Source organism: Uloborus diversus, unplaced genomic scaffold (assembly GCF_026930045.1).
Source record: "Uloborus diversus isolate 005 unplaced genomic scaffold, Udiv.v.3.1 scaffold_571, whole genome shotgun sequence".
Taxonomy (NCBI): Eukaryota; Metazoa; Arthropoda; class Arachnida; order Araneae; family Uloboridae; genus Uloborus; species Uloborus diversus.
Window position 1 is genome coordinate 57,610 of NW_026558760.1, and position 65,177 is coordinate 122,786.

The following is a 65,177-nucleotide window of genomic DNA, read 5'->3' on the forward strand; positions in this document are numbered from 1 at the left end:
CCATAATTTGAGTGGAGTGAATTTCTTTTTGAGAGGGGGGCAACCCCTCATATAAGTAACTGCAATAGAGAATAGGCATCGGCTATCTGGATATGAAAAAAATCAAGCCTTTATTCCAGTACTAGTGGTACCAGCACGGCTTTGCCTGTAATAGAAAATTAAAAGGTCTTTTGGTCCGCCTGTATATTTACAAATAATGTATGGTGAATTTTATCGCCAATTGGCTTATGCCCATGTTATGGTTCCACGTTATGGTAATCTCGTCCATCTTATGATAATTTTGTTCCTAAAATCGGAATAGAAAAAGAACCACATCGAATTTTCGAAAAATCGCTTTGAGGTGCACACCCCCATGATACAAACTAACTTTGCCAAATTTCATGAAAATCGGCCGAACAGTCTAAGTGCTATGCGCGTCACAGAGATTCAGACATCCAGACATCCTACAGACATTCAGACATCCTCCAGACAGAGAGACTTTCAGCTTTATTATTAGTAAAGATTATGTGAAAAAGGGCTTAAAATTTTAATAGAAAATTAATAAAATCGAATTTTTGAAAAATCGCTTCCAGGTGCACACCCCCATGCTTCAAACTAATAGTGTGTCAAATTTCATGAACATCTGCTGAACGGTCTAGGCGCTATGCGCGTCACAGAGATCCAAACATTCATACAGAGAGACTTTCAGGTTTGTTATTTAAAAAGGAAGGAAAAGGAGAAAGATAAAGAAGTAAAGAAAACAAAGATAAAGAAAGATAATTTTCAGAACAAATTCTTTCCCATTTTATTAAATTTCTGTGAAAAATGGGCTTAAAATTGGTATAGAAAAAGAACAAAATCGAATTTTCGAAAAATCGCTTCAAGGTGCACACCACTATGCAACAAACTAACTGTGTGCCAAATTTCATGAAAATCGGCCGAACGGTCTAGGCGCTATGCGCGTCACAAAAATCCAGACATCCTCCGGACAGAGAGAATTTCAGCTTCATTATTATTAAAGATTGTGTGAAAAAGGGCTTAAAATTTTAATAAAAAATTAATAAAATGGAATTTTCGAAAAATCGATTCGAGGTGCACACCCTTATGCTTCAAACTAATTGTGTGTCAAATTTCATGAAAATCGGCTGAACGGTCTAGGCGCTATTCGCGTCACAGAGATCCAAACATCCATACAGAGAGACTTTCAGGTTTGTTATTTAAAAAGAAAAGAAAAGGAGAAAGATAAAGAAGTAAAGAAAAGAAAGATAATTTTCAGAACAAATTCTTTCCCATTTTATTAAATTTCTGTGAAAAATGGGCTTAAAATTGGAATTGAAAAAGAATAAAATCGAATTTTAGAAAAATCGCTTCGAGGTGCACACCACTATGCAACAAACTAACTTTGTGCCAAATTTCATGAAAATCTGCCGAACGGTCTAGGCGCTATGCGCGTCACAGAGATCCAGACATCCTCCGGACAGAGAGAATTTCAGCTTTATTATTAGTAAAGATTATGTGAAAAAGGGCTTAAAATTTTAATAGAAAATTCATAAAATCGAATTTTTGAAAAATCGCTTCGAGGTGCTCACCCCCATGCTACAAACTAACTTTGTGCCAAATTTCATGAAAATCGGCCGAACGGTCTAGGCGCTATGCGCGTCACAGAGATCCAGACATCCTCCCGTCAGAGACTTTCAGCTTTATTATTAGTAAAGATAAAGATAAGGAAGACCAAAAGCCGTATTGTGTACAAAATGGGGGGGGGGGGGGGGGTAGTGTGGGTCATGTCGCAAACTGCGTCACTTCAAAGGGGGTGTTTTTAAATGTTATTGATTTTTTAAGGTCTTAAATCGGTAAGGGGGGCAGCCCCCAACCCCCAATGTCCCCCCGTAACACATTAGGAGCTACTTCATATTCATTGAGGGGGGAGAAGAGAAAGGAACCCCTTAAAGAATCCAAACGCAATCTGTAGTTTTAACAGTGTAGATATTTTTCAATCTGATTAGATTTAGTATAAATTTTAATCTGACGAAATTTAATCTGATTACTTTAGTTGACTAAATCAATCTGATTAAATTAGTTTGACTAAATTCAATCTGATTAATTTAATCTGAACTAAATTAGGTTTTTAGTCAACTAACGAGTTAGTTTAAACTAACGTTAATCTTCGTCTGCAATTGAATTAAATTTTTAAAATATTAGTCTGAACTAAATGGGAGTCAGATTACTTTAGTCGATAGAGGATTTAGTTGATTAATGCCCAACACTGCTCTGAGTTCACCACAAATGTCCTAAATTTCAAAAGGCTTCAGTTCAACCTAAAAATTTTAATACTTTAAATTTCTAAACTTTTTGAAAGAATCTTCCTACACCCTTCCCCCTTAAGATACCCCAAAACAAAGCTCATAAAATTTCAGAAATGGAAATATTTCGGGCTAGGGTGCGGAATCCCCCCCCCCTCTCTCATCGTGTTTACTAAACGAAGTATAAGCTTTTGTTTAACATTTATTTTTCTATTAGAAGATTTCAGCTCCCCTCCACACATCGCCAAAGACAACCCAAAGTTTAAAGACTTCAATTTCGAAAATGACCCCTGAATTCCCTAACTCTTAACTCACTCAAAAAAATAGCATTTCAATACTTCAGCACGGAGAAGGTTTCGGGCGAGAGAGCCCCTCAAACTCCTTCCCCTAAGTTCACTAAATTTGACTTAAATTTGCAGTTTTCCAATTTCATCATCGAAGATATAAGAATTTAAATTCTAAAACTTATTGCGAGAAAACCTTCGAATTCCCTCTTCTTAAGTCTTCCAAAGATTACCTAAAGCTGAGTTCTGAATACTTCAGCTTTGAATATTTTTTGGGGAAGGGGAACCCCGAACCCCAAGACGGTCTAAAGTTGCACTTTTATGACTCCAGTTTCGGAATTTCGCCTTAAGAGGGGCGCCCTTCCTTCCTCTTGATATTGCCAAAGACAGCCTAAAACTGTCGAAAACACTTTTCGGGAGAAGGTCCCAAATGCCCTTTCATTTAAGTATAGCCTCAAATAGTTTTTAATACATCAGCTACAAAATATTTTCATGTTAGAACACCAAAACCATCTCTCATAAATTCACCAAAGATTGCCTAAATTAACTGGAACCCTTGAGTAGCCCCCCCCCCCCCTTTTAAATTGTCCAAGATATAAAAGTTTTAAGACCTCTATTTTTCTCCTTTCCTTTTCCTCTCCTCCCCCCCCTCCCCACAATATTTCTATTCTAGCGAGTGTTAGATCCAATGAAATTGGAATTTGTGATTCACGATAAGTAGTTTTTTTTTTTTTTTAAATTAATTTTTAAGAGCCATTATTTTGAAGTTCAGACAAGGTGTGGCAGTGACCATTTTTGATTTTTCTATATGTCAAAGTAGGTCATGAGAAGTGAACATTCTGAAATTTTTAGCCTTCCAAAAAATTTTTTCTGCTGGTTAAAAATTTCCAAAGTTCGAGGTTTTGCAGCGCTCTTTTAGAAAAGTTCTGTACGTCGCATTTCAGTGCGCTATAGCTCTTTACAGAAACACCACCCCACGGTTATATTTATTGATTGTACTGTATGTAGTGATGATGACTTCATAGTTATTTTGGTTGGGGGTTGTTGCTTTCTTCAGATAAGGGGTCGCAAAGTATGGATTTTATCCGTTTTCGAGTAAATTTAACCTGCGTTATTTCCCCCCAAAAGCCATCCCCCGAAAAAAATTTAACATAGACTGAAAGTTTATACTATGAAGAGAGTAAATAGCACAAAATTTGTTTCAGGTTTAATTTTTTTAGGAGAAAAATGCCCTGATATTTTTCAAATTTTCAGAAATTGTGCTTTTTTGATCGCATTTAACTCAAAACAGCATCACTAGGGAAAAAAAAACGTTTTATATATTATGGTACCTGGCTATGTGTAAAACATCATGAAAAAGAAAACAGCATGGGATCTCTTCTTGTTTTCTAGAAAAATTTTTTGTAGCTCATTTTATGCGTTCTCTCGTGCGTAAAACGTGGGTCTAGTATGCAGATTAGATCTGCTAAAACTTAAAGTATGTAATAGGAATGTATATATGTGTGAATAGAGAAAGAGAAAAAGACTAGCAATACTTTATTTTTCTGACTTTTACAAATTGATGGTATTTTAATTGCAGGTAAATCAGAAAACGATAAATCGATATCATATGTGTATATATATATATAATATTGATTTATCGTATCAATCCCAAAATAATTCTTTTTTATTTAAGTCCATAGCAGTGGAAGAAATTTCATGAATAATATCTGCCTCACTTTCCTCTAAATGTCTATTTTCTATGTCATCTTCAAATACCTGTTCAGAGTTCTGTTTCTTGTGGTCTTGGTCAGGCATCTACCAGTCAACAAGGAGAAAACAAAGAAGAAAACATTTTGTCAATCTCATGTGACGGGTGGGCTCTCCCAACTCGTAAAAGTACACGATTTTCAATGAAACAAAGAGAGTTTCTTTAAGAAAAGTTCCTTTATGGAGAGAAAACCGGGAGAAATCAGACGCCCGACCAAGTAGAACATGCAATGAGAACAGAGATGATTGAAGACATAAAAATATTCTAACCGAACAATATCTGACAAAAAGTCAAATTCAAGATGCTTTTAGCCAATATACAAAGCAAAAAAAAAAAAAACAAATAATACTGATTTATCAAGAACCGACAGCCTTTTAGAGGTATTTGAAGATAACGTGAAAAATAGACATTTAGAGGAAAGTGAAATAGAAATTGTTCATGAAATTTCTTCAATTGCAATGGACATAAATAAGAAAGAATTATTTTGGGATTGATACGATAAAACGATAAATAAAAAAAAAAAAAAAAATACACACACACACACATATGATATCGATTTATCGTTTTCTGATTTACCTGCAATTAAAACACCATCAATTTGTAAAAATCAGAAAAATAAAGTAGTGCTAGTTTTTTTTTCTCTTTCTTTTATACATACACTTAGTCACAAAAGTAAGTATGCAGAGTGTATGTGATGATGTCCTATGAAAAAAAACATACCTACAATATTAGAGTTTTCAAATTAACGATTTATTTCGATTACAGCAAAATCGAGCTTAATTACAAAATGAAAAATATTTTAAAAATACAAATATTTAATTAACAAGAAAAGCTTAACTTAAAATAAGATGAAATTTACATCATAAAAGTAAGTATGCAAACAAAAACAAAGAAATTAATATTGCAAATTTTATAATTTTTCAAAAATAATTAGTAATTTGTTGGATAGCCTGTGGCTTTAATAACAGCTCGCAATCTGGATGGCACTGATTTTACTAAATTTTGAGTGACAGAAGATGGTACTTTCTGCCCCTCCTCCAAAGGGGTTTTTTTTAGATCATTCTTAGTTTTGATCTCTTGCTTTCTAATTTGGCGATCGAGATAATCCCACAAGTGTTCAATGGGATCAAGATCAAGTGACTGCGGTATGTATTTTAGCTGTTTTCGCACGTTATATAGCAGCCATTCCCGAACAACCCGAGCAGTATGTTTGGGATCATTATCTTGTTGGAAAGTGAAAGATCCATCGAGTCCCAATTTAGAAGCACTTTGGCTTAGATTATTCTTTAAAATATTCAAATAGCTATATTGATTCATTATTCCCTCGATTATAACTAAATTTCTTATTCCAGTTGCTACCATGCAACCCCAAACCATAATCGAACTACCAACGTGTTTCATAGTTCCTCGCATGTTCTTTGATTCTAGAGCTGCCTTGCTTTCCTCCAAACTTTTTGGTATCCATCTGACTCGTGGATGTTAAATTTATTTTCATCCAAAAAAAATCACGAAATTCCCAAAATTTCTGTCCTGTTTTCCATTTTCTTTCGCAAAATCTATTCTCTTTTTGCGATTCACTTTGCTAACAAATGGTTTTCTTCGCATATTTCGACCATGGTATCCTGCCTTCCATAACACACGGCGAATTGTTTCAGGATTGCATCACTTCACAAAATTGTTTTTCACATCAGTTGTCAATTTTGGTGCGCTAATCTTGGAATTTTTTTCACATTTCCAACAATAATTCGCATTTCTCGATCCGTGAAAATAAGCGGTCGTCCTGTTCTTGGCTTGTTTAGAGTATTTCCCTCAGCCTGGAACTTTTCAATGATTTTTTGCACTGTTGCAGGATTTTTGCCTATGATTATAGCGATTTGTCTTTGGGACTTGCTTTCCCTTATAGAGCTTTATTATTGCATCCTTTAGATCTCTTGATAACATTTTTCCACGAGGAGGCATTGGTGAATTGTTAATTTAAGCTCAAACTTACAAACTTTTTAGCAGAACTTCTAAACTTATCACTGAAATACGAACAATCACTCGAGAAGTTTCATTCAGCCTATTTAAAAGTCAAAAACTCAGAGTGCATACATACTTTTGTGATTTTAATTCCTATTGGTAGTTAATAAAATTATTCTTAAAAGTTTTTTAAAATATAATGATTTGGTTTATTTTTCATTACTTTATGACTTGAATCAGAAGCGATGAACAACACTCTCCAAAATAATATTTTTCTTATATTTATTAGAGAACTGGAGCTTTTTCACTTAAGCTATGAGTTGCATACTTACTTTTGTGAGCAAGTGTATATTAAACATTCTTACTACATCCTTCTTTAAGTTTTAGCAGATCTAATCTGCATACTGGACACACGTTTTATGCACAAGAAAACGCATAAAACGAGCTACAAAAATTTTTTCTAGAAAATAAGAAGAGATCCCATGCATTTTTGTTTTCCATGATGATTTACAAAATATCAGTGCATTTTTCTCCTAAAAAAGAATTAAACCTCAAACAAATTTTGTGCTATTTACTCTCATAATAGTATAAACTTTCAGTATATGTCACATTTTGTTCGGGGGGTGGTGGCTTTTTGGACCCCCTCACTCCCTCCGAAACACAGCACGAACAGTAAGTACTATGATTGTACGCTTTTCGTGTCGCAACTAATTAAGAGAAAGCTGAATTTTGGCAGGATGTTAGTACGTAATGTATTCTTTAAAAAAGTACAAAGCCCCGATCCCTACTCCTCTTGCTTTCCTCCCCAACCCCTCCGAAACATTGCAAGAGCAATACTATGATTATACGCTTTTCGTGTCCCATTTCAAGATGTTGGTATACTAATTATACACTAAAAAAAACAAGAAGTCCCTACCCCTATTGCTTTCCCCCCTCGCCCCGTCTGAAACATTGCAATAGCAGTATTATGATTATACGCTTGCGGCTCGAAAACTTATGATGATACCAGAGTATTCCTTTTTTTATTTCATTTCTTACAATATTATAAACCAGTGGTGCCCAACCTACGTCCCACGGGTCACATCCGGCCCATGAAACTGATCAATCCCAAACACAGAAGCAATTTGTCGCAATGTAGCATATTGAACACATGTTCAGAAAATTGCAATGGTGAAATACTTTTTAAAACTTTCAAGCACAATCCTATGATTTTTGAGAGAATTCAAGCACTAAGAAACTGTTTCAAGAGCGTACGAACCCCGAATATTACTGAGAACCAGAGATATTTTTTAAAATGAGCATTGACTTGCGATTTACAAATATTAAATTTACCAGAATTTTTCTTTGCTCAAAAAGTTTGGGGGTGCGACCGCTTCCTTTGCCTCTATCTAATGTTAAATTTCACTGGTCTGGATTTATCTGAATGTATATGCTTCTTAATTTAACAATAACTATTTCCACTCTCTTGGTAATCGTCAAATTGAGGTTTATGATTGAGGTCTAAATCATTGGTTTGTCAAACGGAAAACTTGCATGTTATAAGGTACATAATTTGTTCATTAGACCGACCCCCCTCCCCAAACCAACATATAAGCTTTGTTGCAGAAAAGAAAGAAACTGATGTCGATATACTTGTTTTATTTTCACAAAATACTTGTGAATTTAATACAATCGCAAAGCTGTTCCCATTGTACTTTTTACATGTAAAGATCTTATATTTTTGCCAATTCTTCTTGAGCAGGGACACGAGAAAATTGATTGCAAGATTTAGATTCTGAGCCAGTTCATCTTGAGTCATAGTGACATGCCCAACTGCAACTGCTAAACAGAGAACCTAAAAACAAATTGCGCATAAATAGGGATAATGTAAGTATTATTAGAAATTACATTGGCTGACCTAATTTGAAAGAAACAGTTACTTTATAACTTAAACCAGGCATCTCAATACACTGATGCAATCAGCTCAAAAGCATTCATATGTATAACTATCATGCTAATTCAATTTTGTGGCCTATGTGTGATTATCATTTTTTAGTAAAAAAATGAATTCGTGCAAAGGCCAATTGTAATATCCCTCCTGGAATAATCAACATTACAACTGTGCTAATATTGAGAATAGAGGAGGAAAATCATTTAAGTCAGAACTTTCAGTAGTGTAGATTGACTGAACAGTAAACCCTTAAGTAGTAGAATAGAACTCAAATTATCCAAATCAAATGGGAATCGACCCTATTCGGAAAATTTTGATTCTTTTTAAAAATATAAACAAATGTTGCACAATACTGTAAATGAAAGTGGAAAGACGAGCTTGGGTCGACGTAATATAACATTTCAAATTGCAGCAGGTGTAATAGTATATTTTGCTAACTTTGCGAGCAATTCGGATAATTGGAGTTCTACTTTACTTCAAATATTTTAAATAGATATTTTAGTAAGTATAATGAACAAAATGCTCTCAGAGAAGAATTTTCTGTCACATGATTAATCAGATAATACATGCAGTTTTTTAACACATCACAGAGCATTCTGAGTAAAGGAGTGTCTTCTAAAATCTTCAAAGATTCACACGTTTCTCATTCCAAAATAGAATTCAAAATAAAGCACCTCGTTTTTCCACTAACAGGGCCTTTTTTTAAAAAAAAAAAAGCATACAATTTTTATAAGCATACCAAGACAAAATTTAAAGCTATATAAGCTCGTCGCTTAACAAGTCCAAAATAATATTAATTACTTTTTAGATCTGAGTTTTCAAACATTATAATAATTGTTGCAAGAATAACAAGTAATAGTGAAAGAACAGAAGTAATGTAGTTATTCTTATATAACTAATTGACATATTTATGCAAAACAGATGAAACCATTTGACATTCATTCATAGGGAGCTTTTCTCTAATCAAGATCATAGGTTTTAATGAATGAATTCAGCATTTTAACAATAAAAAAATTAAGATATTTGCTTAAGTACACAAGTTATTTCAAATGATTTAATTATGTAACGAAAAAAAATCTGAGAAAAATAAAGAAAAAAAAAAGCAATTAGACAATTTCATAATATATAAAAGAATACAACTTGGTTATAAAATTAAAGAATCACTTAAGTCTGAAGAAAACCTTTATAATCTGCGGTGACAACAAATAGTATAACGGCAAAAAACAAAGTTTTTTTATTGAAAGTTCAATTTTAGCAATTAAAATTAAAAACGGAAAGAAGTAATAACTTTTAAGATTTTACAGTATTAATTCAAAAACCAAAGATTTCTTCTTGAAATCGTGATTACAGTACGCTAATTACTTTGAGACAATGGAATAAAGGCACAGAAGCTAAGGCATTAATGAAGGCTTCGTCTTTGCCTTTATGGTTGTTTATTTTACGTAGCAGGCATTGAAAGCGTTAAAGGAAATTTCAAGCTAGGTAAAATAATCAAACTAACAGACACAGAAGCAATCTTCGGAAGTTCATCCTATGGTAAATAAGTAAGATTCAATACATTGACGTTGAGGGAAAAAAATGCACAAATATGCGGCAGTGTATAATTGCACTTCATTAATTTTACTTTTTTTTTTTAACAAATAATTGGCGGAAAATGCGTAGGGAATTAGGATACTTAATTCTGTAAAGCAAAAAAAAAATTTTTTTCTTCATAAAATCAATTTCCTCTGATTTTTTGTTATTTTTTCAAAATTCCCTGATATTTCCCTGATCTGTCGCCACCCTGTTTTATATTGCGATGTACAGTTGAAAGTGAGTAGCATACTACTATGACATTAGAATGTTTTGTGTAATTATATTTACTGCTTTCAAAATATTAATTTGCGTACCTCGAAATAGGGAGAACAACTTGCAGGGTTGCCAACCTTGGAGAAACAATTTGAGGAGCATCTGTGGTGATTGAGGAGCATTTTGAAGTAATAAAACAGCTTTAAACATAATGCAATGAGTATAGGGGAGGGTGGCCTAAAGTGGGTAGGCCCTTTGTATGCCCCCCCCCCCCACGATGTATAAGCGACGACATATACGTTCGTTGTGTTCACATGAACACCCACAAGTTTTTTTTTATCAGTCCCAGCAAACTAGCAGTGAAGCCGCATGGCGCGACCAGGCTTAAAATAAAAAAATATGACCAGCTAATTTTTTTTTAATTGTAAATAATATCACGTTATTCTGACACCATCCACTTACAAACTGTGATTGTGTGCTGACTTAAGATTTTCTAATTCAATAGGATTAGTATGACTTTAATGAGTATAACTTACGCTTGCCCGGGAAATGCGGAACAAAATAATTTTTTTGCGGAGCAGTTGGCAACCCTAAACTTGTAGCCCAAAAAAATTATATTACAGAAATCTGTTTTTATGCATTCAAGATTTAGTTTTTTTAAATAATTAAATACTCCTTCAAAGTTTAGTTGTTCATGTTCAAAATTGTTGCCAATGTGTGATTTTCAATCCCTATTAAAAGGAATGAATTCGTGCAAAGGCCTGTGTTAATGTCCCTCCTGGAATAAGCAACATCAAAATTTTAATAATGCTGAGAATAAAGGAGGATATCTAGGACATAAATTTATTACTTGAAAAACTCAAACTAACTTTAAAAAATGAAACTTCAGAACTTTCATAGTAAACAGACCTAGTTTTTAAATTTATAGATTTAAGACAAGCAAAACCAAACTATGAATATCTTTCTTTGACGCATCTTTTTGCCAACCATGGTTAACATAGCATACGTCAGAGAGCATGTAATGATCCGTACGCCACAGTTAACACCCCTAAATGGAAATCGAAATAAAGCACATTAAAGTACTCTTAAGTTTCTGAAGAAACTACTAATTATTAAAAAGTAGAATACTAGAAGAAGAAAAAAAGAGAGCAGAGGAGTTTACAAAAATTTTGACACAGGGGTAGAAGTGACCGACTTGTCACATGTAGGACATTTTCCACAAAAAATATAGGACAAATATAGGAACATTATATGAATAATTTTGCTATGAAAAAAGAAGGAAATACATATCATATATTATTCAGTCTCATATCATTTCATTCTTATCAATGATTTTGTTTAAAAAACCTCAAACAAAATACCTTACATCTATAATGACTTTCCTGTAGTTGAAAGAATAATTATTGAAAAAAGTGTACTTTATAGACTAAATAACTGAACAAAATTTGAACAAAGCTGATTTTTATTTTCCTTCCTCACTATGACCCAAGTTCAAATTCCACTATTATTTGATTTTATATCTAAACTGAACCTTTTACCACTTCTATTAAGGGGGTCCGGGACACAAAAATCCTCAAATTTTGCAATTTTTTTTATAATTTGAAAAATTGCTCCGGTTTTTTTTCTGCTTAAGAGGACGTTTGAATCTTGTTTCTACCTTAAATAGAACGAAAGTTAGTTATTTTTGTTGCATGCATCTATTGAACGTGTACATAACTTTAAACGCGTTTTTCTCCATGATGCAATTTTCCCCGATTTCTTGCATTCAAACTCTTATCTTTTTTAAGCAATTTACTTTAATTTCTATTCGGCGAATTTGAAAAAAACGTTTACTGCAAAAATTATGATTTTTTTAAAAAAAGTATCTTCGAATTTTTCTTCAAATATTTTTTATTTTTTATTGAATCAATATTTTTAAAATCGCCGAATAAAAATTAAAGCTTAGATATTTGTGCATACTTTTTTGAAAAAAAATTGAAAATTGACCAACAATATTTTGAGTTATAACAATTTAAAGCAACCCCATTTTTTTGAAAAAAAAAAAAACTAATTAAATTTAAATAAAAAATTTTTTTTTTTCATATTTATGTTATGATATTGCTTATTAAATAAATGATGAATCAGTTCAAAACTCTAAAGTACATAATAAGAAAAATTTCAAAATGTGTCCCAGACCCCCTTAAGGGGCCGCTGGAGAGAGCCTCGGAAGTTTCGAAGTCAATGTTAAGTCTACGGGGAAGTTTCCTCTTGATTGCCAATTCGCATTTCAATATTTTGAGATAATTTTTTCTGCATAACATTCTTCACAGCAGTACAAATAACGCGTCCTTTTTTAATTTTTCATTTTCTGTTAAAATTTAATATTAAATGGCTGTTAAATTTATGAGTTGACAAAAGAAGAGGTGCTTTCTGTTTAAACGCTTCACAAATGCTCAAGATCTAACATTTGCTCAAATTGAAAAACTACGCGTTATTCTTGAAAGTTTGGGCTTTTCAGGGATATCTTTCTTTTAATCATACTCAAATTAGGATAAGAGTAATTGGGAGGAGAAAACTGGAAAATTTTGAAAAATTGACGAATTTCCGTGTTAACCACGCCTCTTGCCGGTGACAATAGAGAAAGAGGGGACAGCTTCTTTATCCCCTGTTGGGGTGGGGCAAGGAGATAGTCTTCAGGGTAATAAAAGACATGTGTTTAGGGGGAGGGGATGATAGCAATTAAGGGTTGAATGAGCTACAATAATCTAATACTGTACGGAGCTGTAGATTGCGTAGAATGTAAGAATAAAGAAAATGTAAAAATGTATTATTCATGCGTGTGTTACTTTAAAATAATACATGTGTATGTAGTTTTTATACGTTTTTTCAATTTCAAAAAAATCTTCTAACTTTCTCAAAATGTCTTTTAGCAAAAAAAATCTTGCATTTAAATGCTTTTTCCCATCGTTCAAAAATGGTTGAAAACAGTAAAGACTAACTCATTGTAAAACTAAAGTTTCTTTTTCTTTCAAATCGTAATTTCTCTCTCTCTCTAGCGGCAATGAAAGTTTCCTTTCCTAACTCAACGAGCCGATTCTAGAAGTCTCCTGTCTTATATCAAAGCAAAGGGTCTTCCTAAAATCCCCGGGGTGACCGCAGGCGTACTAAATAGTAAACAAGTCAAAGCAACAAGGGGAAACCTCAACCCCTGAAGGTTGTCCATTATTGGGATGGCAGCTAATAAATAACATGTGAGGGGGGTCCTAGATGCAGTGTCAATTCCTTTTCTGATTGGATGCTCGCCTGCCAATCATGTGAGCTTAGCACATGCCTTCTCGCCGTGTCGAAAAAGGATCTGAAGTGAAGCGGTGGGCAAATTTCAAATTAGACCTCTCTCCAGCGGCCCCTTAAGAACAATCAGAGCTTGAGGATTATCCTCCTGACGTTTTCCAGAGTTTTCTTTACGCTTGAATGTTTTAGCATGCTGCCTCAAATGGTTGCAAAATGACAAACAGTTGCAAAATGGCACATGCACCACAAGTTGTACAATTAATGTCCTCCTGGTTCAATCACTCCACACGAAATTGTGTTAAACAATGCGATTTCGCCATTATAATTCCACTTAATACAACAAACTACGTTTTAACGTCATAAGGAACTAACATTCGAGGATCCCAAAATTTTACAAAAAGAAAAGATTGCAAAAAGAATTAGAAAATTCCAATTAGAAAAATGCACTGAACACAAAAATATACCAACGATTTGATTTGATTTATGGTAACACACATTGGGGTATATAGCTATTCTCAGCGGATAAGATTTTACCTCTAATAATCCACAACCTTTTTCCATATTTTATTTTAAGGTTCTACGTTACACAGGAATAAAAGAACACTGATGGCTACAGACGGGAATCGAACCTGCTCCTCTCTGCTTACAAAGCAAGTTAACGAAACCACAAGACCACCAAGGCCCCTATACCAACAAAAACCCCCCATGATGGAAAACAAAACAAACGGCTGTTGCCCCCCAAAAGAAAAATTCTAAAACCAACTTCAGTCTTAGTTCTTGAAACTCCACCAACTATAGAGTGATGTCACATTGCTATAGCCAATGAGAGAAGATGCCTGTTGCAGGATTTAGTCAGTTGCGTTTAATTTGAAATTCGTTCGGGCACGTACTTTCGGCGAAAAATCCAATGTCAGAAAGTTTATTTACTATTCTTTTTAAAAGATTTATAGGGTAAAAAAAATAGGACATTTTTGAAAAATATAGGACAGTTTTGATGCTTTTTTTGAAAATACAGGAAATATAGGATATATAGGACTACTTCGACCCCTGTTGACAGGAAAACAACTGTGCACAACTGCAAATTTTTACTGTGAGTATTTGTGCAATTGCTTGAGAAAACAAAAAGCAACTTTAGTTTTTGCAAAAGGAAAGGAAACAGAAAAATGAAAGCAGGGAGAGCTTCTTGAAAGTAGTCTAATACTGATTTTGAAAAGAAAAAAAATCAATTAAAATTATTCAAAGTAACCTTAGTAATTCAGTGAAGTGTTAATATTCAAAAAGAAATAAACAATGGGATTTGAAATAATAGAGAAAGAGATGCTTAAAAAAAAAAGATTTTAAGGACTTGCTGAAAAAATCTAAAATTAAGTACCTTGTCTAAATAATAAAGAATTTTTGTTAAATTTAGGACTTGAAAGGACTTTCAATTAAGGATGTTAAACTAACAGGGGTCTGTCCAGGATTTTTCACAGGGTCCGTTTTTTGTGAAAAATCAAATAATTTTGTGAAAAATGAATTAATTTTGTGAAAAATCAAAAAATTTCGCAAATTTTTTTTTTTTTTTTTTTTTTTTGTTAAAACGAAATTTTAGAATTTAGAGATGGCACAAACTGCATCAATTAAACTTAAAGTTGAGTGTTTTCTTCTTATATGAAGAGAAAATCATTCCGGATTTTTTTTTCTTCTGATATTTGGTGTGGGGCGGGGGGGCATCGCTTTTTCAATTATCAATATTTATCTACCATTCTGCATTATGTTAAATTATACTAGATATATTTCTGTACAGTATTTAAAATAATTGTAACAAAAATATAAATAAATAAAACAAAATTCAGAATAGGGTTCAGCATTCAACTTTTTGACCCAAGATACTCTTAAAAAGCACGAAATTTCGTTTCTAACTTATAAATTCCGTGATTTTAACAAAAATAAAAAGATATTTCAATTGTTAACCTCTTAAAGCGTAATAATCAAAAATTCGAAAAATCGGATTCCCATAGCGGATGCAAAGAGATCGCAATTCTTAAAGTGAACGGACCTTTCATCCGTTCATCAAAAGTATAAAAACGGCTTGTAAAAGAAATATTTTTGATAAAATTATTTTAAAATTGCATTTTAGAGTCCTATGATAACATATCATTAATATCTGTGAACACAGTTGACCCCCCCCCCAAAAAAATAATAATAAAATAAACCATCTATTCAGCATTTTAATTTTTGACTTATAACAGAAAATGGAATTTTGCTTTAAAAACTTGAAATGAGAGTTCTAACAGAAATAAAAAGACTTTTCATTTATTTGAATCCTAATAAAGCGAAGTTAGCTTGAAAAAAGAACAAAATATGATTCTCATATCGGATGTTAAAAAATTGCATTTTTCAAAATGTAGACATCTAAAGAAAAAAAACGGTAATTAAAAGAGTTTACTTAAAGTTAATCATCCTTGTTAGCATCGAAAAATCAAAACCCATATAATTTTCTCCCAAAATAACAATTAAACATAGCACCACTGTAAAAACTCAAATATTGACAAGCCGACAAAATGATGAGAATATTTTCTAATCTCATTATAAAGGTTCAACACCAGACGCTAAGTGGCTTACCAATGCCTTTTCAGAAAAGTTTACAACAACACCACTGCTAATTAGCTGTGATAAAACAAACAACCATTATATTTATTTGGCAGTAGCAATTATCTCTTGCAGGAACATCAGAGCATGGCAAGAGTGCCGATTTTTTTTTTCTTCAAAATTAGCCGATTTTGTATAAGCTGATCCCCCTAATTTGACTTAAAAAAAGGTTTCAAAAATTATCGGTTTATACACAGAAATATGCGGTTTATACACAGAAATATGAGTTATTTTGCTTTCAGATTGGCTCTTTCAATAAACAATTTGTGACAGATCGGATCTTGTTTATCAGAATTTTGTGAAGGGTCCGTTTTGTTTGATCGCGATTTTGTGAAAGGTCCGTTTTGTTTGATCGGATTTTTGTGAAGGGTCCGTTAACGGACCCAAATATCCTCTGGCCAGACCCCTGACTAATGCAGTTAAATATTTCCTTTTTTACAAACAGTGCAGGGCCAAGTCACATCTGTTTGAATTGACTGTCAGACAGCTGATTATTTTATTTCGCTAGCAGCAGGCCTTGATGTACAAGTTTAGTAAGCTATAGCTTAGGGCACCCACTTTGTTAGAGACCCCGGAAATTATTATGATTTGTTCCAAAAAAAAAAAGCAAAGTATTTGAAAATATAAATTTTATTTTCTAGTGCTTGAAGACCTTGAAAAGTGTGGCTACAAACCACAAATGGAGAAAAAATGCCAATATATGTCAAATTCACCTCCTTGCTATATCCTGCACCAGAAATGTAAAAACCTTGGTTCTCACGTTTCTGAAACATATTACAAATGTTTGTGACTCACATGTTTCATATCTTGCTATTTACTGGTTTTATCTTACTTCTGCATATTGTTAATATGTTATCACTGGGGGGGGGGGGGAAACCTACCTCAATTCCTTTTTATTTTCTGCCTCACTGAAGAAAAGTTGTTACGAAAAATCTAGTTTCTTTTTTCTTTCAAAGTTAGAACATGACTAAAAATGTACAATCAAATACTAAAATATCAGAGACTGGAAAGTTAATGAAGTGCATCAATTAATTTTCATTGTTCTAGAATTCTTGAAAATAATTTGTTGCATTTGTTGGTGGGTTGGAGGGGTATTTAAAATCTAATTGTAACAAAAACCAATGTGAGCAAGTAACAATGCATTTTCTTTTACTGTGAATAGAGACGTACCGAGTAGCACTGTGGCCGAGTAGCCGAGTACTCGGCCTTTCACTACTCAGCCGAGTTCCAAGTACCAATTATGCTTTAAGAAGAACCACTGACACACATGTGATGAATTTTGAACTTATTGAAATAGTAGTATAAACCTCCTTGTCCATATAATAGTTTTTAAAACTAAATTCCCGCTGAAATTTAATTACGCATTATATATATACAATTTTGTTTGTGTCAAAAATTTTACAAAAAATAATTTTTTAAATTAAAAATAAATAAATAAAAGGTATGATTAATCAAGTTGGAATTAAAACAAATTACAGTAAAATCCCTCTAATGCGGACACTAACAGGACAAATTTTTTTCCTGCAATATAGAGGTGTCCGCAGGACAGGGATTTAATAATGTTATTTGCATTGGAACTGGGGAATTAAAAATTGTCCGCATAAGAGGGGTGTCCGTTAGGAAGGGTTTCACTGTATACCAATCAATTATAGTTCTAATCTGCCAAACATAAATAATTTTTAAAAGCAGATAAAACAAATGTGCAGGAACACTCCAGACGCGTGTTTCTGCCCCCCCCCCCACCCGTTACAAGGAACGTCTTTTTCAGTGCATAACATGTGAGCTAAAGAATGTAAAGACATTCAACAAAAAAATAGGACTTTTGTCGGATGCCTTTAAATCTACGAGCCCCCATTTTGTGCATTGAAAAAGGAATTCTTTGTAATGCCAAAACACGTGTCTGCAGAGTTCCTGCACTGTACTTTTAAGGTTGTTTTATTTTTTAAGCAAAGGTATTTTTACATTTTTTATAACTAATTTTTGTTTGTAGCAAAAATCCATTTTTAATATAAAAATTCCATATTTTCTATACTTTCATTTCTTGCGTAATTTTTAATAAATAAGTTATATTAACTTTGGGGACATTAAAATAAAGAGTTATTCCATTGAAGCATTACAAACTTCATTATTCTCAAAATTTAAATTTGACTTATAAATTTTAATTGTAAATGATTGCAGAATATAATGCTTGCTCTTTTTTTATAAATTTTAGTATCTGTCTTGGACAATATTCAATTTTTTGCAACTACTCGGTATTGGCCGAGTATCTGATCAGAATTTGGCCGAGTACCGAGTACTCGGCAAATTGGCCGAGTACCGAGTAGTTACCGAGTACTCGGTACATCTCTAACTGTGAATTATCATAATTTGCGAAAATTATCTTTCCAACTACATCTTATCAGGCTTCAAAACGCAGAATTTTATATCTATTTTTCAAAATGTCCTCCGGGTGAGAAGCTTCGGGACCCTCTACAACTGGGGATATTCTATGCTTCACGCTAAGAGAATCCTCCCTCTCTTGATACCATTCCCCCTAAGGTCAATCTAAAAAGGACATCAGGGAAAACAAAACACGATAAAAAAGCAAAAGTATTGCTGTATGAACCAAAGGAAAGAGACACAGTAAAGGAGAAAAAAAATGCCTCTTACACCACCGGGAGAATTGTTTAAACTACAAAGGGGCCCCATACCTGAAATAGCTTAGGTCCCCGTTAAATCCGGCTCCGACTAGTAGTCACTTCTTCTGCGTGTTATAACGTCATTGCAAAGAAACTAGAAGGTTAACTGGCATTCTGTGTCGCTAAGAAGAACGCACTCTCCTAACCTTACACGTGCTACATTTTTATCACATTCCATATTAAGTAGCAAGAGATATTTGCCTTACAGGGAATTTTTTTGTATCACTTTAAAAATAAGGAGAAATCTGATAAAATATGGTATGACTACATGTTCTGCCAGAACCGTAGAAGGTCCTTCTCATACACACAAGATTTTAGTACACCCAATGAAAGATTATTCACACAGAACATCAAATATGATTAAATTGATAATAATGTTAAGTGCAAAACTGTCTATGATTGGAACCATAGCTCAATGAGCAACTTTTTATTGGATAGCTTGAACTATTTCACAAAAACTAAAAATTTCAAAGATGGACTCATTATTTTGAAAATAAAAAAATAGCAAACCGACAGACAGTTTGAGCTTAATCTGTGAGACAGACAAGATTAGGTTTTAAAAATGTTACGTAAAAATTAAAACATAATATTAATGATTACATAAGTTGGCAGGAGGATTATTGTAAAAGCAAAAGAGTAGGTATGCCAGCGATTTACATACCTTCTTCATTTGAAATTTAATGGTAGCTTTCACTTCATCTATCTTTGCCATCATAGATTCATTGTGAGTCAGCAGAGAAGGAAACTTTCCAGCCTTGTTTAAACCGGGACCCAGCAATCTTGGAATTTGTTTAATAAGAGACTCAGATGCAAGGAAGGCATCATATTTCTTTGCTGGGAAAAAAAAAAACATACACATTAATTTTCAGTATTTCTAGGTCATCCAAGAATAACATGTACTAATATTGAATCACTTAATAGTGATATTTCCCACATCTTAATCATAAGGTAGCTATTGCTTAAACAGTCTCTTGAAAATTTGAGTCTCATAAGTGCAAGGGTTTGCTTAGACATTCTTATTTCATATTTTAGAGTATTTTTTAATAATTAAAAATAATTTGTATTAAAATCTGAAAAGAAATACTTTTCTTTTATTGCAATTTAACTACGTAGAGTATTTAAAAGGTATTGAAAGGCGGGGTGTTAAGAATCAGGCTAGAAAAATCTTAAAAATTTTACATGCCTTACCGGGCATGTTTGTCTAAAGAAGACATGACTTAATAAAGGTTTTATAGTCCCAGTTCCTTTTACAGGGGTCTGTCCAGGATTTTTCACAGGGTCCGTTTTTTGTGAAAAAATCAAATAATTTTGCAAAAAAAAACAATTTTTTTTTTTTTGTAAAAACGTAAGTTTAGACTTTTGAGATGGTGGGAACAGAATCAGACACTTAAAGTTGAGTGTTTTCTCTCTTTTCTGTTAAGAATATCATTCTTGAGTGTTTTTCTAGTATTTGGGGAGAGGGGGGGGAGGCATCGCTCCCTGGAAGATGGGCACCCCTCAAGTATCAATATTTATCTACCATTCTACATCATGTTTAATTATACTAAAAATGTTATTTGTATAGTATTTAAAATAACTAAGAAAAAAATTCAGGCAGGGGTCCAGAATTTAACGTTTTAACCCAAGACACTGTTTAAGAGCAGAGTTTCGTTCAAACCTTATAAACTCTTACAGAAATAAAAAAAAATTTTTTTGTTTTGTTTACCTCTTAACTAAGCGTACTAAACATCGAAAATTCGAAAAATCAGATTTCCACAGCGGATGCAGAGATTGCAATCCTTAAAGTGAAGGCATTAAAAGTATAAAAACGGCTTGTAAAATTTTTTTTTGATAACATTTTTGAATTGCATTTTAGAGTCCTATGATAAACATATCATTAATATCTGGATACAGTTGAAGGAAAAATAAGTAAATTAATAAAATAAACCATTGATTCAGCATTTTAATTATTGACTCATAAAAGAAAATGGAATTCCACTTTAAAAACTTGAAATAAAAATTTGTTACAAAAATAGATTTTTCATTTATTTGCATCCTAATAAAGCGAAGTTACTGGCTTGAAAAAAAGAACAAAATATGATTCTCATATCGGACGTAAAAAGATTGCGTTTTTCAAAATGCAGGCATCTATAGAAAAAAAAAAAAGGTAAATAAAAGTTTATTTAAAGTTAATTTTCCTTTTTAGCATTGAAAAACCAAACCCATATAACTTTCTTCCAAAATAACAGTTTAACATTGCACCACCAGACACTAAGTGGGGATAAACAGTTAAACATCGCACCATCAGACACAAAGTGGTGATAAGTTTGAATTTTGTAACCCTATCTGAAGCGATCACCCCCCCCCACCCCTACTATCTCAGTTTTAAGTTCCTTTCACTGTACATTATTGAAGATTAAATCATGAGTGGGGAGAAAAGTGCTTATTACGCCTATTCAGAGAATATTGAAGCTTTTTCAAAGTTTACAACAACATCGCTGCATAAAACAAACAAGCAAAATTATAAACTAAATTGACTTTCAGCTGTTAATTTCTTTCAAAGAAACCAACAATAGGCATTATATTTATGGGCCTTAATGATTATTTATGGCTTGCAGAAGCATCACAAGAGTGCCGTTTTTTTTTTTCTTTTGAAAAATTAGCCGATTTTGTACAAGTTGATTTCTCTAATTTAACTTTAAAAAAGATTCCAAACATTATCGTTTTTATACAGGAAATATGCTGTATTATTTTAATTTGAGATTTGCTCTTTCAATAAACAATTTGTGAAAGATCCGTTTTTGCTTATCAGAATTTTGTGAAGGGTCCGTTTTGGTTGATCGATTTTTGTGAAGGGTCAGTTAACGGACCTAAATTTGCTCTGGCCAGACCCGTTTTATTATATATTAATAAAAAACATAATTTGTCGCATAGCATAATTGAACAGCTTTATATTTGAATTAAGACACATATTTCAATAATGTATTGCAATGCAAGTAATGTCGCATTCATGCCGTATGAGAATTTTTACATACTCCAGACAAGTTGGGCAGTACAATTTGTGAGCCCTGGATAAAAACACCCCTAAGAGGCCAGAAACATTTACAGCAGGGTTTCCGCTATGGTCGCATTTCTCGCAAAATGTGAAACTACTATTCAAATTGCGAAAGCTTTTACAAATCATATCTAACATGCATAAACTGTTATTAAGTTGAACAATATTTCGTCTTAATGGGCATTTTATCCCCCCAATAAATACATTATTGGGGGTTTTCAGAAAAAAAGTTTGCTCCCTCAATATCAAGAACAATTCTGCATTTTTCATTTCAAATTTTTAAAAGATATCACATAATGTGCATTTATTTCTTCAAAGATGTCAAGCCAGAATTTTAGCATTCTGCCAAAGACTTTTCCCCCAATTTTAGTTTTTTTGCTAAAGAATTTTTAAACTTGGCTTAAACGCTGATTTACAGACATCAATGTATTACAAGCTTTCGAAGCAATATCTTACGAAAGACAAATTTTTCGTGAAGACAAATGCCAAAATCTTTGCATGAGTTTCTGAAAATTAGCCCTGCAAATTCACTCCAAAAGTAACACTAATTCCTTCAAAATCACCACCAAGTGCCAATGTTAGAGGAAATGTTTTGAATTATTGTAGCCCATACATTGGTCTAATTCATACTTTTTTCATTAAAAGAAAAAGCAAAACCATAACATGCTTTAAAGCACTCCTGATACATAAAACCAACAAAAGCAACAGATTGTCTTAAGTCAACTTAACAAGCGCATAAATTTTTTTTATATCTGACACCAGTGACGTATGGAGCTGTATGACAACATTATTTCAGAAAGAAATATCTGAATTTATAATATTGTTCATTTTCTTATAGCACTAAATTTGAACCCTACATGTACATAAGGATACATTAGGAGGGAATATGTGCAAAATTCATTACTATTCCGAATACAATATAACTTCAGATAGTATGATATAAGAGTTCGAGGACAAGTTGTATAAAACCTTACCCTGAATAGTTCACATTACCGAAGTACATATATCTACAAAATAGTCACCTTTAACGACTATGCACTTATGCCAACGTTCGTATGGCTTTTACATACTTGCCAACTTTTGAAAATTGGCATCAGTAAAACTTTTCCGTGAACAACATACCTCCTCGAAACAATAATGAAGCAATTTTAATCTGTGTTAAATACATAAGTTTTACCTTTGTATGATAGTGGAAATGTCCAACACTATTATGCATCATATTTTTATTCAAGAATTTTTGTTAAAATATTTTCCCTAGCATGAATTTTATTATGATAAAAAAATAAAAAAAAATTCATGCAAAGAGTTAAGTGATAAAAAATACAATACCAAAAAAGTTTCATTGTCCAACTAAACACATGTTAAATAAGTGGTAATAAATGGATAACTAGAATAGCTTTTTGTAATACTTACCACCAAAAATTTTTATTTTGATGTCAAATGATTCTTTTTTCGATTGACATACTTTTCATTTATGTACAGTGCACTTTCTGCAGAATGCAAAAACCTTTTAAACATGTTTTTCTTCTAGATTGTTTTTAAACATTCTCTTTCAATTTTATATATTTTTTAGTTACTTTTATGATTATTTTAGTTACTCATTTATTTTTTGTGAAGTTCTTTGAAAGTAAGAGTTATTAAAAGACACCAATTATGCATGGGGAAAACAGGGATTTAATTGTTTACAAGCTGTACAACGACATTACAAACCACAAGGCAAGACGATTATAAGTAGTTTCATTCAACTTCAACTTATATACACAATAAACAAATAGTGATATGTTCCAAAATTGCTCATAAAAACTTAATAAACTGAAAATGAGGAAACATAAATAAATTAATAAATAGCAAAACATTCATTCGTCAGAACAGGAGACTGCTGAAGATGTAAGTGAAGCTGATGTAGCTTTTTTAGCTTTCTTTAACATTTCTTCACTAAACTTCTGCTCGAAACAAGGTTTTACATTTTTTGTTTTTAAAATTAATAAACTTTCCAATGTCTGGTTAGACATGAGAGATCGGCATTCAGTTCGATTTTTTCGGACTAAGCTGAAGATTCTTTCACACTCAGCATTTGAATGGGGAATGAGCAAGATGTTAAGCATTATTTTGGATATCTTAGCAAATTTCATATGACCATCAGCACCTCTGATTTTACTCACTTCAGCCCACTGTGCATCAATTCGATCATGAGTTTCAGTAATGAATGAGGTATCTTCAAGCTGAAGCTGAGAGAATTCAATTTCCAACTCATCTATCTTTTTGTCTTGACATTCATTGCTATCAACTTTTAAAAAACATGGAAACAAATCTATAAAATATTTAATAGAATTAAAACTTGCATTTTCAATATTTTTCAAGTTTGCAACTTCAGCATTCTCAAGAACCTTGCTTTTAATCGGAAATTTCTTCACTATATAATCACAGGCTGTCACTAGGTACTTAACAGCGGCAGCATAAAATAAGTTTTGCTCTTCCTGTGATAGCTTTGAAACAATATTTGATGTTGCAGTACCAATCACCAAATTCTCCTTATCTTTATGACAGGATGGATTGTGAAAATTTACGTCAGTCAAACACTTTCCTTTAATTCCTGATGGTCTTAGAAATTTTGAGAGAAGCTCTTTTAGAAGATCCAGCAAAAGCCCTCTAAGTCGATGTATTTGTGGCGAAGATGATTGTAAAAGAACATTGGTTTTTTCAAATATGGGTATGATGCTTAAAAGGAACAAACAATATGCCTTGTTTAAATCTGATGATAAAAACAAGAAAATTTTTTCTTCTCTTGTCAAAACTGTATTTAATCCCGTCTTCTTTTTCTTTTTTGGCTTCATCTCTGAAGATTCATTTTTTCTTTTGATAGATTTCTTTTTGTGTTCCTTATTTTTCAAAGAATCATTCAGTTTCTTCTTACTTACTCTTTCCTCTTCCTTTAAAACTTTTTTTCCATGCTCTTTTTTTTCAGGCTCCATTTTTTTTTCAGCAAGTTTGGGTATTTTGTAAAAAGACATGGATGAGGACAAACTGCAAGATTTTGAATTTACTACCTCTTTAAAAAAAACTTGTCAGTGGCTCCCATTGGTTCACAACACGGGTCAAACTTCGCCCAAGAGAAAGCCACCGTTTACATACATGCTTAAGTATTTTCTGAGCATCCTTATTATAAAGTTCTTGAAACTGCTGAAGTCCTTCTTTGCGGTTAGCACTTCTCTTCATGTAATAGTAAATGTCAATAAGAACTTCATCAACATTTACTGGCGAAGATTCTGCACCTTTCTCTGAAGCCAGATTTATTAAATGGCAGCAACATCTAGCAGAAATGATATTTTCATTCTTTTTTTTTAAAAAAGAAATGACACCAAGCTTCTCCCCTTGCATGACATTGGCATTATCTGCGCCGAATGAAACGCAATGTTCAAGAGGAATTTCAAACTTTTGAAATTCTGCTATAATCAGGGAACTGATATTTTCTCCAGTTGAATGTCCTACTAAATTTGGCAATGACAACAATGTGTTTTCAATCTGCCCCAAAGTGGAATTAAAAAAAGTCACTACAATAGGATATAGTTTGAAGTCTGATTCATGACTCCCGTCACAAGCGGCAGAAAAGGGTTCTTTCTTTAGAATTTCCACGATTTCGGAACTTCTGTCACGTGCCATTTCTTGCACAATCGCAGTTGTTTTGGTTTTTGCACAGCCATAGCGTTTCGCAATTTCACATTTAGGAAACATTTGCCGAAAAAGAGGACCAGCATGACTCGCTGCATTTAATGGAACATTATGCTCGACCAAAAACGATGTAAATAAAAGCTCCGCACGCGTAACTTCTGGTAGTAGATCACTCGAATTTTTCAGGAATGAAGTTAGTTTGGGCATGTTTTCCGAGCACTTAACATTTTCTTTGTGCTTTGGACCATTAACATGTCGAAATACATCATTTCTTCCTCCATGTGCAATGTTGAAATCACTTCTGCATACATCGCAAAAGGCAAATTTTTCACCTTTATTCGATTTTTTAATCGACAGAAATTCTTTACTATACTCTCCCTTAAAACTCTGATGGTAACTTTTACCCGATTTAGCACTCATGTTCTTGATAGTAACAAATTATGTAGAATTTTCCATATATTAATAAAAGATCAAAAATAACAAACAACACACAACGAACCAACACGCGGTCGGAAAGTCAGAAGTAGAAGTTTTTTTTTTTTCCCAATGGGAGAAAACATTTCTTGTCTTGCCTGTATAGGGAACCGGCTGTACGGTCTGCAATTCAAACCAATCACAAGCTGCTGCCAGCCGTTAGCCGCGCCTATTCCGTGACGTCGGGATGCAGCGCATGACACACACGATGCAGATCGTCGCCGTTGGAGATAAGCGATAGAATTCCCTTCCCCCCTTCTTTGATTGCGCATTTAAGATTAGATTTCCGTAAAAACATCATATCAATCCGTAATCAGTAAAATTCTGAGAATATCCGTAATTGGCAAGTATGCTTTTAGGACTCCTGGAACACATTTGTCACAAAATTCTGTAAGGCCTCTTGCGCTGCTGCTTCAACTTCATCGTGGGGAAGAAGTCGACTTTCATGTTGAGGATGCACTGTTTGATTGGTCAATACTCTGATATGACAAACAAATAACGTAACGTTTCGTTGGACTTAGTTCCGTGTGACTTTTACCTGTTCTCAGCAAAAAAACATTTGCATGGGCGCCCCTTTCTTTCGTCAGGAGAAGATAAAACTGCATCACAGAAGGTAGCGAAAGAGTGGCTTCCAGAAGTGTTTCTAAAAGTTATATGAATGCCAGCAGAGATACATAGTCCCTCAAGGTGACCTTTTGAAGGTGGATGTGCTTCGGTAATGTGAACTATTCTGGGTAAGTTTTGATAGTACAGCTTGTCCCTCGAACTTTTGGATCGTACTACAAACAATCTGTACAGGATGTAGTTATGCAAAACAGTCCAAAAAAAAGAAAGAAAAACAACGAGACTGTTCAGTAACCAATTGATTTGTTTTCTTTTTTAATTGAACATATAACTAAGATTTAAGTAATATTGTAATAATGCATGGATTTAGGTACACTAAAGAGTTAAATTAAACAAAAAAGATAACAGATAAATTACAATATTAAATCATAACAGGAATATTTTTATACTTATTTAAAGTTTATGAACAGAAAAGTTTGTATTTTTCATAAAAGCTGTAACAGTGACACAAATTTTATGGAAAAAAGAAATAGCCATGAAAAGAGCGAGGTTCTTAAAACGCAACCAAAATAAACAAACTCAATATTTACACCAAGTTAATCACTGAACACATATACTACTTGATCTGATGTTTGCACACGCAATATTGAACAATTTGATTGTTCAATCTTTATTGAAGCACTAGAAACAAGTTCAAATTAAATTTTTCAATTTAACAATAATTTTCTGAAATTTAAAAAAAAAATGCATAATAGAAAATCTTTGAAACTTTTCTACAACATATTAAAAATATGATGAAAACAAAAATAACTTATTCATTGATTTTACTAAATACATAAAAATAGTTACAACAGAAAAAAAAAATCGATCGCTATTAATGATGCAAAAAAGATGGCTCATTACAAAATATAGGTGAAGCAAGTATAAGAAATATGCAAAATGAACCCTTTAACACTTGTATTAAGAACAAACAGAGCTTGAGAAGGATCCTCTTGACGTTTTTCAGAGTTCTTTATGTTTGAATGTTTTAGCATGCTGCCTCAATTGCGAAAATCCACAATTGCTTATGGGCACTGAACAGTTGCAAAAATGGCAAAAAGCGGTAAAATCATCTTTTCCTTTACCATGCACCAAAATTTGTAGAATTAATGTCCTCCTGGTTCAACAACAACAAAAAACGAGAATACAGAAAATATAGGACAATTTTGATGCTTTTCTTGAAAATATAGCAAATGTAGGATTATGTAAAATACCCGGGTATTTATTTTTAGGGGTAAATACCCAGGGTATATCAGGGGTGATTGTCAGTTCATGAAAAAATACCTGAAAGTTTTAAAGCGAGACCGGGGGGGGGGGGGGGGAATCTTTGACCCTTATTAAGTGCACCTTTGCCATAGTATTAAATAGTTCTGAGTCAAAATATTGTGTGTACATGTGATTAAATTTTTAATGGGTTACAAAGTTACTTTTGAGCTGGCATTATACAAATTATCTTGACATTTATTTGTCCATCTTAAGGGATAGGTGTCCATCTTAAGGCTCTTGCAGGTATATTTGATGAGTATTATATAATTAAAAAAAAATTGCGGAGGTAGGGAGATAAAAGCATAACAAAAAGAAAAATAATAATAATTCCGGTATTTTCGGACATAAGAATACCGGAAATACGTCCGAAAATACCGGAAATTCGGTAAATACCGGAACACAATCACCCCTGGTATATACCTGGGTAAATTCCCAAAATGGGTATATACCCGGGTATTTATTTCAAAAATTTATATTCAACTAAAATACTTTTCAGTATGTATTCCCAGGGATCTGGCCAGAGGATATTTGGGTCCGTTAACGGACCCTTCACAAAAATCCGATCAACCAAAACGGACCTTTCACAAAATCCCGACCAAACAAAACGGACCTTTCACAAAATCCGGATCAAACAAAACGGACCCTTCACAAAATTCTGATAAACAAGATCGGATCTGTCACAAATTGTTTATTGAAAGAGCAAATCTGAAAGCAAAATAACGCATATTTCTGTGTATAAACTGATAATTTTTGGAACCTTTTTTTAAGTCAAATTAGAGGGATCAGCTTATACAAAATCGGCTAATTTTGAAAAAAAAAAAAAAAAAAAATCGGCACTCTTGCGATTCTCCTGCAAGCGATAAATAATTGCTACTGCCAAATAAATATCATGGTTGTTTTGTAGTAAGTTACAGGCCCTAAAGCTCCGGATGGAATAATTGAGCTGGCGGATGGAATAACTGAGCTGGCGGTGTAGTTTATAATAGTTGTTTGTTTTATCACAGCTAATTAGCAGCGGTGTTGTAAACTTTTCTGAAAAGGCATTGGTAAGCATTTTTCTCCGCTCATGATTTAACAAACAATAATAATATGTATCTGCGAAATGAACTTAGAACTGCAAAGGGATAGTAAGGGTGAGGAAAAAATATGATCGCTTCAGATAGGGTTACCAACTTCAAAATTATCACCACTTCGCTTTTGGCGTTGAACCTTTATAATGACTTGATTAGAAAATATTCTCATCATTTTGCCAGCTTGTCAATAGTTGCGTTTTTACGGTGCGGTGCGATGTTTAATTGTTATTTTGGGAGAAAATTATATGGGTTTTGATTTTTCGATGCTAACAAGGATGATTAACTTTAAATAAACTCTTTTAATTACCGTTTTTTTTTCTTTAGATGTCTACATTTTGAAATATGCAATCTTTTAACATCCGATATGAGAATCATATTTTGTTCTTTTTTCAAGCTAACTTCGCTTTATTAGGAGTCAAATAAATGAAAAGTCTCTTTATTTCTGTTAGAACTCCCATTTCAAGTTTTTAAAGCAAAATTCCATTTTCTGTTATGAGTAAAAAATGAAAATGCTGAGATGGTTTGTTTTATTTTATTTTTTGGGTCAACTGTGTCCACAGATATTAATGAAATGGTTATCATAGGACTCTAAAATGCAATTTTAAAATAATTTTATCAAAAATATTTCTTTTACAAGCCGTTTTTATACTTTTGATGCCTTCACTTTGAGAATTGCGATCTCTTTGCATCCGATATGGGATTCCGATTTTTCGAATTTTTGATGATTATTCCGCTTTTTTAAGAGGTAAACAATTGAAATATCTTTTTATTTTTGTTAAAATCAGGGAATTTATAAGTTTTAAACGAAATTCTGTGCTTTTTAACAGTGTCTTGGGTCAAAAAGTTGAATGCAGAACCCTATTCTGTATTTTATTTCATTTATTTATATTTTTGTTACAATTATTTTAAATACTATACAGAAATATATCTAGTATAATTTAACATAATGTAGAATGTTAGATAAATATTGATACTTGAAAGAGCGATGCCCCCCCCCCCCGCCAAATGTCAGAAAAAAAATCCAGTATGATTTTCTCGACATAGAAGAGGAAAACACTCAACTTTAAGTTTAATTGATGCAGTTTTGTGCCATCTCTAAGTTCTAAAATTTCGTTTTAACAAAAAAAAAATTTTTTATTTATTTATTTATTTATTTATTTTTTGCGAAATTTTTTTGATTTTTTCACAAAACTAATTCATTTTTCACAAAATTATTTGATTTTTCACAAAAAACGGACCCTGTGAAAAATCCTGGACAGACCCCTGATTCCACTTTGTATAACCCTTTAAGCCCCAGATTGCACGAACGTGCGGGTCGAACATCATTCAAATTTTAGCTTCCTAGATTATTATATGGGCAATTCCATGGTAAAGTCAACCAGATGATCAAATTTTGAAAGTTAAAATATGTAAACAAATGAGGTGTCATTTTAAAGATAAAGAGTTGCATATTTTGAAATGCCTGTCTAAAATTTGATCACTTCCGTTATAAATAACTTAAAGCAGGTTAAACCAAGGTCAACATCTTGAGTATTTTCAAACCATATTTGGAGACTCTCGAAGAAATTCTGTTTTTTCCAAAGAATACATGCTATTATGAATTGAGATGAATAACCATTTAAAGATACAGAGTGTTGCTGGTGATGTTGCAAAAATGCGTGAAAATATAATTCATTTTGATTTGTAAAAGAATTTCTCTTGGGGTACATTAAGTGTTTTACGTCCGACACCAAAATGGGCAGTTAATTATGCTGAGTCAATAATTTTAAAGCTATATACATGTATTTTTGGGTACAAAGTAAGAATTTCAATCTCTTTGATGTAACCTATTTTCATTTTGTAACAAGTGAATATTTTTTACTAAAATCTAGGTGTCGGACGAAAATTTTTTTTTACGTCCGACACTGTTACATTCCTTTAAATAACATATGTTTTCAAGTGCGTTTCTCCTTTTTTTGCCTTTAATTTCAAAGTTAAAGTAAAACATGCATAAAAAACAAGTTAGTGAATTTATTGCATATACATTTAGGGTTGATAGGGGTAAGTAGGACCCCTTTTGAGAAAAGGCGTGTTGAATGAATGTAATACAGTTGATTAAGATCAATTTTGGCAAATTTGCCAAAACTATAAGGGTAAAAAGAAATTAGAAACACTAAATGACTGCGTCTATGTAAAGTTGGCTAAGGAAGAACGATTATCAACATTCAAACCCATATAAATCTTGATGGTTTTCTTTCATGTAAGTTTCAAATAACTAATCACCAGCTTTTGTAGCTGAACTATCAATTCCTACTAAGTCATCATAGTTGTCTTGTATTTCAATAATACAAATATTTCATCAAAACTGCTTTTGATTTTCAAATCCTCTCTGTTAGGGGGGGGACTACTTACCCCATAATGTGGGGACGTCTTATAGCAAAATTTTACGGGGTAAGTGGGGCTCCTACTCTTAAACAGTTTTTAATAATATTTTACTCAAAAATTCTGACTGCAGTATGCACTTTAAGTTAAACTGTACATGAATGTTTAATGATCATAAAAAAATAAATGCTAACCGGGAAACACTTCTTTGAAAAATGCTGCTTAAACTCTCCAAAAAATATTAGTCAAAAAAAAAAAAATCTGAACAAGTTCTCTGACCTAGAAAAAAATTCCACTTAACCCAAATATATGCAAAAATAATCACTAAAAACCATATGAATATTTCAGTTTTTGGGGGGTGACCCACTTACCCCAATGTCCCACTTCCCACAATCAACCCTACTTTTGAATTTATTTGGTAAATTTTGTTTCAGTATATGTAACCTATAATTTACATATTTATAACTGTAATCATTGTTATGTATTTACATTTAAGAGCAATAGTTAACATCCAATATGATCAATTTACATCCAACCGAAAATTTACGTCCGACACAAAGCAAAAAATATTTAAAATAATTTTATTCCTTATAACATTTGAAAACAGTAATATATGCTTCAATCATAAATGAACTTTAGAATTATGCTTTTTTTAAAAGTAAAATGTAAGCCAATTCACAGACTTTTTATTTTTAAGTGAACCATCAATTTTACTATTTGTGTGTTTACGTCCGACACCAACTCTTTAAATTTTTTTAATTTATACTTTAGGGATCTATTTTGAAAAACTAACATGATTTTTTATTCAGTGGGGTGTAGTAAGTATCTTGTAAATAAATTTGATCATTTTGGAACAGTTTATATTTGATAAATGGAATTAAAACTGAGAAATTTTTCTTCATTTTTCACATCCAACACCATGGAATTGCCCATATGTAACAAACGCCGGAATCCGACGATCGTGCTGGTTAGCATAATCCATTTTCTCGACAGATGACGGCACTAGTATCTTTCCAGGCTTTATGAGACAAGAAAACCTTTGCTTGCATGTGCTCTCAAGAAAATATTTCAGGTCTTAAAAGGGATAACCAACCATATACAAAACAATAAATTTTTGCTCAAAAATTGTATTTTGATCACATATTTAAAGAATTATTGTGTGAAACAACTTCGCAATCTAATATGATATTCACATTAAATGTGTTGGATATGCCCATTCAATGTTGATAGCCAAATTTCAGATATAAAAAGCCATTCTATAAAAAGTAAAGCTTAACTAGTTACAAAAAAAAGCAAACACCAATTTTTTAAGGTCCTAGTCTTTTATAACCAAGTAATATGTCCTTGCATGACATCAAAATGTAACGAAATGTCAATAAAAATAGCTTGAATAAATTTTCATCATGAAGTACCGGGGAGCAAATGCAAAACAATATTTTGAATTTTTTTTTTGCTGATTAATGTGAAAACTGTTTCTATATTTGTCACGTTATCACTTAAACAGTAATAAAATAACATCATAGTCTTAATAACATCTCAGTTTATTCTTCCAAACATCCCTCACGCTTCTTTTTTTTCATTTTGGATATGACTAACCTAGATTGTGATTTTGAAATCCTGAAGTTCATCATTGAATTGCTTATACTTCTCCAATTATGACATTGAAAAGAAAGATTCTTCGGTTCACGATATGTTTCTTTTACAATTTCACCAAGTCTTTCAATAAAAAATATTATGAAATGTGTAATACATATGCATGCATCAGTTTTACCAATTATTTCATATTAAGATTTTTTTTTTTAATTTCCCATTCACTTTTTGCATTTTTTTTGTAAAATACCCAGATTTTGGGTATTTACCCAGGCCTTGGGTAAATATTCAGGTAAATACCCAAAAAATATTTACCTACCCGCTGGGTATTTACCCGATCCACATCACTACGTAGGATATATAGGACTACTTCGACCCCTGAACACTAGTCGGTGCTTCATTACGGATCCGATGGTCGGGTATGCCAACACCTGCCAATAAAAAACATCAAATCTGCAAATTGTGCTTTTTTGACTTTTTTTCTTACTTCAGTGTATATAGTTGTATTCCAAGTTTTTCTGACAGCAAAGAAATGAAGGGGCTATGATAGTATTTTTTTTCTTGGGTGGGGACCCCCCTGGTATTTTATACAATGGAAATAATCAGAAGTTAACTAACCAGAAACAGAAATTAAGGGATTGCTGCACTACCACCAGCAATTAGCCTCAGCCTAATTTCCATTTGCAAACAAAAAATGGACACAAGGCTGAAATGCTACAACAATGTCGCACTCGTAAAATGTTTATTAATCAGTTCACCATTTTATTTTAATTTTTTATCTTATTTTTCACCTTAATGAAGGAGTCATTTACATTGCATTATTTTTGTAGAGGTATTAATGGGGGCAAAAATTGACCTGTATTGAACCTTGAAATCCCCAACTACAAAGATTAATGAGGAAACATTACTTGCTTGGTGGGCCATAGGTTGTTCATCCCTGGGCAAGATTCCCCAAAACGGAATACTTTACGATGTTCAGCAACATAAAGCATTTGACCAAAATTGTTCAGCAAGTACTTCAAGCATTGTAAGCGAAAAAACTTGACATTTTCTACAAATTGGGTGCCAAAAATCAAAATCGTTTCATGTAGTTTTTTTTTAAACTGGACTGTTGCTATTTATATGGAAATGAGATATTCCAGGAAACACCAGATTTCAACTAAATGACTAATTATAGAGCACTAATTTTGGAAAATTATCATGAAAACTATAAAATCAAAAAACACATCAACAAGGTGTCAAACCTAAACCGATTGACCCCAAAGCAGAATACTGCTAAATTTGCGACGTACGTCGCAGAACAGGTGCCTGAGCTGCAGAACAATTCTGTTCAAGTGTGAGAAGAAAACTGACAAATTTTCTGCAGAAATGCTGCAAATTTCAGTGAAATTTCTGCAGAAAATCTGCAGAAACTGCGGTGCAGAAACAGCGGTGCCGAAAATCTGCAAAAACTGCAATGGCGAAAATCTGCAGAAACTACGGCACAGCAAATCTGTAGAAACAGCAGATTGTCTACAAATATCTTCCAACTCAAGATAGACTTTTGCAGAAATTATGCAGATTTCTTATAAAACTAGAAGAAAATCTAAAATTCTCGCAAATTACGATAATTTGGCGGAAAGCTTGCCATGTTGAATTCAATAAGTACTTTGTAGGACTTTCGCAATCGATCTTCATCCACTGCAATTTCCTCCACGTACGTATGTTTTGGAAACATGCCAACATTGAACACGTCAATCGCCGGAAATTGCTTGTTTTGTTTGAGATTTCAATCCCTTTGCATCCAGAAAATATTTCAATTATTTAGAAAGTTTTGAAGTGTTTTATTATATGCAACCCAAACTCGACTCATTTTATTTATTATTTCAGTAATTTCTTTATTTAGTAACATTATTTTAACGCAGTGGTTGCGGCACCGACCGTCGGAGCTGGATTCGGCATCCGACCTAGAAACTTGCGCATGCGCAAATCTGACACTTTCAACGGATTGACACGCCTCCTTCGCTTCGCGTGGCGGTTCCAGCTAGCGACGTCAGTAGTAGTTCCAACTCCAACTACTTCCGACCATGTGCGTGCGTGCTCTTGGTTCGTGTAAAAATGGCTAGCATCATGGAACGCGGTGTGAGTTTCAAAGCGTACATTCGAAAACTGTTTAAAAGAGTTCAAAATGAATAGCTCTACGGATTTCCTCCCTAGAACTTCACACTCGGGGGCATGAGTCAGAGTTCGGAAAAGAATTCCTGCCGTATTATACGACCGGCGGTGACACACATCGGTTAGTCGCCGTAAATCTACCTTAATTCTTATTAAATTATCGCTAAATATAGTATTTCACTGGAAATTCATATTAAGTCTCATATTATACATCCGACCTCCATAGAATTTCATAAGGTCTATTTGAATCATGTCCGACCCAAAGCAGCGGCACTCGAGGGCATGGGTCGGAGATGGTCGATGTATCGCATCGAATAATTGAATTTTGATTAAAGCATAATTACAGATCGTGCATGCCGTTTTAATATCTATATTAATTCCAGAACTATCATTTCGCCCGGCATATATATCTTAATTTGCGTAGTCGGCCATATATATTACTCGTCCGACCGCTTAGAATGTCATTGGGAAAGAATCATAATTTGTGTGGTCGGCCATACATATTTCGTCCGACCGCTCAGCATGGTCATTGGGAAAGTATCTTAATTTGTGTGGTCGGCCATACATAATTCGTCCGACCGCATAGAATATCATTGGTCGGCTGTTGAAATTAGATCCCGCCCATCGTAACGCCCCCCCTTGGTCGGGTTCATAAAACAATCCCGACCCCAAGGCAGTAATTTCTACTCTGCGCATGCGCAGAAGGAGGTCGGTACTTCATTGCATTTCCGGCGGTTGGTGCCGCAACCACTGCCTTATTTTAATTGTTCCTTCATGCCACGTAAAATTAACCAAAAAAAAAAAATGTGGTTTACTACCTAAGTTTGGATTTTTATAAAATTTTGTATCTTTGCTCTTTCTGTGCATTTTAGAAAGCATATTAACTATTTTCGGAGAATCTCAATCGAGTCAGGTTTGACACCTTTTTAAAGTATATATATATTTTTTTTGATTTTATAGTTTTGATGATCAACTAATTTTCCAAATTCAGTCCTTTTTAGTTATTCATTTGGTTGAAAGCTGTGATGTTTCCGGAAATATCCTATTTCCACAGAAATAAATAGCAACAGTCCAGTTAAAAAAAAAAAGAAAAAACTCCCACGTGAAACTATTTTGATTTTTGACACCCAATTTGTGGGAAATGTCATGTTTTTTCGCGTACAATTCTTGAAGTACTGGCAGAACAATTTTGGTCAAATGATTTTACGTTGCAGAACATCGTAAAGTATTCTGCTTTGGGGCTGATTGAGATTCTCCAAAAAATTTAAATGCTTTCTAAAATGTATAAAAAGAGCAAAGATACAAAATTTTATAAAAATCCGAAACTAGGTGTCAAACTACATTTTTTTACTTTACATGGCATGAATTAGCGATAAAATAATATTACTAAATAAATAAATTGTTGAAATAAATAAAATGACTCGAGTTTGGGTTACATATAACAAAACACAAAAGATGCACAATTCACAGTGATGAACGTGTTTCAGTGTTGGCATGTTTCCAAAACATATTGCAGTGGATAAAGATCGATTGGGAAAGTCTACAAAAGACTTACCAAATTCAACACTGCGAGCTTTTTGCTAAATCATCATAAATTTCGAGAATTTTAGATTTTTCTAATTTTTAAAAATTCTGCAGAATTTCTATCTTGAGTTGGAAGATATTTGTAGAAAATCTGCAGTTTTTACAGATTTTCTACACTGTAGTACCTGCAGATTTTCAGCATTGCGGTTCCTGCAGAAAATTGGTCAGTTTTCCTCACATTTGAACAGAATTGTTCTGCGGCTCAGGCATCTGTTCTGCGACTAACGTCGCAAATTTAGTAGTATTCTGCTAATTTACTTGGAATGAAGAAAAACATTAATACAATGTTTAATACATCAACTAACTCGAAACATTAAATTACATCAACATGTGTAACAACATTATGTCAGAATAACAAATTCTGAATGCATAATATTGTTTAAGTTTTTCTAACACTAAATTTGGACCCTAAATGCACATGAAAATACATTAGGAGGGAATAAGTGCCTTGCATGTTAGTTTTAATAGTGTAACTCATATTCCATTTCACATAACTTATTACTCAAAACATTGATCATGTTCAAAAACTGCTCCTTGGGAGATTTCACTAATTACGTAAGGAAGTTTTTGGAAAATTCCCCCCCCCCCAATCTTATTAAAGATTACCTTTTGTTTTTCAAAATAATAAAGTTATGAATCTTACATCACTGAAATTGTTATTAAAACTCATTATCATTAAGTTCAATCCTTTAGTGCAAAGAAATGTTTACTAAAAGTTTGGCTCCAGACTGGATGCTCTTCTGACTTATTTTTGTATATGATGAGATATTAATAAAAAAGAAACATTCCATGCATTGTGCGATCCTTTTATCATATTTCACACTATTCGTTTTTTGTAAAACAAATTTTAAAATAGCTCATCTGAATACTTTTTTTTTCCTAACATTGCAGAAATGAAATGACAACCTGCTTGATCACGCGATTTCATATGCAAAATATCTACTTAGAAATTATTATGTAAGAATGGGTTCGAACCCAGCTTCCAAAGTGAGGGTATGTAGAAATTTTTCAAACCCCCTCATCCCTGGGACCCTTACGTAATTAAAGAATGTCGCCTTTTAAACTTATTCAAGTACTAATAGATGCAAATCTTAAAGAATAATTTTGCTGCATACAATACATTTGTGATAGAAATGAAAAATGTAAGATGCAACAGATATTAAGAAAATTAATCCTTAAACTTCTATTACATCTATTACTATAGCACTCAAAAAAAGGAACCTGCATACAAATGTTTATAAGCAGGAGGGTTCTCAGTGCAACTCAAAAGAAACAAAACTCACCTAATTTTTTAACCAACTTCTTATTTTTGTTCAATTTCTTTAGTGCTTCAGCATCCATACATGCTACATCATTGGCTTTAGCTTCATCACAGTGCTGTTGATCTCCCAATACACAAACAGTAAATTTTGGTCTTGGTATATTCTTCAATCTAAAGTACAAATGCTCTTTAGTACAAAGAACAAGACTGCACAAATCAAAAGATTACACAGCACTCAATGGTTTATAAATTAAAGCGTTCTCAGATCTCAGTTCAAATGCCTCACAAAAATCAGCAAACAGCTGACATCACAGAACAATTTATTTCAATATTAATTTTTTAGTTTCTTTCCTACAGTTCGATATTAAACTTTCAAATCATTTTCTCCCAATTACTTTGATTAAACATTATAAACAAAATATTTGTATTTGAAAATGGAGAATTTCAATTCGTCTTAGAAACACATGCAAGTTACTCAGATAAAAAAAAAAAAAAAAAAAACCGTAGCATTTGTTTAAAACAGTACTTATACTTACCCCACAACACTAAGGAAGTTCTAAGATAACGGTAACAAGAGTTGAACTCTTGAGACCTCCCCAATTATTTTAAGACCCTGGGTAAAGGTCCGCTAAACAAGTTAGCTTCCTGAATAAAAGAGTCATGTAGAATAAAATTTAGTGCTTAAAAGTGATTTTTTTTTTCGTACGTGGCACAAAGACCGTAAATAATTGAAAATCATCTGATGGACAAATATTTTAACATTGCTTAAAATGCTTATTCTACGTAAGACATTCTACATGACTTTAAAATTCAGGTGTAAAAAAGATCTTCATACTTCACTGTTCCGGAGAAACGTTTGTCTTTCTGGGGATCGTAATTCTTGAGAGCGATTTGCAATTCAACAGTTTCCAAGAAATTTCTTTTCTTCTTTTGGGAGTTTTCGAGAAGTGTGTTAACACACTCGTAGAGTGTATCTCTGCTAACCTTCGAGCTGTGAAAGTAATGGAACTATAAGATAAAACTCGAGCAAAAAATAAAACTGATGAAATACAACACAAAAGCATAACTGAATTTAATAATTCTGTTTGAAATAGGACTATTTTTTAAAATATTAAAGAAGATTAATTAAGATTACCTCATTTCCCTAGGCCTACGAAATCACCAGCGTGCTACTCGACTTTAGCTCTTTTGCTTGCAGAATATTATTTTCGTGATTGTTGCAACATCACAGTCACAGCCACAGTGACAGATTTCTGGATACAGTTAAATCTAGGTTGCGTTTGGCGGACTCAACCAGTACACCGGTGACTAACCAGGTTATTAACCGCAGCTGTCTATGACCTACCGGTCGACAACAATGAAAGCTGTTGATTGGCTGATTGAAACACATGATATTTTTGAAGAATAATAAGTATTATTTCACTTCGTATTACTCATCTGACGTCATCTGTCAACTAACCGGTAGCGACCGGTAGAGGTCGTCGAACACAAACTTAGAATCCCTATCTGAAAAACGTAGAGGAACTCTGGTTCAACTACGCTCGTAGTTCTGTAAATATTCTGCAAAGAACGGGAAAAGCACAGTCATAGCAACACGAGTAATATACCCCGTTTACACTGGCCGAGATATACTAGTTTATTTTTAAACGGTGTTAAAGTTAAACCGCGAGCCGAAACGGGCGTTTACACTAGCGTTAGTTTAAACACGTTTAACCGTAACTTTTTGTTTGTTTACATTCTGTCATTCTGCTGTAGCGTCGTTACTTTTTTATTTTCATGCTCGCTTACACTGTTTTTGTTATTAAAGAAAATAATATTCAAGACTGAATTATATTTTCTAAGCACATTGCGAAATGTATTTAGCGACGACGTTTGTACAATTCTTATTTATTTTTAAGCAATTTATGTTCGAAGTATTGATTTTGTGCACGAAAAAAAAACCCCCCGTCAAAATCAAAGCTTTGAACTTGAAATCAGATTAATAGAGTGTTTTGAAACTTCATTGTTGGGAAATAAATGAATTCCTTTACATTTTCCTTCATGTTTACGTTTCATAGATGAGAAGAAAGTAGATTTTGTACATCAATAACAATTCAAAGGTGAAACGCACTGTCTAGTTTTGACACAAGTAAAATTTTTCGGTTGATAAATATCTCAAGATGTTTAGGCCAGAATAAAAGTGTTCTTAGTTACCTGGAAAAATTTAGGAATTTAATTACAAACGAGCCAAGATTAACTTTTTAATTTTTTTTTAAATCTTGAAAGTAAAGCTAATATTTTGATCAGTCACTCTCATGAATACATAAAAATAATAATAAAAATGTTTGCTTTTTCTTTTTTTCCGAATGGAGAATATGTATTTATGAATTAGTACTTTTTCAGTTCTAGAGATCATACACTAATCTTTTTAATTTATCTACAGTGCATTGGTCTACATTTTGCACAGCTGAGTGCATTTGACATGTATCCAACTAAGGTGAACATATCGGTAGTCGCCACTGCTTCAATAGTGCCCACTTCAACATTTATATTTGAAAAAAATAGGGTTCCAGGTTTTCCAATGGATTCAAACATGCAGGAGGTAATATCGTAAGTGCACATTTGATGAAATTGTGATTCCATTGGGATACCTGGAATCCTAATTTTTGAGCTATAAACCTTGAAATAGCCACGACTGAAGCACTGACCACTATGGGTGTATTTACCTTAGAACCTGTTTTTATTTATTTCTGTTCAAAAACCTTTCGTAGTCGTCAATCACTGCTTTCGGGAAGGATATAAATCCTTTTCTTTTCCTCAACACAATTATTTTGATTTGAAACGGTTGCTTTTCAATGTAAGTACTTGTAGTTATTTCGAGTTATTATAAGCCCCCCTTTCCCCTTAATTAGCCAAATATAGCCTAATTCTGCCTTTTAGGGGTTCTTGTTCACCAACTTCGTTCATCTCAAATATTGTTTAATAAGCAATTTAAATGAAGACAATATTTCTTCCGTGAGTGCTCACGAATTCCCCACAGAAAAATGTTTTTAAAAAGTCTTTCAGTTATGAAATGCTATACAAATCATTTGTTTCAAGTACACAATAAAATTCACTTTGCGACATATTGTCAGACCACACCCATCTATATTGCAACCTCTCACTTTCATGCTTATTTTTCTGCAAAAACAATTTTTTTATTGCGAAAAATTGCATTTTTTATATATTTAGCTAGGATGTCTCTGAATGGAGAACCAATTGTATGAATGTTTTCTTAATTGTTACACGTAGAAGTACCTACTAAATTTATTTCCCAAGAAAAAGTCTTGTTTTTTCAGTGTAATTTTCCTAAGACAAAAATTAGGACATTTTAGCATAAGAGCTGCACCTTTAAACCTGTGCGACTTCGGTATATTTTTTCCCGCCTTGGAACCCGAGCACCTTTTTTTTTCTTCGCCTTTGAACAAGCCTGTGCACCTTCAGATGTTATGCACCTGTGCATTTTTTGTTTTTAATTTGTGGCCTCTTAGGGTACCCAGTCTGACTCTGTGCATATGCGTATGATCCTTTTGTAATGATGAGCCTATCTTTCTTGTTTTTCACATGTTTTGTTTTTAGTTTCAATGCATGTGTTAATGTCACTGGTAATCTAAGCTATTGTATATATTAGTTTCTTTTTTACTTATTTCGGATTATCCGGCAAATTCGCTTATCCGCTGTTTTTCTTGCTGCCCTGTTCTAAGAATAACCGGAAGTTAGCTGTATTTTCATAACTTGAGAAGAAAAAAGGGTAATGAATATACAGTACAACTGTGGTTTAACAACACCCGATGTCCTCAATTTAATGATACACTTTTCCGGATTTCACTTGCATTGAATGTTCATGCTCCTGGGTTCAACGATTCCCTTGGCAATTGTTAAGTCGGGGTTATACTGTACTTTTTTCTTAAAGAATGTAAAATCAACATATTAACAACTTGGTTTTAGAAAAAGGAATTAAATAAAAGCTGTAATATGTTTAACTTGAAGTATAAATAATGATTTCTTTTAAAACAAGCAAAAACAAAGTACAGCATTTCAACAAAAATTGATACTCATTCTTTCATTTAATGCTTATTTCCACAGATATTGCAACTCTTGGGGAACGTACTCGCTTCACAAGGAACTATATGTATTCATTCTGGTTTCAAAGCAGTGGGTAAAGAAAATAACCTACTTACTGCTGCAGTTTATGATGCAAAAGATGTTCTTCTAGGTGTTTTCAATTTTATGAGTTTTTTAATAAAACAAATAACTTTTCCTGATGATTCCAGGTTCTCGCTGACAAAAAGGAACCCAGAATGTTAAACAATACATTTTAGGAGATGTAATTGATTATCAAATAAATAATCAAAAATGAATTGAAGTATCAAAACATTTTCACCATTTCATTATTAGAGAACATTCATACATTAATCATTTGAGTAGAAGTGTGCTTTGACAGTACCGGTAAAAAGTCTATTTGCAATGAATTCGAATTAGCACCATGCATTGTTTTTTTCTATGATCTTCTGAAAACAGTTAAATCCTCATTTCCTGAGTTGATAAAAATCTACACCAGTTCAGAAAACTGAACGCCCAAAGTATACAGATGACATAAAAAATAGAGAAATATTCAGTTTTGTATCAAAAGAAAAGGGGAAAATATCCCCAGGGAGATTGTTGTGAAATAACAATAAACACACATGTTTGCAATTAAAAAAATATATTTTATTAGCATCACACATACTTAAAAAATAGATCTTAAAAAGTTTAATGGGTCAAGTTTAACTTTTGGTCTGGGATTCTTTCTTGCTAGGTACTAGGTTTTTGAATAACCTTTTTAAAAATAAGGTGAAAGATCTGGTTGTTTAATATAAAGGGGAGTAACACAACTTTGTTTTATTATTTTAAATCTTCAGTGGCATCAATTTCTTCAGATGCTGCAATACAAAGCTTCTTTCTTGAAATCCATCCACTTCTTTCTGTAGAATTCTTTAAGGTATATGCAAACTGAAAAGCATAAACAGAAAGGTTGGTATTAATTAAAACCAAATCTCCCTGTTATATGCCATTCGGTAATGAAAGGAATTGCAAACAAATGGGATAAAAATGTTACAATTTTCCTTCACACTTTATCCAGGCTTAGGACTGGCAGCTGTCAATGCTGGCGTGTTTAAAAATTGTTTTTACAAAAACTAAATTTTAATTTTTAAACTGTTGCATGAAATAAACTAATGCGTAGACATGTGCTACGGTTAACACTCTTCTTCAGAGTAGAATGGATGTGCCTCAGTTTTAGGAGTCTCCTCTCTGTAATAAAAAAACTTGATTAATTTTCTATTACAGCGAAAATAACATATGATTAAAATAACTGTAAAATAAAATTAAACAGAGCGTTTTTGGAAACAAACATGTAGAGATGAACTGCAATGGCTAGAAAGTCTAGAATTACGTTGTTAGTGAGGGAAATTTGACAACAATCGTGAAATCAAATTCGGCTTATTGAATATTTCGACTTGACGAAATTCGGCTTATCAAAAATAAGTAACATACGTTAGATATTCAGTTAAACAGGAATAAATATTCACTTCGACTAACCACAGTTTTTGTCTTATCCAAGGTTGAGTTAGGTAAGTTTCACGGTACTTGGCTCTAAGTTTGTAACATTGCCATAAATCGTTCTTTTGGATCTGTAACTCAAAGCAAAACATAATGCTACACGGATCAGATTTACAGGTTGGATGTGGCCTGCGGGCTGTAGGTTGGGCATCATTGCACTGGGTAATATGAATGGAATGATGACTAAATTGTGCTATTTCATGTGCAAAGAACTTTAATAATGTTGAAACAAGGTATTTAAGGGATCGAAAACAAGTTTTCTACACTAAATACAAAAAAGAAAAAAAAAAACTCTGGTTTGGAAAAAAATTTATATTGTGCTAGCGATTATAACTAGATAAACCACAATAAACAATGTCAACTCTACGGGCCTCCTTGACAGAAGCTGAGTCTTCTAAGCGGGAGGTTATGGGTATGATTCCCACCTTGCCTTGGGTGTTCATTCATTCTAATGTGTATTGATGTACTGTAAAACTTTCACGTCTGTTGTCCTGAGAATAAAATTCGGAATAACGTTGCGGATCATTAGAGGTACAAAGTTTCTCTACAATGAATAGCTAAAGACCGCAATGGGTGAATGAAATCGAAAGACTCTAAAAACTTCGATTACTGAAAAGTTACGCAGGAAAATAATAAATTATTCCGCAATTCATGTTGTAAATCTGAGAAGTATGTGAGCAGGATTATTTTCACCAATATTCAAGATATTAAAACTGAGTATTAAAAATGAGTAAGGAATAGCAAACAAAAATTTTCATTCATAGGAACAATTTAGTACTACAGTCAAACCTCGTTAACAGGAACTCGACGAAGACGCCAAAATATTTCGTGTTAACCGATTTCCACATTTACCAGATTTTCTCTAAGCAGACAAGTTTTTTTTATGTTTGCGACTCAGAAAATATAGTAACCAAAGTACATTTGTACTAAAATGTTCGCCCAAGCGTTTGTATTTATAGTTCAAGTAGGAAACACAAGTAATTCCAAACAGGCAATGGCTATTTGGCGCATTTCTTTACTACAGTGCATTTTCAAACATATGATCGAAAGACTGAATTTTTGCTGCAGTGTTGGCGGGTAAATAAACACAATTTATTGCTTTTAGACCATAAACCTCTACATCGGCAGAACAGTTGTTCTGAATCAAACTTCTTTTTTCACAATGAAATTTTAAATCTACCTTTATCAGCCACTTGGTAAAGATTTCACTGTTCATCCAAGCTTTTTTACTGTAACCAGTCTGCAGCTAAAGTTCGTTTTTACTTGAAGCAGCGAGATTTTCACGATTTCCCTACAACAAAGAGAGAAATTTTCTCACTGGCATTCATGTCGCTTGCGTCCAAGTGCAGATCTTTCAACTTTCAAAAGTAATTTCAAATAAAAGGATGAGATTTTAATTTTTTCTTCTTCCTTTTTTTTTCAAGACCTTAAAATTTTCTTTGTCTTATGCGAGAATTCGTCTAAAATCTCTTCGTGTTAAGTGAGAGATTTAACACTAATTTGTAGCTTTATCTGATGGGGAGTGGCATTTACTTTGTGCTAAGCAAAATTTTGCGATAATCAAGTTTGTGTTAACGGGGTTTGACTGTACTCACTATCAAAGTAGTACATAACGTCTCATAGAACTGTTTCCAGGGTCACTACTTCAAATACGCAAGGCCGTCTGGAGGCAAGGGTGGCCCCTCGTCAATTTGGTTCACAGGGGTCCCTCTCCCACATAAACTCATAAAATGTATAATGCTCCGATTCCAAGCCAGGTCTCTAGTTTGTGACATAACCCTTGTCGGCCCTGCAAATAAGTTTTTCCATATGTAAACATAAGGAATGGCGAAGAGTAAATTTTGGCAAAGCTTTGTGCATTTTTGCAATTTCCATTATCTGTAAGAATTAAAATTTTCAAGGCGTTATGTATTATCCTGGATGCTGGTCCGCAACACACAGAATATCAATTTCTTTTTTGTTACTTTTTACAGAAAAGTAATTTGAAGGGTTTTACAAAGAATGATTCCGAAGCTGGTTTTTTTTCAAATTTCTATATCATATGAGACTTTTAACTGTTAAAATAATCATGACTTATTGGAACAAATTTCAAGCTGAAGTAAAATCTTGCCAAAAAACAGTTCTACTTTAAGGCGGTATCTTACTTCTGGGCAAAACTAATGTGGAAGCAACACATTTAACAAATTTTTAAAATATGACTAGTATAGTTTTGCTTTTAATAAGTCACAGTAGTTTAATTTTCTTTTTTTACCCATTTAGTACAGAACAGTAATGAAGATTAATTTAAGATTCTTGAAAAGTAAACAATAAAAATTTCAATAATAAACATCTACCACAAAATATTTTGTACTTAATATCAATTCATTCTCAACGAATTGAGCTTTAACCAAAAGAAACTATAAAAAATGCTTTGAAACATTCAGTGACCTATTTTATGAATACTTTACAAATATATTATATATTTACTAAAAAATTAGTACTATGTACTGGTTTTTTTTTAGTTAAGCATTGTGAAAGGTAAAGTATAAATGAAATAAAAGCATTCAAACTTACCAGAATAGAGGTGTCAGATTTTCTGATTTTGTGTTGAATTTCATAAAACTTACAATTCACTTACTTTATACAATTCCTTTAATTTTTTGTAAATTGTAACATTAAACACTTCCAACGCTAATCTATAGGCTTTCATTTTCCGATCACTTCAGCGATTTTTCTTTTTCTTCACCGATTAATTCAATGTAAAAATAGTTGTAAACATGAGCAGATTTCTGCAATAAATTTGGTCTCAAGCACTTTGAAATATGATGCATCATGCATATATAATCATAAAAACATAAATAATAGTTATAAAAGCATTAAAAACACATCCGACAGATTTTCATAAATTTTTCAGCAACTTAATGTCTTTTTCCGACGAATTTCCTTTTCATATTTAGCAGTTCCGGCGGCCATATTGTTGTAAATAAAATAAACGCGTTTAAAGCAGTTAAGAGAGTTTCCGGAAGTCTCTTAATTTTAACCCGCTTCCGAGGAAAGTTAAACTATCACGTGACCGAACGACGTCATATTTTAAACCAACTTCGCAGTTAAACTAGTATAACTCGGCCAGTGTAAACGGGGTAATAGACAGTTTGCATCTTTAAATCAGGAGTGTCCCCCCTAAGAACAAGGGCACCCCCCAAATACACGAAGATCCCCCCAAAAAGGAAAATATGCCTTAGAACATCCCTCCCTTAAAAATTTCAATGGCGCGGTCTGCGCCATGACCCTTCCCCTAGGTGGACACCCTTTTTAAATGCATGCATTTTACACTATTCGCAACTCCAACGCTCGAACGCGCTACCTTGCGGTGATTAACAATAATAAAGAGTTGGGGATTAGTTTGTCAGATGTCACGTTCATGTTTCGTTAAAATGTCTAAATGTCAGTTTGAGGACATATGTTCCTAAATCTAAATGTTTTTGAGGGCTTAATTAAGGACATAACAAGACAGACTAAATGCATAATAAAAGACAGCTGTGATGTATGGGCATAATGTGTATTAAAGAACCTAAGAATTGGGACCGACTAGTATCCTTATTTTCATGTAGACTAAGGTCGACTTGAAGAATGTCCCGAAATTCGAGGACGTGACGAAAGGCTATTGTCCTTGGTGGTTTATTGTGTTACAAGCTTAAATTGTTAAATGGTAAAGTTAGCTGTTATTCTAATTTCTGATATTTCATTTATATATTACTCAAATTTTAACCTACTTGGATCAAGTTCAGTTTTATAAATAAAACTCAATATATTATATTCACTGGACGTGTGGGAGAAGGGGGTTGGTGGAGGGGCCAGGGTTCGATTAGGATATTGGGACGCACTAGGTCAAACTTTTTTTTTTGAGGGCCCGTAGTATTGGGGTAGTACCTCACAACTTTATATTTATTAAATTATTGGCTAAAGCAATTTGGGGGCCCCTAAAAAGTAGAGGCCCTAGGCCAAGGCCTAGTTGGCATATACAGTAATCAGGCCCTGGGTGGGGGGGGGCGCATAAATGTTCAAACTATCTATAGCGATAACCTGTCTATAACAATATTATTTTTAGAGATCCCCTAACCTTTCATCGTTTTCAAACTTTTCGTCGATTATTTTACTCCAAATGAGCTGCACTACTAGCACAGTCGGATCCCGACTGACGCGAGGGATGAGTACCAAGATTCTTCGCGTAAGTTGAAATTTCGCGTTGTGGAAAAGTGTTGTGTATACGATTTTTTATACACATACCCAATCATTTTAGACATTTTAAAACACCTTTTAACCTGTTTTAGACCATTTTTGAACTATATATTACCATTTCTTACATAAAAAGTAGATATATATGTATTTTTTTTAAGCTGCTATATTCAACATAAAATACTGCTACGATGCACAAAATCAATGATCAATGGGAGAGAGAGGGACATAAAAATAAAACAATGCAGTATTTCGTAATAATAAAGCACTACACTGTAAGAGTACTATATTTTAGACTAGCAAAAATACCCGGCGTTGCCTGGGTTAGCAATAATTATGAGAAACAATCGTTACTTGCATTTGTTTTCTGTTTTAGGTGAAAGAACTTAAAACACACCTTTTTGACGTGATTTAAAATCTAGCTTCTTTCTTACTCATAAAACTAAAGTAGCAGTAAGTAAAAAGAGCAAAATAGTACTCATTTAGAAACGAAAACACGAAATTTAAGCGTATACAAATTTGAAGAATTTCCGAAATATGAAATTAGACTTCACATGTTTAAAAAGATTTATCACTTAATACTTATTTTTTTTTTTACATGGAGTCTTACCTTCTCTGTATGTCTATTGAAGAACGAACTGTTTAAAAAAATGTAGCCGCGCGCCCGTGATCCCCTTGAAGGGGACCCCTTCAAGGCTTCACTCGATGCGTGTCTTATCAGGCTCAGTCATTTCTCAAAAGATCAAAGGCGCCGCCTTGCCCGTAAGATGGCGCTGTAGTATAACCGGTGGAAATCATTTGTTTACATTAGTTAACGTATTCGCAACTCCAACGAACTTTCTACTTCGGTTTGTTTTGCAAATTCGCTGGCGAGGGATGTCAAGGGGAACCGGAGTGACTACTGTTGGTGGCTGCAACCTTAACTGTTCTCTTCCTCGTGGGTCTGTGGCAGTGGCAGTTTAGTAGTAGCTCTCGTGTGTAGTGGTTGCTGCGTTGCAGCCGGGAGATGCACGGGCCGGGTGTTTGGCCCTTTTTCTTTTTGTTGTTTTTTTCCTTTTTTAGGCTGCTTATGGCGTCTCCCTCTTGTTTCTGGGACTCCCTTCTCGTCTAGTTTGCTTTTTTGTGCGTGCGTTTCCTTTTTTTTTTTTTCGGGTGTTGCTCCCGCAAGCGGCGGAGCCCTGGTTGTTGCCGTCTTTGGGTTTGGCGGGCGCTTCCATGCTCAGGTAAGGCAAATTTTTCTTTTTTTCCTTTTGTGTCAGCACCATTTTCCTGCTTACATTCTCATGGCAGGTATTGACGACCCCAATGTTTTTCAAAGTATTTCGGATTACCCGACCACCATTGATGCCATTGCTGGCAACGGTGGTTCTAATGTTTGTATTCTTTTCAAAGTTAAAGACCAGCCCTCAGCCGGTCTCCCCCGTAATAAACCTTTGCTTATTAAAAGAGATTTTGAAGAGTCACTCATAAACCATAATCTAATTGAATCTATCGATTTTACTCGTACCAATCACATGATAGTGAAAACATACAACGCAGCATGTGCCAAAGAAATTTTGGCAAAAAAATCGATACTAAATATTCCTACAGAAAGTTCACTGTTGAACGACGGAACCACGACTCGATTCCTTCTTCGTAACATCCCTATCGAAGTTAGCCTAAATGAATTAGCTACTGAATTATACGAGCAAGGAGTATACAGCAAGGAACTTCGTAGATTTTCTTACATCAAAGAAGGAGTCAAACACCAAAGCGAGTCGGTTTTAGTAACCATTTACGGCACCAACCTTCCCTCCTCAATCAAATTGTGGTACACGAACTATAACGTGGAACTGTTCATAGATAGACCAAGGGCTTGCACTAAATGTCTTCAGTATAATCACAGCTCCAAAAATTGTAATTCAGAAGCAGTATGCGGCCGCTGTGCTGAACAGAACACTACAGCCTCTTGCGGGAGCAACACCATTAGGTGCGCACTCTGTCAGGGGGATCACTTGGCCTCAGATAAACTTTGCCCTAAGTACATCGAAGAAGCAAATTTTTTAAAATTTAAATGTATCAATTGTTTATCTTTTCCGGAGGCCAGGCGCAGATACCGCAAAGAAAAAAATCATTCATTCGCCCAAGTTGTCAGGATAGAAGGTATCCCTAACTCCCAGGAACAACTAAACCTTAAAGTCGAAAGTATCCTCACCGAGGCTCTAAAGAGGATGGAGGATAAGTTCAACCAAATTGTCGAAATTCAGTCAAAAATCTTCGAACAAGCAATGAACAGTACCCTCTCTAGCATTCAAAATATGGTCACCAATATCTTTTCCAAATTGCCTCTTAGCCCTGAGCGTCCCAGGAAAGTTCCTAACGCTTCTAACCCCACGTCCTCTAATGCTATGGATACCTCTGGCAACTCTCATCAAGTCAGTCCTCCCAGCTCTTCCCTGCCCAACCAGACCCCCGCCCTTCCTCCCTCCTCTCTTGGTCCTCGGTGACAGTGGGCCTCCCTTTTTGGTCCCTCCCTCTTTTTGGCGCTTTTTCTTCCCTCGGTCCGGTGGGCCTTTTTTTTCTGTTTGTTCTTTGTTGTCGCTGAGGGTGTGTCTTTAGTCCAATGGAACTGCCGTAGTATCTCGAATAAGCGCCCGTACTTTAATCAGTCCCCTTTTTTTGATCACAACATTTACGCTTTTCAAGAGACTTTTCTCAAAAATGACCATTTTTCTTTTTCCAACTCCACCATTTATCGCAAAGATCGAGGAGTGGGCGCGGGTGGCGGCCTTATGACCATCATTCCCAGAACCTTCCCGTCTGCTGAAATTAACCTTAACCGGTTTCATTCCCCTCATACCGAAATTCTTGGCGTCAGCATCTGGAACAATAACAAACAAATTGACATCATCAATATTTATTCTCCCAAAGGCAAAATTCAAACAGATTGGCTTGAGAACTTAAAAAATTCCCTCTCCACGTCCTTCTTTATTCTCGGAGACTTCAACCTTCATCATAATTACTGGGGCAGCTCGTCCAACTCCCCCAACGCTGACTCTCTCGCCAACTTCATTATCAACAACAATATATGCATTATCAACAACAGCTCCCCTACTCATAGGGCCCCCTCCGGCGCTCACTCCCTTATTGATATTTCACTTTGTTCAATAGACCTCTTCCCCCTCTTACATTTTTACGTCCACCCGGACCTCTTTGACTCAGACCATTACCCCATCATCATTGACCTCTCCCAGATTTTTACCTCCAATATCTCTACAATTCACAAGAAGAATAGCCATATTTGGAATCGCGTAGTAAACCACATCAATAGCAACTTTCAGGACAATTCTGACTTTCAAGAGCTCCATAATCCTTTTATTACTGCACTCAACACCAACAAGAAGACTCACACAGATCAGAAATCTAAATTCCCTCCATGGTGGACCCGAAAATGTAGCTTCCTTCTTGGACAAAAACGAAAGTTCCTCCGAAAAGCAAAAAAAAAACGTCTCACGTGACGACTGGCTCAAATATAAAAATTTTTCCGCTAATCTTCGTAAAGAAATTAAAAAAGCTTCTCGCAACTACTGGGACAATATATGCAATAGTCTTGGTTCCAGCAAAAATGCCTATCGCATGATTAAAGCCATCGTCTCTAATAAATCCAAGGGGATCACCGAGTCAAACAACATCATCAATATTGGAACCACCTCTGTCTCCTCCGCCCTGGCTCAAGCCAATGCTTTTTGCTTCCATTATTGTTCCCGCTCGTCTCTTCCTGGCATCCCACTCGACTTTAACTTTAATCATAGCCACCATTTAGATAAAAACTTCACCATTCAAGAACTGAACATTGCTATCAACCATATGAAGAACACCTCCCCTGGCGAAGACGGGATCCCCGCAAAAATCTTCAAACTTATGCCTGACAAAATCAAAAACAACCTCCTAAAGAACCTCAACTCCATGTGGGGCAACGTCACCATCCCCGAAAATTGGAAAACTTCTATCATTATTCCTATAAAGAAGCCTAATAAACCCGCTGCTGACATCTCCTCTTACAGACCTATCGCCTTAGGTTCTGTGTCCGCCAAGTTATTTGAACGTCTCATTCTCCGCCGCATCGTTTCGTGGTCCATCTCCAAAAATCTTTTTCACAGTAATCACCTTGGTTTTCTCCCTTTTCGTGACTGTAACACTGCTTTAACTAAATTCTCAGAAGACATCCAAACAGCCCGCAGAAACAAAAAGTTTATCTTTTGCATCAAACTCGACATTAAGTCTGCTTATGATAGCGTCTGGATTGACGGCCTATCATGGAAACTTTTGAAATGCGGCATCAGCGGTAAAACAGCGTGTTGGATCAATAAATTCCTTTCAGCCAGGGTAATCAAAGTTCGGTGGAGAGGAGCCACCTCTTCCTCCCACACCCTTTCTTCTGGGGTTGCCCAAGGATCCGTTCTGGCACCCCTGCTTTTCATGATCTACATGCATGATATTTTCGAAGATATCCCTTTTGGAGCAAAAATTCTCATTTACGCTGACGACATCATCATTTTTTCCCAAGCAGATACTTCAGAGAATGCTAAACTTAAAGTTGAAAAAACCCTCTCCCATATTACCCAGTGGACCCAAAATTGGAGACTTACAATTGCTCCGGAGAAAAGCGTAGCCATGAATTTTTCTAGAAAAAGATATTCTCCCAACTTCCAATTTCATTACAATGGGAAAGCCATTCCCTGGGAAACCAACATGAAATTCCTTGGAGTTATTTTCACTAACAATTTTTTATTCAACAGCCACATAATTAATCTTCAGAAAAAAGCTTTCCAACGTCTTAACTACCTCAAAATCATAGCTAATAATAACAGCGGCACCAATGCTAAGAACCTTGTTATCATCGCAAATAGCCTCATTAGAGGATTAATTGACTACAGTTCTATCGTCTACGACGCTGCTTGCCTTTCCAGCCTCAATAAGATTGAAGTGATCTACAATAGCGCTCTTCGATGGGCTCTCGGCCTCCCTCGTTGGACTCCTCTCCCTATCCTCTACCAGGAAGCTAATGAAAACCGTATCAGCGACAGACGTGCTTCAATGATTATTAAGTATACCCTCCATCATTTCTCCCTTGATTGGATGTCTCCTATTTCAAACAAAACTAAAGAACATAGTATCGATAACCGCTTCAAAAGAGACAATCACCACATCTTTCCCCGCCTCTTCGACTATCTCAGAGATAACAATATTCACTATAACAAAATAATAAAGAAAAGATTTAAAGAAGACCTGATCAACATTAATAATTTTTACATTATCTCAGATGGCCTCCCTTTCCAAGACAAGAATATCAACTCGACTATAGCACGCTCATACTTTTCTGAATATCAAACCAATTTTCTTCAAGGTAAAATCATCCTCAGCACAGATGGATGAAAGAATAATAATTTCACCAGTATCGCTGCCATCAACGTTTCTCATAATATCAATGCTGCGGCCATCATTGATAATAATGCCTCTATATTTACAGCTGAAGCCCTAGCTATATCCCTTGCTATCATTGAATTCGCCAATAGCTATGAAGATTACGTTCTTTTTTCTGACAGCAAATCCAATCTAAGTGCCCTCTCTTCGTTCAATCTGAAACCCCATTCAGCTATTTTTTATGCCATCGAAGCAATTGTTGAAGCCCTGCACAAAGTCAAATCTATTACCATTATTTGGGTCCCAAGCCACCTTGGAATTCCGGTAAACGAAAAAGCAGATCTCCTCGCCAGAAATGGGCCCTTCTTAAGCCGCTCCACGTACGATATTGCCTCTGAAGACATCATTACCATGAACAAAAAAGAACTAAAGTCAAAAATCAACAGCGACTGGATTAACAGCAAGTATTTCAACCATAAACCCTACCTTGGATCCATCAAAGATTACATCAACTGGACCCCTAACAGAAAACTTGGAGTTCTCCTAACTAGACTTCGAACTGGGACTCTCCCTGTCAACAAGACTCTCCATCGTTTCAAGTGCAGCGTCTCCCCACTTTGTCCCCTGTGCAATCAAATCGAGACAATTGACCATTTCCTGCTTCAATGTCCCTGTCTCTCTAGCCTGCGTCGTTCCCTTTTTTCTCGCCTCAATATCTCGGATCCCAATGTTCCTCTCGCCCATGTGATCTCTCGTATTTGTGCCAATTGCTCTTCCATCCGTGCTTTCTGCACTTTCCTCGCTTGTTCCAATCGCTTTTGAGTCTTTTTAAATTTTTTTTTTTTTTTATCTTTTTTTTTTTTTTGTTTATTTTTATTTTTTTATTTCTCTCCCCTGCCCGTGCATCTCCCGAGCTCTTCCTCCCCTTTTTTCCTGCCGTGGTACAAGCCTCCTCTCGTAGGACAGGCAAAAACCACTCAACTCTTTCAATCAATCAATCAATCAATCAATCAAACCAACGAACTATGGGGGCACTGCAGTCACTGTCTAATGGCCGACTTAAAAACTAAAACAAACGCATGTGGTGATGTGGTAACGAAGAAAATGCTAAAAGTGTTGTGATTTTTGTTCGTATGTATGATATTTTTCGCTTTATTCTTTTTAAATTTATTTTCAAAGTCTTGTGGATATTCTGGCCCACGTAGAAAGAAATGAGAATTCAAGAAGCATTACTAAACGTCAAAGATTAATGCAAACTACGTAGTTCGTAGTTCTAAGCAGCTATTTCCACGATGTTGAATTCGATATTTATCAATTCTTGATAAAAATAAATAATAATTGTGGCCTGACAAGAACAACAATTAATGCTAGAAAATTCAATATGACATTACAAATTATTATCGAAAGAAGATGATACTTCTTTGCCTTGCTTGGCTAGCGCTTATTGTTTTGCATTTGTTGCTGAAGTATTTCTCTCGAATTCCCGAATCGGTTAATTTAAAAATTTTCTGTTTCGATTTTTCTAATTTCTGAGTTACGATTTAATTATGTCAAGTTATGCAAATCATCTACAGAATTCTTACGGATATATGGTGGTAGTTTTCTTTTCAGTTGATTGACCATTATTTCTTTTTACTTATCGAATTCTGTAATCTTACTACCATTTTATTCCACTCATGATAAAAATTAAAAATGGTTTAACTAAAAACGCGAAATCTCGACAAGGCTACTTTGCTCGCATAATACTAAAACTATAACCCCAAACAAATTTGGCGAAACCTTCACTCTCAAAAATAATTCCTTCAATTGACGGAAATTCTCTTGGCAGCAGTGCTGCCGGACTTTTCACGATTTTTAACGGATTTCCGTCTTTATTTTCTCCGGTCAAATGAAGGAACGTCCTTCTTATTTCTTTTCGTCATAGGAGGAAAATTTTCCGTCATTTTGACGAATTTCCGTTTTTATTTTCTCCTGTCAAATGAAGAAAGTTTCGTCCATATTTTTCCCGTTGTGGGAGGAATATTTTCTGTCATTTGACACTTTCCCCGTTTCTTTTCTTCTCCGTTAAATGTGGGAAATTTTTCGTTGTTTGAAGAAACGTCCGTTATGGTCGTTTCTGTTACATGAAGTCAACTTTTCGTTATTTGAAGAAATGCTCGTTTTTTTTTGTTTGTTACACGAATGATTTATTTCGTTGTTTGAAGAACGTCCGTTATGATCGTTTCTGTCACACAAATGAAAGACAATTTGCGTTATTTGAAGAAACTTTTTTTTCTTTTTGTTTCTGTTAATGAGGTTTTTTAAATATTTTTTTCAGATACTTTGAAGCTGTATTTTTTCTTAGTCCGAAACGTGGATACATCAAACCACCAAAATCCCAAGTAAAATTTTAGACCCCATCCCCTTTCCCGCGAAAAAACTCTCCAAAAATAATGACAAACTTATTTAAAAACAACTTTTAATTTTTTTAGTTTTGTTTGTCAGTCGAAAATTTTCGGAAACGGCAACCCAAAATTTTCGAATCAAATACGCCTCTGAAAATTCCACAAGAAAGTTCAAAAATAGATTCCTTATTGCTAAATGTATTTATCAAAAATCTGTTTTTGTCACCTGAAAGCAGATATCTTATTACATAGCGGTTTGAAAATTCAGGTTTCTTTCATGAAAGACGACAAATGTTGTAAGTTTCAAATTTTCATAAACTTCATAAAAATTTTAAGAATATGAAAATTAGTTTGTGAAAAAACGGCCATTTCGTGTAATGAGATAACCACTTTCAGAGGCTGAAAACAAAATTATGAAAAATTGATTGTATGCTGATCAACTTAAAGATTTACTCACTCTGGTATTTTTCTGAAGTGCTATTTAAATAAGAACCTGAAAAATGCACGCTGTAAAACATATATAATGGATCCAAAATGTGCTTAGTATTGGAAGAAGATAGATTCGTTTAGTATCTTTCAGTAAAATACAAAAAGAAAAACAGTGTAGAAGAATGTAGAATTAATTTTATTTTTATAAGCATTTATACATACAGGTAATATTAACAACATCAGCAACAATTTCATTCAATGAAAAATGAATCTTTTGCAAATGAATAAAAAATAAAATCTCTTGAAAATTCAATTAATTTTATTTATATTCTTGCATCATACCATCTTTATGGATATGAATAATTGACTAAAATAAAGAATTGAAATTGACATTATATGATAAAATTTAATTGATTTAATTATGTTAACCATAATTGAGACTAGATAATTTATAAATGGATTTACACCCCAAATAAGAATATAGTTTCTTTACTTTTTTTTTATTTGTTCAAAGAGTATATGATATTTTGAACAAAATATACAACAGTCATTTTACATAGTTTTCCCAATCATAAAAATTACACTAACTAGATAAATAATAAAGCTTAATTTAATTTTTGATATTATTAATTAAAATTTTAATTTCCGAAATTAAGGTTTGCAACATAAATGTAAGCTTCTATACATAATTTTATGAATAAAGAAACGGGAGAATAGCCACAAATTTCAAATTAAGACATTCTGAAGATTATGTAAAAATATTACAATTTTGAAAAATAGACGAGAGCAAAGCATAAAAATGACCAGGCAATTTTTTTCTTTTTGCTTGCTTGATTGAGCAAATTACTTCTAGTAAGGTACCTTTGATCTATACTTCGGTTTTATATTGTTTTTAGCTTTATAGTGATATGACAACACTGCCCATATAGTTTGAATCTTGATCACAGTAGTTTTCAGTGCAAATGAATTTCTTTTCGCGAAGCAACAAATTTGAGATAATACATGTTTAAGAGTAACTTAAAGTATTAAAAGTATTTTACATCCATTAACTTTGAAACAGCAATGTAGATTTAGTTGTAATAGCATGTAACTAAAAAAAAACTAATCCCATAATAAACACTGTAAAGTAATACAGAATTATCGGCAATAATTTCCAATGCAGCAAAATTAGCATTTAGATAGCGACTTTTGACATCAATATCTTTAATCCATATTTACTAATTCATTAGCATTTCTTCAATTAAAATTTTTAGTCTGTCTTTTATTTTTTAAATGACTAATTTTTTTTAGCCAAATTAATTTTTCTGCCAATTTTATTAGTTTCAGCAGTGAACAAAATGTTTTTCACAGATTGTTTAAGTAAGAAAAACCTATTAAAAAAAAAAAAAAACCTTAAGAGTCTTGACTAAAATCTCAAATATTTTTTTGTGAGTTCTGTGCCCCTAAGGATATTTTTTTAATGCGGTAATTTAAAAAAATCGACACTTTAAATAAAAGTATAATTTGCAAGGATAATTGTATATCAAACCATTGCTGAATGGGGTCATTTCCTAAATTTGAAAGTATCTTTTTTTCTAAAAGAGCATGTTTAAAAACATAGTATTTGATCATTTTAAAAATATTTTGACAAAGTTTACTATTTTTAAAAAAATATTTAAATTGATGCGCAGACTCAATTTCAACTTTTACTCTTCTGCCCATGACATAACACGATGAACTGCCATTCACACAGAGCATAATATTTAATTCGCTTCTTTACTCACATGTAAGGCAAGGATATGGTTGATAGCAAGCGTAGAGCGCAATATTAAATTTGCTTTTTGGTTATCATAACGTGGAATTGTGGTAAACAGCAAGTGTAAGCATTCAGAGTGCCAGTGAAGAATGCGCATAAGTTGATCATTTGTGACGTCATAAAGACCATGCCTTGTTTGAAAAATCGGACATTAAAAAAATTAATTAAAAAATAACTGCTGGGAAAATGAAAGTATTTTCTGGGTCCATGTTATTATTTATTTTGCACATTCTATCAACTCCAGTGACTAAAAGTATTACTTTTGACTGAAGAAAACAACCCTACTGTTTATTCAATTAAGAACAACATTTCAGCTGGTCTTAAAACTTTTACTTAAATTTCCATGCATAAGTTTTTGTTCAATAATGATTAAGGTGCAGAAGATTAATGAAGAAACTATTCTTAAAATGTCTCAAATACAGTACACTCTCGATATCACAAAGTCAAAGGGACTGTAAAAAAAGTTTGATATACAGTCGGATTCCGCTACAACGCAATCCGACTTACGCGAAATGGCTATAACGCGAGTTTTTCATGAGTAATGAATTTTTTAGCTCGGACACAAATTACTCGCCTGCAATATGAAATTTTTCGGAAAAGAGTGGCCGAGAGTTAGAATGGACTTCGTTGACACTAAATACTGGTTTTGTGAATGGAATTTCATCCCTTTAGCATCACTGAAAGCGGAAGTTCACCCACTGTATTAGTCTAAACAACGCTTTGCTTTAGTTTATACAAATAACCGCTCCTGTTCTTAACTTCTATTTTTTTTCCCTTTTACATATGAACGTTGAAAAAATACATTCTGATCGCGCTTCATAACCCTTCTTCATCTTTTAAATTATTTAAGTTTCTCTCCCCCATTAATCATTGATTTTGTGCTAAATTACAGATTTTTATGCCAAATAATAACGCTTTTTCTAAAATACAGAAAAAGTTGGTTCTTTGTAAAAGATACTGCAGTATATAGCTAATAAATGGTTTGAAACAATATGAGGGGTGTTTACAAACGTTTGAAACAATTGGGTATGCTTATAAAGAATTACTAAACATACCTTGTTCCACAACGCGAAATTCCGACTTACGCGAGGTGTCTTGGAACGCATCCCTCGTGTAAGTCGGGACTCGACTGTATCAAGTTTTCGAGATAACAAGGGGATAGGGATAACATAATTTAAAATAATTTAAAAATTATTCACACTAGTTAAAAATAAGTGGAAACATATAATGAAAGCTTAAAAGAGGACACTCTAAAGAAGTAGCAAAATGTAGTGATTTACCACAACTAAACTGATCAATGATTTGGATTATTAAGTTACAGAATGGTTTCAAACAAGTTTCGAGTGCTCCGGAACAAAAGAAGTTAGACAAAGGATTGCACCATTCCCTGCGTCTCTAAAGGGGTTTTCCGTTCATCTCCCGTTTTCAAGGAGGTGAAAATAAGGTCAAAAGGTCCAACGAAATGGCATAAGAGGGCAAAAAGTTTTAGATATGTTTCTTGGACTTAAATTTTCTGAATCCCCCAGGCTGCAAAATGAAAGTGACAGTAGATAAGCTTCTCGTAATCACTCGTAACCCTTGAGAGAAATAATGAAGGGGTGTGAAACTTTTGGAAACATTCCTTGAGTGGCTTCAAGACAATAAACTGCGGTTTTTCCGAAAACACGTAACACTTTTTTACTCTTGGTTCTTCTTTCCCGGTTTATTTCTGCAAAGACACTGAAAGAAAAGAAAAGAAATTATCACAAGACAAAAAAACTAAACAGAGAAGGGTGCAGCAGTATGCCCGCTGTTTGTTCAATAAATTCTTGCCCTTTTCCATACCTTGAGTCAATTAAAGGTGAGCATTTTTGAAAATAAGAAAATATTTGAAAAAATTGGCTTCTATTTTAAGTGACTTAAAAAACTTGAAGGTAAAAAATGTTAACATAGTTGCAACCGTCCATAAATAATCAACATTCCAAAAGTGATGCAATTTTGTTGTGTTTACCTATGCATTTTTAAAAAACACTTAAAGTAGGTTACAGTAATTTTAACATTATATGGGAACTGTTCACATGTGCCCTTAGATGTTGTTCATAGGATCCCCACCGTTCACCTTAGAACCAATTGCAAAAGTGTAAAATCTAAATTTACTAAAAAAAAGGAAACATTTTCATTAATTTACTTGAATGTTCATGTGGTCAGACTGGTTCTGAGATCACTCAAACAATTTTCTAGATTTTTTTACAAGTCAATTTGGCACTGGCGAAAAATTTGAATTCTGAAGTCTCACATTTGAGGTTTCATATGCTAGTGATTAATCTTCTGAAGTTACATCATACCATATGCAACTTTCGACTGTAAACAAGACTAATAAAAAAGTTTGAACCAATTTAAGCAGGAAATTTTCCTTCTTTCGAAAAAAAGTGAGGTGAAGTTATGAAAATTGTAGGATATTTAGTATAAATTTGAAGGTATTAGGAATTATAGGACTTTTTTTTAATTAGAACAATACCTACACCTGTAATAGTAATAAAGATGTACTAGGAGATTGAAAAACTGTTCCATAAGAGACAATGACAATAAAGGGCTGGAACAAACAGATAAAATTCTACTGGACAGAAGTTTTTTTTTCTATCATATTCTTTCAACAAAACAAGATTGCAAATTTCTTTTCTAAATAAATGTTAAATGCGTACTTAGAGAATGCGCTTTCTTTTACTAGAAAGGTGTTTATTTTTGGATGGGTCTTGGTAAATACTTCCCAAACAAACATACCCAAATATTAACTATAACTTACTTAAATTATTAAAATTAAGTCACACATGCATGACAATAACATACCGCTGAATGAACTAATGCAGAAAATATATTACTTGCATGTATTGATGCTTTCCATCAAAAAATATTAAAAACTCTTCTGAATTTTAATATTGTCCCCTATAAACAAACAAAAAATGCATTTTGCTAAAATTATGCAAGTGATGATTTCAAAAGTTTTAGGACAACAAATATCAAGTTTTTTTAAAAATTTAAATGTAATTCATTAGCTTGATTTTCGTATTGGATTATAAAACGTTTCAAATTCTTGAAAACTACAACAGAATGCATTCAATCTTTTATTATTTAACACAGTGACACATTATGAAGTAGAAACATATACCAGTAGAATAAATGTCTGTTCAAGTGCTTCTTTACTTACCTTGTTATTGTTTCATCAAAGTGAATTAAAGAATGAGAAAGAAATATCCTTAATAAGGAGGGATTTACAGTAGGGTGCAAGTCCAAAATTTATTGTGTACTTAACTTTTATCAGATAGTTTGATACTTTTTTTGCCATCTCAGAATCATCAAAAATATAGCTGTAAATAACAGACAAATCATTTAAAGATGAAATGAATAATTGTTTTTTACGGCAACCAAAACTAAGAAAACCTCAGCTTTAAAAATTTTATATTGGAGTGAATTTGGCACAAAAACTTTGGATTGCTTCATTGCAACTAATTTGTTTTTAGTAGAGGACGAATTTAAAATACAGTTTGATTTTTCAAGCTACTTTCTACCTCTTATGTCTCGCCACATCAGCATGAGACAGTATCTGTGAAAATCCTTGATTATCAATATTGGAAAGATAGTGTACAAACAGAAAAAAATGCTTTAAATTGATTCTTTTCTGAATGGCATCTGTGCTGATCTTGCATGCATTTTTGTCTGAACCACAAGGAAGAATATTTCCTTTTCCGTGGCATTTAAATGAAACAAATTACTATTCACAATTTTAAAGCAAAAAGTTAGTGACTAAATTTAAGAATTATATGTGCAAGAAATAATCCAACTTCACTGAACAGAAACACAAAGCAAACTGACTCTTAGTACCGAAAGAACAAGGTAATGCTCAGACCACAACACAAGTTAAGGACTATAAAAATAAAATTACTTCCCTCCTGGGGACAACCTATTTAAACTAACTCAACTCATTGTATTTATTTTATTTCAATAAGCTATGATACCCTTAACCCCTCCCCCCCCCCGACCACAGAACTGCAATTTGAGAGGAGGGAATACTCCCCCCCCCCCCGGTTGACATATTTTTCATTTCTTTTGAAAGGGGAAAAATCAAAAATATCATATTCTATTCCTTACCCCTATCTCTTTTTCTGCAAACAGTTGCTGCACAGCTGTTTTTATTTCCTTTACTATTTTATTTTTATACATTTTTGGCAGAAGAGAATTATAGCAAAAAGTATATATCTTTAAAAACTGAATGTCATGTAGACTAGGGCCCAATTGAACAGATTTTTGATCAGCGCATGCATATTACACATGTTTTATCCACTTCATGCAGGGTGTATGAGAGCCGTTTTAAAAAATTAAGATGCATTAGCATTTATCAGAAAAAAAGAAAGAAAAGAAAATACATTCACATATAATTTCCTTCTTAAGTCTATCTAGCTTTGAACTGCCATATACATAGGATGAACTCGCAACAATGTATATTTATTTCTAACCCTGAATTGAATTCTTCCTTTTTATCAATGTAAATAAAAGAAAAAAAAGAATGAAATACAACTTGGCAAACACGGTTTAGAGATCGTTTTTTGACTGGAAAGGCGATCGATGCTTTCAGCTAGAAACATAGTCACCATATTTGGTCATTCACCAGATCGAATTAGGTAAGATACTTAAGTGAATAAGTTTTCAAAAACAAAGCAGAATTGGATGTTTTATTTAACTGCAAATTAATGAAAATAACTTAAAATGTGCAGCAAATCTTTCTTTTTTTTTAAATTTTTTAAGTAATTTCCTTGAGAAATGAAAAGTTTTATATTTAAAATTTCACCTTATCCTCATTGCTTTGGACGCAAAAGCGCTAAACACTTTAACTAAAGTGTAATCTCATGAAGATCTTTTTTTTTTAAATTATTTTTTGCAACAAGTTCAAATTTTTGGTGTAGTCGCTATGTTTGGTCATTCCCAAAAGGTTGGTAATCAAGACATTTCAAGTGCCTATGTTTTCATGAATGGAATGAGATGTTTATTGCAATGCAAACTGGGGGGGGGGGGGGGGAGGTGAAAATTATGAAAAATGTGCCATTTTTTCGGATAATTCTTAGTTATTGTCTTGAAAAGTGCAAAGTTTTATCTTTAGAATATTATCTTATCTTCATTGCTTTAGAAGCTAATGTGCTAAAAACTGACTATTTCATCTAAATTGTAGTTTTTTAAGGATTTTGAATTTATTTCTACTTTTATGTAACAAATTTAAAAATATATTTAGAATCATGAATTTTTCATGTAGAGGCCATGTTCTGTCATTTGCAAGATTGAAATAAACGAGACTATTACTTTCCTAAGTTTCCAAAAACAGAATTTGACATTTACCTCAATACAAACTATTGAAGATTACATAAAATGTACAATAAATCATATTTCATTTAAAATGATTTTCATAAAAAATTGAATTATTACCTGCACAATTGTATTTGCTTTAGAAGCTTTCCTAAACACTAAAAAACATTCATCTAAAATGTAGTTTCCTGCCAACTTCTAATTCACAAATTAATTTATTCATTTTTTGAAAAAAAATTCAAAAATCTATTTTTACTTAAATTTTCCACATTTAAATAAATATGTATTGAATAATTGATTTTCATAATGCGCAGAGTTCTATATATTTTTGTGAGAGTAGTGAAAACTGCCCCCCCCCCTTTTTTTTTGTACTTTTAAAACTCGGCGACAGTGGTGGCCACTAAGTTTTTCAGGTCTAGCGGCCAGTGGCCAGATGGAAAATTACTGAGTCTGGACCTTTACTTGTGTATTTTATGAAAACTTAAAATAAAACTGATAATAATGCTGCAGATTATTTTCCACTGCCCAAAATAGTGTCGCAGACTGGCTAGAAAGTTTCTGCTACTGGGGTTGTAACCAACTGGGAAATCCGACAATGTTTAAAAACATTGCTTCTAACGCAAATGGATCATGACAAATGCTTCGAGTCCGAAAATTTACATTATTTCAGAATCGGTGCATTTGAATTTGATTAATTCGCGATCCGGAAAATGAGTGGTGATCCAAGTCTAATTTTACTTTTGGAAGATTGGCGAAAAAATCCAAACATTCATAATTGAGACAAGTTAATAGCAGAAGGGAAAATCAGTGTGGATAAGAAGAAAAAAAAACAATCCCTCATGTCTAAGGACTCTAGAAGACTAAAAAAGTAGTATGATGTATTAACTATTTGTGATATCAAAATTGAAATTAAAAAACAACAAGTTGTGGCCCAACCCAGAAACACTTGTTATTTATTGAGCTCATATGAATTTCGGTCACAGACAGGGTTGGCAAGTTTCTGCCGAGGCAGTTAAAACCACTGGTAGAAACCGGTTAAAACCGGCATGGCAAAAACCACTTTCTGCCACATTTGTGGCAGAAACTGGCAAAAACTCACAAAATGAAAAAAAAATTAAATTATTGACATGCAATAGGAAGTGCATGGAAAAAATAATTATTAACCAAAGCACAATTTAATTACGATATTACCTAGTGATGTGGATCGGGTAAATACCCAGCGGGTAGGTAAATATTTTTTGGGTATTTACCCGGGTATTTACCCAAGGCCTGGGTAAATACCCAAAAACTGGGTATTTAATAAAAAATGCAAAAAAGCGAATGAGAATTTTTTTTTTAAATCTAAATATGTAATAATTGGTAAAACTGATATATACATATGTATTACACAGTTTATAATATTTTTTATTGGAAGACTTGATGAAATCATGAAAGAAACATATTGTGAACCAAAGAACCTTTCTTTTCAATGTCATAATTGGAGAAGTATAAGCAATTCATTATGAACTTCAGGATTTCAAAATCACAATCTAGGTTAGTCATATCCAAAATGAAAAAAAAAGGAAGCATGAGGGATGTTTGGAAGAATAAACTGAGAAGTTATTAAGAAACTATGGTGTTATTTATTTTATTGATATTTAAGTGATATCATGGAAAATATAAAAATAGTTTTCAACATTAATAAACAAAAAAAAAAAGGCAAAATTTTCTTTTCTGTTGCCTTGCTCATTTGCATTTGCTCCCCTGTAGGGTGGGAAGGTAAATATTTTTTTGGGTATTTATCCGAAGGCAGGGTAAATCCCCTTGTAATTGCGCATTTTGCAAAAATTTTTTAGGTAGTATTAAAAGGTGACTATTATCTTTTTTAAACATAAACCCTAAATTAAAAGATTAAAAATTTTAAATGAATTTTAAATGTTTATGTATATTATGTGTGTGTGTATATATGTGTGTGTGATACAGAATACACCTGAACAATTGAACTAAGTTTGGAGGAAATTTCTGCATAAGATATAGGTAAATAAATTGTAATAATAAATTGAGCGACATTTCGTTACATTTTGATGTCATGCAGGGACATATTACTGGGTTATAAAATAATAGGACCTTAAAAAATTGATGTTTGCTTTTTTTTTGTAACCAGTTAAGCTTTTTTCTTTTTGTATAATGGCTTTTTATATCTGAAATTTGACTATCAACATTGATTAGGCATATCCAACACATTTAATGTGAATATCATATTAGATTGCTAAGCTGTTTCACACAATAATTCTTTAAATATGTGATCAAAATACAATTTTTGGGCAAAAATTTATTGTTTGGTATATGGTTGGTTGTATATATACATAATGGAATACATA

The 65,177-nt window shown here is 33.4% G+C and overlaps 1 protein-coding gene across 1 annotated transcript; it reads right to left on the reverse strand.

The window, feature by feature from the left end:
• Positions 1-7,937: 7,937 nt before the first annotated feature.
• Positions 7,938-38,886, reverse strand: LOC129233638 (60S ribosomal protein L10a-like). The gene is given in 6 exon segments (XM_054867612.1): positions 7,938-7,994; positions 7,996-8,109; positions 19,234-19,406; positions 37,664-37,812; positions 38,477-38,632; positions 38,777-38,886. Coding segments are annotated over 6 exon segments (654 nt in total). The 5' UTR covers positions 38,782-38,886.
• Positions 38,887-65,177: the final 26,291 nt, after the last annotated feature.